The 72,089-nt window shown below is 47.4% G+C and overlaps 1 protein-coding gene across 1 annotated transcript; it reads left to right on the top strand.

Moving 5' to 3' along the window:
- Positions 1-29,105: 29,105 nt before the first annotated feature.
- On the top strand, positions 29,106-57,092 carry LOC142565754 (lysosomal protective protein-like). Its single transcript, XM_075676315.1, has 10 exons — positions 29,106-29,272; positions 33,541-33,667; positions 35,496-35,741; positions 38,297-38,388; positions 49,123-49,222; positions 49,953-50,123; positions 51,194-51,315; positions 52,768-52,927; positions 54,739-54,831; positions 57,006-57,092. Exons 1-10 carry the CDS (start codon positions 29,106-29,108, stop codon positions 57,090-57,092), a joined length of 1,365 nt encoding a protein of 454 aa, XP_075532430.1.
- The last annotated feature ends 14,997 nt before the right edge of the window (positions 57,093-72,089 follow it).

Raw genomic sequence — 72,089 nt, 5'->3', positions numbered from 1 at the left:
TAGGCGGCCACGGAAGCTGACGCACGGCGTAGCTCTCCAGAAGTGCACTCACAGCGTGGGCTTTGTGCACAGGGCTGCGGTCGTGCTGGTACATGTAGCACCCGTCCCGGAATGGCCCGTCCAGAACGTATGGAATCAAGTGCTTGACGAGGAGTTCGCAGTACTTCGACCCAGTGAACGAGCCCTCAATCCGCACGAGTGGGCCGAGGCCGTCCTTACTGATGGCGCCCCAAACACTAACCGAGCAGCGGCCGCTGCTGAGCACGCTGTGGATGTGGCCGGAGTCATATCTGGGCATATGAGAGAGCAGTCATTAACATATGTCGGGTACAAAACTTAACGCGCAGCCACCTCACTCTGCTGTAGAAAAGAAAATAATGAAGGCTTAAATCATACCCTGTCTAACATTCAGCTCGCTGATATGCAATGACGCAAAACAAACACTTCGTAGTCAATACTGCGCCTACGTGTAGTCATGCAGTAAGACGAGAAATGAGGCTGTACAGCATTCTTAAGGCTAGTATGCGTTGCAAACAATCCCTATTTTTTAGCACTGACTAGCTATGCAAACTTTACCCGCAACTTCCCTCAGCTGCAAGGATGACAGGTCGTACCTGCTGTTCAACGGACGCCACAGACGCTGCTGTTGGTCCCAGCGTGTGCTGAACGTTGACTCATCCGTGAAGATGACCTCCCGCCACTCCTCTGCAGTCCATTGCTCGAACGCTCGGGCAAAATTCAGTCGCTCTTCCCTCTGCTTCGTCGTCAGGTGCGGCTTCTGAGCGGCAACGCCGTTCATGAGACCTGCCTCTCGCAGTCTGCTCCTGATAGTCTCGCTGCAGCAACTGAGGTCCAGTGCGTCGCGAATTTCCCTGGCGTTCAGAAAGGGGTCAACAACAGCGGCAGCAACTATCTGTTGGTCCTCTTCCAACGTTGTAAGCCTTGGCCGCCCACTGCGCTGAGCATCAGCAATTCCGCCGTATTCATCCCTATAGGCTTGAATAATGTGGTTCACCGATGTTCTGCTCCTCCTAGTGCGGCGGCAGATTTCACGCTGAGGGACACGTTCTATGCTAAGCCGCACGATGCGCCTTCTCTCCTCGATCGGCACCCGGGATGGCATTTTTGCGACGAAACGAATGCGACCGTTCTCGTTTTTAAACATTTCCTAGTCTTACAGTGTCCAATGGCTGGACACAACCATATCTGGATAGCAGCGCGCACTACAAAGCGCGTCGCCGACACCGTTCCAGAGAATAAAAAGGAAATATTGAACGCCGGTGTCCTATTGGCCCCTTTGCTGTGGCACCGCGGATCAGCTGCATCATACCGCGAAAGAAGGGTGGGAAGCACTACGCGGACGTCCGGAGCTAGTGGCCGCGCTCTATGACTCGATGCCAAGGCGAGTAGGCCAAGTAATCGCGGACGACGGCGAATTTTCATCCCATTGAGGACCTCTTCAACGCATGGAACCCCAATTTTTATTTTCTTCCGTGAATAAACTTTCACGAGCGACTTGTCTTTCCGATTAGTCTTTCCAATCATCTCTTTCTGACGGTACTTTTATAAGGAAAGTTTCATAACGGACTGTGTATTGTAGTAGCGAATTAAAGCAGTGTGAAGAGGCGCACTGCTATAGTTAATAAACCCACTGCTGGAGACAATGCCGGAAAAGTAATATCGACAGAGAACCCGCGCCGGCAGTAAAGCTTGGCACCTGCAAGCGCGCGTCACCGTAGCCGCCGTTGCGGCTGCTTTCGTTGTGTTGTCTAAAATCGAGCAGCGGTGGACGCCAGCGAAATGCACTCATATGAGAGGTATGGTGAATATAAGCAACATTAAGAACGAAACAAAATTAAGAACGAGTCTTCGTTCCTTCTCAGTGGCGCGGTTTGACGCCCCGCGGCCGTCCACTACTGTTCGACAGCGCCATGTGCTAAACTACCGGTGATGCACAGTCCCCTTCGTCGCGACCGTCAGCAGCAGAGCAACCGAACGGCACACTAGAAATTTATCAAGCGTGACAAGGATCCGTAAGAGAGAGAGGGCGAAGTCTGGCATCACTCGGGGCACTCTCGCCGTCAGCGCGCGGAGCGAGATAGCAGCGCCCCGGTGCGGCCCCGCAGCCGCTCCGGCCAGCGGTGCCGTGGTCCGCTTACTTTTTTGGCCGATAGTACATTAATTTAATGTGCATATTGTGCATATGTGCATTTATTTAATGTGCAATAGAGGTCGCGCCTGCATCTAAACATTTGCGTCATTGCGTTACACTTGCCTGACGGTGTTGCGTTTTGTTAAACATTGGATTGCCCTTGCGTCATTAAAGTTTTGTATGTAATACAACGCTTTATTAACGTCATTTCTACAAGTATTTCGGTCATTTACCTTACGCTTGCATAACATTTACTTTACCATTAGCACAAACATCACCGAAAGATTCTCTCAACGCCGATTTCCACACAGGCGCAAGATTCGCCAATTTTTCTATTTATTTTCTGATATGAAGTTTACTGTGTCATGGTAACTTCGTGTACCTCCCATAGGGCGTCGGAACTCCGCTGCGCACACGCCATTCATGTCACCAGGCAGCGCCAACATCCTCTTTTTTGTTTGTTTGTTTTTCAGAAAGCAGAGGGATGAAGTGGTACAGAAAGGCAGTTTGAAAGATTGAGCGAATTATTACGGATAAAAACAACGATATCATTATGAGGCATGCCGTAGTGGAGGACTCGGGATCAATTTACACCATCTGGTATTCTTTAACGTGGACCTAAATCAAGGTACACGACCGTTTGTTTCCATTTTGCCCCCAACGAAACGCGGCTGCCGCGGCAGGGATTGAACCCTCTACCTCAGCAGCGCAACGTCATAGCCACTCAGCTACCGCGGTTGGTGAGAGTTGACAGAAGATATGCGCTCTTTCCTATCAACTTCTCAAGCTGCCTTCCCGTACAAGTTGAACGTTTCTCGTTATGAAAAATGTAGCATCAAATAGCCTAGGAATTTATTATTCCAACGTCATTGTTACCCCTCGAGGCTGCCGGGGTCAATAAGAACAAAACAGCGTTGACAATGCGTTTTCTTTTTCTTCCGCAGATTGAGAGCGGTGGGTCTACTACTCCACCGAGCACTCCGCCGATTCTGCCGATGTGCTATTGCCTCGATTTTTCATGTGTTCTTGAGCTCATTTAAAAGTTATTCCCGTTGCTGCGGAAATCAGTCACTTTAGTCGCTTTGCGAATCTGGGGCCCCATGTTAATTCACAGCGTCGAGGCACGGCATCTCCTTTATGGTTACGCCTGCAAGACGTTTATCTGCAGAGAAGTGCAAAATATTTTCACTTTTAACTCGAATGTAGTGAAAATGTAGATGAAGTCAAATCAAGGGCATGATTTTTAAGTGTTTGGCTTAAGCTTGGATCAGACCAGAAGATGTATGGTTCATGCTGTGAGAGCTCAATAAAGGCAAAGACAAAACTGCAGAGTTTTGACACTGCTGTAACCACAAACAGAGTATATTAGGTGGCATTGAAGCATGCAAATTCAAAGTGTTATTCTACAGCGACGTAGCTGGCGGACATCAAAACGACCAGAGAAGTGAGCCCGTAACAGCTATCGCTGTAAAGTAAAAAAAAGGAAAAAAAATATCAATACACATACGCAAGAGTTACATCGCGTATACGATATACGCATTGCTTATGCGCAAATAAGCATCACGGAAAACGTGGCAATGCCAACGTTCTTTAAGACCCCGCGATGACCGTTTCGGGAACGTAGCGCCGCATAGTTTTGGCCCGCCTCAGTATATTATTTTGTAAGGTTACAGTCAGTAACTAGGCCGTTGCCGGATTCAATTCGTCACGGTGCTTACGCGCCATGCAGTTTCCTAAGCTTTTTCTCGTCGATCATGGCGCCTTCGAATTCTCAGTGAAAGAGGCCTTGCATACCGTAAAAAAAAAAAAAAAAGGAAACAAACAAGACCCAAATTATAGCACGCCCGATGTGTCGAAAATAGCCAACAAGAACGAGGCGAAGAAATATATATATTACGTGCAAACATATACAACCATATATACAAAGGCGTCAGCAGCTATAGTTTTTGTTTCATGTGATCGATGACATGCGTTGCAGCTTCTGACAAGCCAGTGGTGCGTGCTCGACTCGCTTCTTTCTTTATTATTTTTTCTCGCGATATTCATAAAAATAAGCACGATGAAAGTGAACGCAAGTGATGGGCAAAGGAGCCAAAGGCTTTTAGGCTCCTTCCGTCAGCACGCAAGTGAGCTTCTCGCATGCGACAGCCTTTTCATCGCCCATACCCTTCGCCTCAACCTCGACCCCCTCCCCCCCCTTACCACACCTCTCCGCCAGCGACTGACTCCCTCGAAACTTCCCACACATTTGCTTTCGTTGCTGCTTTTCTCGTTCTGTGATATCGACGTGCGCGTCAGAGAGGGATGAAACGACTGCAGCGAACTCTCACAACTACTCAATCAATCAAGCCAACCTACTAGATAGCAAGGCGACTCCCCGAAGTGACTTCAGTGGCGTAATAGCCGGCAATTATTGCCACCGGGCGTGCCTTTGCGAAGAGTCTCGGGCAGCTCTTTGCTTCGGCGACGCAGCGTTAGCCTTACCAGTTTTGTCGTACGCTGGCTATTGCGACGCGCACTTTGTAGACAGACCGTCGCGAATCGAGTAAAATACACGCAACACACAAGTGAAAGGGCGAAAATTTACATTTACCTGAGGCTACGTTCTCACTGACAGCGGAAGCGAGCGAAGCGTCACAAGCTAGCGGGAAACTATAGGCGGTGAGCGCGATCGGTCTTGAATCGATTTCTGGCGCGCGGAGGAGCTCGCCGCTTTGCCGCACGAGTCGGAATAAGAAGCGGAAGTAGGCATTGCGCTCGCATGCAAGCTAACGTAAGCCTCCGGAGGGAAGATTACAAATGGCATTCTGCACGTCCGCTCCGGAGTTGTCAGCTGATTGAGTTTCGTGTGCACGTGCCCGTTTGTGTGTGTGTGCATCTGTTCTTGAGTCTACAGTTGTCAAAGAATTAAATACAAAAACATTACAAGCATGCATTCCTCAGACAGATTCTACACTCGATGCTGATGTAGCGGGAATCATGTTATGTGTTGGTGGTATTAAGGGTAGAGCCGTTCAGATTAGTGCGCAACTCGTGCGGTTTTCGATTACTCGGGCGGTGTGCGCTTTGCAGCGTCAGGATATGTGCCACTGTGCACGCGTGCGGGTGGGTACGTGAGAGCTTGTGCGCTGTCCAACATCATCTAACAGAAAAAAAAATCCTAGGACACCTAAGCACTTCTTATGAGTTGTGAATGTGAAAGAATTAATGTCCAATTGAACGGCGCCGAGTGGTCCTCTGAGTTTTGCGTCGCGAGTAATGTACCATAGGGGTACGTGTTGCCCGAGCGCGCAAACACTAGCAGCCTGCGGTGCCAACCCGCGTGCCGCTTCCGCGGCGATGCCCTCTCCCCTCACACAACACCTGGCGCCCTAGCGCGGCAGCAGGTGCTCGCTATCGCCCGCTTTGCCGACGCCTCCTAGATAGCACAAGGCATGTGCTCTTCGATACATGACGTCATGTTACCTTGCCCGACTGCCATAGAATCTAATGGGGATGCTCCCGAGTAAGCCGCGGTGACTTTGACGTTGGTGCTTTCGTCATGCCGGGCTTAACAGTGGATGTTTCGCTCCAAGTAGCACGACCTCATAAAGCAAACTGCACAGGCCTGCTATCTAGAAGGCGTTAACTCTGCTCCGTCAAGGAGCGCTGGTGCCGACAGCGACAGCGAGGGTGACAAGGCGTCGCAGCGATTCCCTCTCCTTTCACGCAACACCTGACGCGCTAATGTGGCATCAAGTGCACCCTGTTGCCCGCTCTGCTTCGTTGAGGCACAGCTCGTGACGTGGCGTCGCAGCCAATGGCAATGCGAGTTTAGGTGCCGTTCCGATGCTACAGACGCCGGCTTTTTCGCTGAATAGGCCATTTAACGCTTTCGCATCAAAATAAATTTTAAGCAAACTGTCACTCGCAAACAAGTGGCAAGCTAGCTAACCTTCCCCGCGCTCGATTGATCGATGAATGAGCGTCTCGAAAAAGGTTAAGAAGAATCAGAGGATCCGTGTGGCTTCATTTTTTGTAACAACCATATAACAACCAGTAACAGGAAATGAATTCAAAGCTAACATAGGGCAAGTCAACAATTTTCTGTTAAAACTTGCAATGAATTAGGAACTGTCAGGGCTCCTTCGAAATAAGCTTTATGCTTTTAATGTAGTAAAATGGAAGTGAAAGAAAGAAACACCTTGCCGCCGATGGGAGCTGACCTCGCAGCCTTCGCATGCCGGATGCGATATCCTACCAATTGAGCTATGGCAACGGCTCTGCGTTCGTCTACTTTCTTAGGCTATTGAGTACACGTATCAAACCAAGCCCTAGGAGTGTCAGCCAACATAACTCATCGTGAAATTTTGCACTACACAAACGGGGACAAAGCAATGTACACATCTCCCGACCATGGCGGCGGATAAAACTGAACTTCGCTAATCTGCTATCACTATAGCTTAACCTGCCTGGCACTTCTAAATTCTGCATGATGCTGGGATAGATGCATAGTATAATTTATTGTTTTCCCTTATGGAGGCATTCTTTAAATTTTACTGTGAATAAGAAGACACTAGGCAGCGCTTCGAGCCGCACTACTCTTTTTAAATGACGACCCGACATACAGATCGTCGATTTTCTGCGACTCGAAGACGGCACTACAGTGTTTAATGTCAGCCTTAGGGCGCGGTCAGCATGAACAGTTGGTATTTGAAATCACAGAAGCCATACAGCACCTGACTGAGAGAGGACATCAAATAATTTTTCAGTGGCTACCAAGTCACTGTGGTATGACCGATCAAGCTCCTCGTTCAGCTCATGTAGAAGACAACTGCTTATCGATCCCGCTGTCTGGGACAGATGCTGCAAGGATGCTCCACCTACTTGCACGCCAACGTCCCACGTCAGAGTGTAATGAACCACATTTTATGCACGCCCGTTTATACACCCTGGATCCAACCTTAACCCTCCGACTTCCACCAAGACTTCCTCGAAGAGACACGGTCCTTTTGTGTAGGCTATGGTTGGGCGTCGCGTTCACCGATGCCTACGCGTTCCGCATAGGGAGGGCCGACACCGTAACATGTGGGGATTGCGGCGACGCGGAAACAATTCGTCATGTTCTTTGCCAGTGCCCGCAGTACAGTGTGCAGAGACAATGACTTTCCGTCGCGCTGAACCAGTTGTACGACCAGCCTCTGTCGGAAGAATTCTGAAGCATCGACACGACTTAACTTCGCATCAGAAGGCCGTGCAGGCTCTACTGCGCTTCTTGAGATCGACCGGCCTGTGTGAATGCCTGTGATTGGAACACCTTTTCTGTTACCTGCTTCCTTTTTTTCTTCCTTTTCTTCTTCTTTTTTTCTTTTGTTCTCGCTCTTTGTCTTTACAGCCCCTATATCCCCCACCTGAGTGCAGGATAGCAAACCGGAAACTTGGCTCTGGTTAACTTCCCTGCCTGGACTTTCCTATCTCTCTAACAATACAAGCAAAAATATGAAAAATTCTGCGAGATAATGCTAAAAAGATTTATACGTCCACTTCCGACCACTAACTTTTGGGAAAACAAATGTATTTATTGTTCCTAAACTATTATTTTCTTTGAACTCTATCCACTCATCTCCAGTAGTGTTTTCAGAGTCGCTGCCAGAATTTTTAATGACCTTCTTTTCTGTCCGCCTTTTTTTTTCCCGAATATTTACATTAAACGCCGCAGTGGCTACGGGCAACTGAGTTTGACCGCTCTCACTGCTAATCAAGCATACCCGCATCCCCTTTATAGCTCTTCATAGTCACGACTGCACGTTGGTGCATATAGCTGTACTGCTTCTAAATTATGCTTTTTTTTTAGCTTTATCACAACGATTACCATTCTTTCGTTAATACTGCAGAATCCGTCAACGTTCACTTATATGTCCTCATGAAATGCAAGTTCAGCTACCATACTCCCTCGTGTCAGAAAGGCTTCTGTACCAGAAGACGTGGTTAGCACCGTAAGTGGCTCACCAGTCGTCGTCACCTGACTAGGTGTTACGATATCCCAGGTAACGCTCGATAGTTCTTCAGAGATGCCCACCAAGCTACAGCTGTACTGAATAAGTTTCTCGTGTTGGGCATCGCCTGCTTCAAATTCTAGTGGAGCCCGCCGCAGACCCACACATACTTAGCACGCCGTTTAATACGCGCAGCAGGTCTCAACGCTGCCTTGTTCAGGTGCCCCGCCGCGCGAGAAGTTAATTCTGAGCTTCACGTGGGTAATAGTAACCTCCTGTATGAAGACTGAAAGAAAGTTAACATGCGTAAACTGGAGACGTGGTGAATTTTTTTTTTAAAAGCTTTGAATACCTCGAAACTAGCGCTTCTTGCTCTTCGACAAACGATTGTGAAACCTAACGCGTATTCCTAATATGAATACTTTATTGTTCCTGCTATTGTTACTTGAGAAAGGAGGAGAGAAACAGCGTGTTTGTCTTATACTCGCAATGCTTGTGCATAACTAACCCCTAGATCGTGCCTACTAATTGCGAGCGATTAGTTATGTTTGTAAGACTAGAATAAGACGAAGAAAAAATAAGTTAAACAAAGGCGAAAGGACTACAATCAAGCGATGGACATGAGTAACTTCTGATAACGTGAAAAACTTATTGTTTATAGTCGCCCACTTTTCTTGAGTGTATCCTACTCTTTTGCTACTGTGTAATATATTCAAAAGTAAATAATGTGCTTAAGCAGTTTTATGCGCGCATCTCCACGTACAAGTTATATACCCTGCTTCCCTCGTCTCCTTGGCGGCAAGCTCTAGTACCTGCTCAAAAACATATGTAAGCGAAATGTCAAGTCAAGACTGGAGGCTCGGCAGATAAAAAGAATATAAGCTAACGAAAAAAAGAGCATGTGTTCTGAATAGCCAGTAAGCTTCGAACGATGAAGCCCGACACAGTCAGTTACTGAAGAGACAATCGTTAGCTGTAATGACTTGCCCAACGCCCTCGATGGGGAAATTTTTTTTGGGTGCATAAATGGAGAAAAGCAGCGCAAGTTCTTTCATTAAATTTAATGGCTCATTCCGCTTGAACAACCCTGGATATACTGAAAAAGTCTCCGCGTGCCTTTTTCTCTTCTTTATTACCCTTCTTTATTGTTTTCAGGTGTTCTTCATAATGCAAGAACGTTAAAGGCGTTTAATAAAAATTCTCTGGAGTCTTAGCTCTATATATTCATAAGGGTGCAGCTAACACCAACCTCTTTTTTTATTAGCATGGAAAGCTTATGCGTAAAATAGAGACCATGTTTTAATGTGTTTTTGGTTTTACAGTTCCAGTTGTTACAAGGCCTATCCTCACAATACTCCGGTCGTCTTGGGTTATGAGAGGTATCCTGCTTCATTTTATTTTGTTATTGGATTCTAACAACCATAAGGCTCTCACGAGAGTATACGTTTGTTTGCCATCCTCATTAACGTCGTGTCACGTAAAAAGGCTGAATCGTTTCTGACGTTTACTTTTGAAAAAGCATGCCAACAAACAAAATACCCATGCTACTATACTCCTGTGTAAGCCCCGTCCTCACAGAATCAAAATAACTTTAATGTTAGAAAAGTGAAAACGCAGTCACGGAACATCAAGATCACAAGCTCCGTGCAGTGAGATAAAGATACGTTGGGAGAATGTGAATTGCAACCCTACAGCATGGACCTTTTCACGGGCATTTCGAAACGACATAAAGCGACCGGATATGGCATGTCGTACCGTCGGCTATTTCACGAAGCCAAACGCGAAATGGAAGGCGCCATTAAAATAATAATTAAAACAAACATTTCACTTGACTGTATCAGTAGAAGACGCGAACTTTACTTTCCAAAGGAGAAGAAAAAGAAAACAAAATGCTAACCACTCACTTTTTTTCCTTTCTTCTTTCTCAATCTTATTTTCCAAGCTATCTATATTCGAGGGCAAAAAAAGAACAATAATAATAATAATAAAGGCAGCGTTCCTTCTGCTTGACTGATGCAGATGCCTGGGAGCTGGTTTACCACGCAGCTCCTACGCCGACATCTGCGTATCTACAAGGCCGGACTCGGAGGGGGCGACAGAATGCACTTTGCCCCGAAAAGTGCGAGCAACCGGCGCACTTCACTTTAAAAACTGCCCCGGCGGAGCGTGCCTATATACCACGCGCCGTTAGTCGAGAATGCAATCAACAACTTTTTACTCGGGGCGCCGTAAACAAACGCGGAAACCAATTTCCCAAGATGAGGAAACCATCGCGGGCAGTGGCGAAACGCGGCGGCGGGAACCCTGGCGAACCAGTTTCGAAGGAAGGCGTAGCCGAGGCTTCCTCGGAGCCCCAGGCTCGGCGCGAAATGTCGGCAGAAATGGCACGGGGCTCGCCGCGTACTCCAACCCAGCTCCTTCCAGGCGCAGTCCTTCGCTTCTTCTTTTTCTATACATAGCGCATGTGGCTGCGGCAGTGGCGACGGAAACAAAACTGCACGAACCTTTTATTTTTTCCGTCAAGCTCCGGCTTTCGTCAAGTTCTCGCAACACCGCCCCCCCCCCCCTCCGCCCCCTCAGACTCGTACGATTCCCCTTCGCAACCCAGCTGGCTCTCCTTCCACACTGCCGAGCCATTCTCATCAGAATGAACGAACGACGTTACATATGCGAGTCGAGTATGGAGGGCTCCGAGCGCAATTCGCTGCAGAGGATATCCTTGATCTGTTTACACCACATCGCGCCTTCGTTTTCTCTCCTTGCTCCCTATCTGTCTCTCTCCACCTTGTCTCCCTCCGCCTGTGAAACGCTTTTTTTTTGTGAGAATGTCCATACTATATGTTCGCGTCGCCCTCCTCCCTATCACCGCCACTCTTCCGTGTATGTGCGTGTTTTACGCGGGTACAAATATTCCGGCGACGTACGCAGAAACAAGTCCCGCGCCATGGCCTGCATGATGCGGTACCGTGCCGCTTGTTTTTCGGCATCGGAGAGGGTGCACCAACCTGCAGCTGTCTTTGATAGATGCTCGAAAGAAATCACACTTCGCGGCTACGCCTAACGAAGAGTCCTACGGCAGCACCCTTTCCTGCTCGCTCTACCAGAATGCGAAATTTGCCACAGCAGGCTTTTGGCGAAGAGAGGTACCAACCGTGCGACGGAGCTCATGCCATGATACCATTCCACTTTCTTTCTTTCTTTCCTTCTTTCTTTCTTTCTTTCTTTCTTTCTTTCTTTCTTTCTTTCTTTCTTAAGCTGTTTACCTGACGGACCTGTATGAATGAGCCGTATGCGTGGTCTTGTAGGGGGTGGTGGGGGGGGGGAGGTAGTATCTGGGCTGGCTAAAGTTTGTAAAGTGAACAAAAAGGATGGTGGCGTGAGCGCCGAATAGGGGAGAAGTAACGATAGCACGGTGGAGAAGAAAGAAGGCACGCGAGATTTCACTGCGCGTCGACCTGCGCGGTAGGGGAGTGCACCCGCGCTGGCGGCCGTTGTTGCCGGCTGCGTCTGTTGTCTTCTGCTCTCAATACACGGCGCGGCAGTTGCGGCGGGAAAACACGCGGATGTGCGCCGCGGTAGCTGCCGCGTTGTGTAAGAACTGGATTGTGCATTGCACAGGTGGACCACTGCAACAGTCGCAACCGCAACAAAAATGGGGAATATGGGAAGAACACGCATTGTGTGCACGGCCGAAAAACAAGCCGAATACGAGGAGAGGCGTCGACAGCAGAGACGCGACTATAACGACTATAACGACGTGCCCGTGCGGAAGCGGAGAATGAGGCCAGTGGCTTCGCCCCGGACGAACGTTAGCGCGAGCAGATGCGAGATGTCTAATTGTCGGCGTCGAGCGCAACCTACCGATGAGGGACGTGCACTGGAGGCTGGTCGTAAGCGTCAAGCTAGGTCTTTCGAGTCTGTGTCCAAGCGGGCAGGAGCGTGAGTTGCCACCTTCTTCGAGTTTCACCGGGGCGAATTCCAAATCAAGAGACTTTTTCCGGGCGCGGAGTTTAGCCATAGTTGCTCGGAACAGCTTCGCTGGCTAATTCGCCACTATATGAATGGTTCTACACGAATTTTTTGATGATTGTAACTTTTTTTATAATAAGCTTCCACAATATAGTGGTCGCGTCAGAATTCGCCACTCCAAAAAAAAAAAAAAATAAGGAGGTATATTTAATTTAAGAAGCTATTCGAACTTCGCATACGCTGCTATTTTTCTCATAGAGATTTTCTGTATAATTTTATACCAATCACGAAATCTACTAGATTGTTTTTTAAATGCAGTTCAGAGCTCGAAACCACGCTTACTGTGTCGGTATGAGTTTCCGTTAAGCCGAAGGGCTCTGTCGTCAGGCCACCTCATCTTCAGCTTTCACCCTCGCTATATGGCGAAGAGAAGCAAAATCGAAATTTGAACTTGCGCCCCTGCGGTAATGTGCAATTAAATACACTAAGCACTCCGCTAGGGACTAGCTTTGTCGTAATCTAGCGCGTGCGCGGTCTTGCGCCCTACGCGAACTCTAAGAGTGGTGGCGTATGTGCCTCTGTTTCGGAGGCCACAACAGGCAATATTGTAGAGGACAAGCACGACGCTGTGTGCGTCGTCCTTCAAGAAGTTCTTCGAAATAGGATGTCCGTGTCGGCTGTGAGTGCCGGCTGGTGTCGCGGCAAATGAATTTGGAGTCGAAGAAATTGGTGGAGTCTGCTGATTTTTTTTTCTAGTCACTTGTTGGCTGAAGTGCAGTTTACGGAGTGCGATCATGTTCCTAGCCCAAAGAGTACAAGTGGTCATGGTGCATCTCCGTATTCCTGTACTTGTACGTTAGCGGTATTCACGAAAATACCGGGCCTTCACCTGGCGTTGTTTTCTACAAAGTTCAAGCGTGCATTTTTACAGAAAGTGTCGTGTTAGCGTTCACAAGAAGTGCGTCACTTGCAAACCACCGTGGGGTATCACTAGTTCTTACATTCCGCTCACGAATTCGATTCCCGACTTCGATGGTTGCATTGCATTGCGGGCGGAGTGAAAGGCGCGTGCATATTGAAGTAAGTTAAACAATTCAGCTGTCAAGAGCAGACTGCCAAAGCAGGGCAGACAGATACCCTTAGGTTCGCAACCATGAAGCCCGTAATGCTTGCAGCCATTAGATTGACAACTAAAAAAACATTACATTTATGTGGAACTTCCATATTTACGTTCAGTGACCGTGCACATATCTACAAATCCTCAGACTCGCTTCGACTCTGCCTCAGTGATATTTCCGGCGTCACGTGAGTTAATTATCCAAAGGAAAAGTGGAAAAATACTTATCAAGAAAGGGGCGAGAGAAGTCACAATCTCTCGAATGATATTCACTGCATGCTTAGAAGTATTGAAGCTGTTAGACTGGAAAAGATTAGGAGTGAGGATCAAGTACGAATATCTCAACAACCTTCATTTTAACGGCGACATTTTCCTGTTCAGCAACTCTGGGGACACAGTGCAACCGATAATTGAGGACTTTAGCCGAGAAAGCGTAAAAGTAGGGTTGAAGATTAATATGCAGAAGACAAAATTTAATTTTGAATGGCCTGTCAAGCAAACAATTATTAATTACTGTGAGTCAGCCCCTAGAATCACTGCAGGAGTACGTTTGTCTACATCAATTACTCAGAGGAGATCCTGACCCTGACAAGGAAATTTACAGAAGAATGAAAATGTGTCGGAGTGCATACGGTCGGCATTACCAAATCATGACCGGGAGCTAACCGCTGGCGTTGAAAAGAAAAGGGCACAATCATTGAATTCTATCAGTACTTATTTGGAGGTTAACAAAGAATTCTGGGGACAAGTTAAGGACCGCGCAACAAGCGATGGAACTAAAAATTTTAGGCGTAACGTTAGAAGAGAAGAAGAGGGCGGTGTGGAACAGAGAGCAAACGGGTGTAGTGGCAGCTGACATTTACAGAAAAAAATTGGAGTTGGGCAAGCCACGTAATTTGTGCGGCATATAGTCGGTGGTCCATTAGAAATATAGAGTGTGTGATAGGGGAAAGGAAGCGCTGTGGAGGATGGCAGGAAACAAGGTGGGAGGATGAAATTAGGAAATTTAGACACTACCTGGAATCAGCTAGCTCAGGACAGGGCTAATTCGAAATCGCTGGGAGAGGCCTTCGTCCTACAGTGGGCATATAAATACGCTGATGGCGCTCTAGAACGCGCAAAATGCGTCCGGAACATTACCGTACTGTTGCTCTTGCAGTTTGCTTGGTACTGCGATGCCGCATTAGGGTGTTTACAGAACGGCGTCAGTTGCCGCTTGGATACCATCACCACCACATTCTCCTTGTACTATGTGGGCAATGACGCCTCCGAACGAAGTGCGTCAGTGTAGCAAGATCGACTGCTTGAACCGATTTGATCAGAAACCAGCACGAATGCTTAACCATCATGTGCTTCGCCTGCGCTGCTGCAAAGTAGTCTGACGTGCACTGGAACGTGAGTTCTTATGAAGCCGGTAGATTTATGGAAACGTTGGCGCTGATGATTGTGATGATGTTGACCGATTAGCCGTGACTTCTATGAGGTGTCACTTGGGATATGACAAACAGTGTAGTTAGGGCTTCCGGGCCTTGACTTCATCAACCTATGATTTATTACAAAAATTAAAGTTTAAGTGTACGCGCCTTTGTGCACTTCAGCTCTGTCAGAATGCGACTGCCCGAACCTGCGAAACTCTAGACTTGCTGCGACGCCTCATCGTGTTTTATCACCTGAGGAGAAGCCAAAAAGAAGCGATGAACGCTGTCACGACATCAAAGTGCGATAGACTGCGAAAATTGCACGTGTGGATGTTACGTAGCGAAGTCTTGTGCCATAATTTTGAGAGTGTCAGTTGCCACGGCTTCTTTCTGCATTCGACTTTCACCGCTACTTTCATAGCTCTCCGTGCCCTCAAGAGAGACAACATTGTCGCCCAGCACCTTAGACGGTACCGACAGACAGGGGATCTGATATTGAAGCTATGCGCGTCATTAGAACCGCACCTCAAACCGGGTCTTGCATGATTACATACAATCCAGACGGACGTATGGGTGCCTTCAGGCCATATGAACAACTTATTATGCAGTTTTCGTTTTTGTCCCAATTAATATCCAATTAAAGACATTTAGTCACTTTGTAATATGATGGTAGTGGTGGCGGCGGTGGTGGTGATGTGACTGCAGGCGGTGTTAGCCTGGCAGACCTGCCCTGCAATGGTAGTGGTGGCGGCGGTGGTGGTGATGTGACTGCAGGCGGTGTTAGCCTGGCAGACCTGCCCTGCAATTGCTCCACCTGAGCGTATCTTTCTGCGCCAACTACGTCACCATGTGTCCATGAGTCCTGCCTTTCGCAGAAATCTGAGAAGAATGCATGACACTTCCATTGTCGTTGTTTGACGGTGGTGCGGGGAACAGGCGAGCGCCGTTGCACTTGTAGGCGCTGCAGCAGACACACGGAAATGGAAGCTGTCGAAAAAGGATGTACAGAAATCTGCCGTAAGAATATAGCCTCAACTGCACATATCCATGATGTGCGATGGTGCTATCAGTTGGCCGCGCTTTTTTCAATCCTTGTCGTTTAATGAGAACTATGCTTCCTCTTCGCTCTCATGCGACGCCGCAAGTTAAATGCGCTGCCACTTCGGTTGCACCCTAATCTTGGCGTAAGAACGTTTTGGCTAAGGAATTGCGTAAGAACGGCGTAGCTTAGTGAATTCCGCCCCAGATCTATGCTCTTTGGCATCTTCGGACTATAGTTTCTGTCTTAATATTTTCCCCAATTCGTTAAGAGAGAGAAGGACACACATAAATAATCTCAAAAATAAATTAAATTCTGTGTTTTACGTGCAAGGAGCACAATCTGGGGCGCTATAACGCAAAGCTATTCCAAAATTTTTTATTCCAATTCTGCAATCAGCCCTCCGCGATTGGTCAAAAAATTTTGGAGCCGCCACCCATGCGCCTGTATGTCACGTGACGTCACGAAAACCGCGAGAACGCCCAATCTAATATAACATGCGCACGCTGATTGTGCATGATTAGACCGAACGGATGAAAAATAATTTATTTCGACGCCTTTCTTGCCATTAGCGAAAGAAACGTTGTTTGACCAGTTGCTATTGGTCGAACTTTTTCGGGCTGCACCCACTTTGCCTGTCTGTCACGCTACGTCACGAAACCGCGAAAAGTCACCGCTTCAAAGTGACGGGTACGCGTCAAAAACAAATCAGTATGCCGAACAAACTTGAAAGCTTTTTTTGAATAGCCGGGCACTGGCCCGTCCCGAAAGGAATAGAAGATGGCTATACAGAAGAGGGCATACTGCATCAAGACGGGAAGTTGGGCCAGTTGGTTTGGATTCATGTGTCGTTTTATTCCTTCTTTTGTCTGTGTCTTGTGTGGCGCTGTAACGAACCTTGCTATGAAAGAAGACTCCACGGCTACTCGGAGTTGCCGTGGAGTATGGATTTATTTTCGTATAGTAAACGATTTTGCGTAGCCGTACAACGTTACCGAGACCTTTCAGCAAGTATACGACATTGCTCTGTCAACTCTACGTTGCTGAGTATCCATTTTAGCGGCATTTTCAACGTTCCGTTGCAGGCCGCCGTGATTTTTGACCAGCCACCGCAAGCTAAGTAAGAGGAAGCGGACCAATCGCAAACGGCGGGCACCACACTCCTCATCCGGTTATCTACTTTCACTGTACTGGCTCAGCCCCGTCGAAACTCTTTCCACTTGAGCGTGCTCCTCGCCTCTTCTCAGCCAGTTAGATAAGAAAAACTGCCCAATGTAGGCAATGCTATTCGCTTTGAAAGCAAAAGAAAGTTACATCCTATAAACGAGAAGGGCATTTCATTGGGCTTTTGAAAAAGAACTCTGCTTGTTACCGCCCGATGTTTGCGTCGGTGGTTGCGTAAATTTGACGTCAAGAGATTGGAATACAAACGGATTGCGATAGTGTTATGTTATAGGGCCCCTGAATATGTAACACGCCGTAGCGGAGGACCCTGGATCAATTCTGACCACCTTAACGTGTATCCAATGCACGGTACTGGAGCATTCTTGCATTGCGTCTGTATCGGAACGCAGCCGCCGAGGCCGGGGTCGAACCCGCGTCCTTGTGCTCAGAAGTGTAACACCGTAGCTGCAGAGCTGTACTGCGGGTGGTGTAAATAATCTTAGAGTAAATGGTGTCCTCCACAATTTTGGCTAGTTCATGTTTCTCAGGCCAAAGTTGGCGCTTTTTTATTCCATTCATCACGCGTACAGGACATGATGCATTTGCTGTGTAATACGCTTTACCACTGTTTCTGTTTTGTTACCAATAGAAGCCAATATTATTGATGCCACGGCATCGTGGTTCCAACATTCTCCCTGCGGTAGACCGCGAAATGGTGAAATGGTAGAGCGCCCTCCTCGAATGCGGTATTTCTTGCGTTCGGATCCCGGTGCCACTGGAAGCCCACCGGTTTTTCTAATAGGTACATATGTACCACGACACGGTGCTCGGTTGTTTATATGAGCTCTCATCGCGAAAGGAGGGCCTTTGGGCGGACCTGGTCCCCACCACAGCTTTGGAGAAACAGTCGGGCATCCGCCGCTGCTGTGCAATTCAGCCGAGTGCTGCCGCCGGATACCTACCGGTAAAATAAGTACAAGCTCGCTCCTGGCCTGGTACTTGACAGCTACCTGAGTTCCGGACGCTTGGAAGGACACCCACTCATTGGGAAGTTGGCCGCATGCAACCACCACACTCCTTTTTTTTTTAGGAGTCTTGGTATTCTGTTAGTCTTGCTTCTTGCAGAGGAAACATAGTGGCCTGAACGAACCTCCCCCAAGCAAAGCACCCCTGGAAATCCGGACGCCTACCCGTTTTATAAACTGGTGAGTGTCCGCCAGTGGGTCTCGAACCACGCGCCCCTCCCACAGCCGAGCCGGGTTTCCTGTATACCAACAGGGCCACGGCTGCTGTCAATTTTGTCCCAAGGGCAAAACTGACAATTTTCTTTTTATTCAAGTTATACATTGCAAAATGAGATGTTTCCGTAAGATACAGGTGACGCTATACAACACCAAAGTTTCTGTTTCTGGCCAACATAGCTGAGCCTAACATTAAAATGCGGCAGAAAAAACGACAATGTATAGACAATTTCACCCATGCACTGCGCCTCCATATTGCTTACTTACTGTCGCCATCTTTTAGCAGGCTGATTTCGCTGTCATGTTGGCTTCGGCGAATGTTCCGCGTTGTATGCCAGGTATGTGCTCAGCTCCAGACGTGGTAGTTTCTTTCTGGCTGGCAAGGTCTGCTTAGCATGACGTGACGTCTTCTACGCTGGAAACTATTTTTTGAGACGTACTGAAGCGATCTAATTCAACATGGCTGATGTTTATGCTGCCGGTGAGGTGGACGGGACACACAGTGCAATGCGCGCCCGCGTATTGTTATTAGCCTCGTGCGCGACCGATGACGGCGCTGCGAACGGCGCTCCGGTGACTTCAATCGGGGGACCAGCCTTTGTCGTCTACTATACGCTCCGGCTGTAGAATAGCTTCACTTTCATGAGTTCGCTCGCGCTATGACTGCGTCTCGCGTAGAACAGCGCTCTCCAATTACTGTCTGTATTTTTTTTCTAGTTTCAGTTCTACAAATGAGAGCACTAGGAAGACAACAAATGTTGTATAATTAGTATATCTGCTCTATCACCACCCGATATGGTAGCCAGTGACTATATGGCATTGCGCTGCTAAGCTCCAAATCGCTGATTCGACCCCGGCCGCGGCGGCCGCATTTCAATGGCGGCGAAATGCGAAAACGCTCGCGTATACTTAAGTTTAGGTGCATGTTAAAGAACCACAGGTGGTCAAAATTAATCCGTAGTCCTCCATTACGGCGTACCTCATAATCGTATGAACGAGAAGAAAGGGGTAAACCGAGGGGCCCGATTTTTGTTAATCATATAATGAGAAGCCAACAAAGACACCAAGCACCACATAGGGGAAATTACTTGTACTTACTAATAGAATTAAAGAAATGATAAATTAATGACAATGAAAGGGGAGGAAAAGCAACTTGCCGCAGGCGGGGAACGGTCCCATGTCTTCAACTTACGCATGTGATGCTCGCACGCCTCTTTCCATGCTGTGTTATTTGACCTGTCTATGACAATCTGTCTACGATATGTAAGGGTAGGCCTTTTTTGTTTATCCAGTACATTCCGTAAGATGCCATACGCAATTATGTCTGGCCTTGGGGCAGTGTTTCGTCGCAGTAGCAGCAGGGTCAATTTCTGCTTAACTACACGTCGAATTGGTGCGCGCGTTCTATTTTCTTGAAGTGCGACGTCGATTGGCTGTGGTTCAGAGGCTGAGTAATAAGTACTCCGGATGTACCCCATTGTTGACGCGATATGTAATTAATTGTCCCTAAGCAATAAAGCCGTTCAAACCAAGGCGTCCTCTTATATGTGTCAGTTTAATGTATGTTGCAGCAATCTATGGGTAAGTATACATACTCTTAGCCTACATACCTTGTCTCGCGGGTTGCTGGCCCGATTCGCTTGCAGAATGGCTAAGGGCCTAGATAAAAGAATTATTAATTTTCAGTCCGATACTCAATAATTTTTTCTTATTGAAACTGAAGCGCCCACCACGATGTCCATCATGCATCACATACAAACCATTTTATCAAAGCACCGCTACCAACATTTCATGTTTGGCTGGTTGTGCTTCTGTGTTATAAGACGCAATGGCTTCTGCCCCCACGTTCAACAGACCAACACAGCATCAATGTGAACGGTTGTAGACGCCTTAAAACATGGCTCACACTCACGTGGGCGGACCTCAATGAGCCTGCTCACGAGGCTGCGCGTGACCTCACCGACCGCGCTTCCTCTGCAAGAAGCACCGACTCCCCTCCTCCCTACGGCCACAGGGACGCTCCCGCTACTCACAACGAGATTATTACATTATTCTACATGTCTAGAAGGGTCTTTCCACCCTCTCACCCCAAGTTGAATAGGGCACAAGCCGTTTCGCTTAGACTTCTGCAGACCAGCACGTATCCGTGTATGTCCATTCTCCACGAGGCTTACCCGGACGTGTATCGCGACGATGCCTGCCCCTCCTGCGGGCAGACCTCCACTCTAGCGCACATGCTTTGGGAGTGCGGGTCGACGTACCCCAAGTTCAGCAAGGAGGAGTGGGACTCGCTTCTGCGTAGCCCCGCTCTAGAAAAGGAAATCCTGGCTGTCCGGCGTGCCTGCGAACGGGCCGGTGGGCTAGACCTGCCGGTCCCGACGTGGGACTAGCCGGGTGCGCGACGAGTTCGCGTGCTCGCCGGATCTGCAATGAAGTTTATTCACTAACTCACACTCACGTGGGGTGTTGAACAAAGAGAAGGTACAAGAAGGTACAGAGGTAGGCATAGAGAAAACTAGAAACAAAGACAAATGAAAGAAACATACAATAAAATAAAGGAGACATTTTGGTGACAGTGACAACAAAATATTTAATGGGCATACTTTAGAAAGAGGAGGAGGAGGAGGAAAAACTTAATTTCCGTCTGATGTCGGAGTTCTTTGAATTACTGGGTTATTTCATCTGCCAGGTGGCGTCAGGTGGCGATCTCCGAAGCCCAGTTGACGGTCCTCAGCTGTACTGCGGGATCCGAGCTGGACACCGCTACCTCCCAGTTTGAAGTATTACTAAGGTGAAGTTCCGCCCTAGGCTTCCAGCCCGAGGTAGCCGCTCAATATATGTGTCAGGCCCGCCTTATAGGCGCCGAATTTTTTTGCATTTAGGTGAGGAGAAGACCGGATATATTAGTGAATACTTGTAAGGGTTACCAAATGAGCCAGTCTGCAACTGTCTCCAGGTAACATGTTGCAGTTCATCCAGTGATTTATGTGGAGGGGGTACTTTAGAAGAAAAGAAACTGGATTTAGTTTGCCTCAGCAGGCAATTCGAAATCAATTCAAGTCTCGTCGCTATCGCCAACATGTGCGCGAGAAAAAAAGAAGAAGCGATTCACGCGGGCTTATTGACCTACGTCGGCCCAAAGGTCTTATTACCGAGCACAAATCGCATTTTTCATCTCCTCGTCAGCTGGCTTGCAACCTTTCTTGCCACTTGGCAATGCTCCGTTTCATTTCCTTTTTATTCCTTATATACTCAACGGTGCCGCCAACGAAGTCTTGAAGCCATTCGCTACATTCGCCGAATCGAAGTGTCGAGCGTCAGCAATCCGAAGTTTCACGCACGCTACCGCTAACGAATGCAGGGTGGAGACGGCATTAGACAGAGTAATAAGTCTTGCAATAACGTCGCCTCGCCCTGGCCAGTGTTTCACTTATATATGTCCCGCTTCGAGAACGGCCTCGCGCACCTTACGAAAGACCTGCTGCCGGCTCTCACTTGTGGCGCGGCCCTTTTGACACGTGCGGCTCAAACAAAGTATATATATATAAATAAATATATGAATGAATGAAGGGCCGCAGAAACATCGGAGCTAAACACAGAGCGAGACATAGTAAGCCAGAAACCGGTAACCTTATTCCCCAGGGAATGAAAATACCAGCCACTCATTCCTGCCAGCAGAGAAGTGCAACCATTGCTGACAACTTTCATATTTCCCGGCAGGAGTCAGACCGACGGGGAGGAATTAAAGTGCGCGGCAGGATGCCTGTCTCTGATACTGCTTCCCCGCCGCGCGACATCAAAGAACTTTGGCGGTAAGAAGCTCGTTGCCTCGTTTCCGAAGAAGAAGAAAGATCAAAAGGATGTTGACACATTTCCCTCTTGGCTGTTTGCAGCGAGGGGAATTCGCGTCGCTGCTGATGTAATTATTTACTGGAGATCGGCGATCATTCCCTGAACGCGTCCTCCCCTACCTACGTTCCCCTCGCTCTACATTTTTTTGTTGTTGCTGTTTTGTTTCCCTCGCACCAAGTGAAAGCAGTCGTCCCCACGGAGATGCATTGCCGACCACGCGGCGCGACTACGCTCTCCTGGTCGCCTAGCAACGAGAAAAGCCGGTGAGGCCACTTTCGGATTACCCGCCCCTCAGCTGACCGATCCCTCTGCAACAGGTGGCGGCCAAAGCGGTGAAAGGCTGATGCACGCGGAGAGAGAGAGAGAGATTTTAGAGAGGATGAGGCGCTATTTTCTGCAGCCCTTTAGGGAGTGTAGCTCAGCATCTGATGCGCGCGAAAAAAAAAAGAAAATAAATAAAAGCAGAAAGAAGAGAAGGAAACGCAAACGGCGCGTGAAAGCTGAAAACGAAGGGGAAAAAAATGAAAAAGAGGACTCCCGGGAGAACCACATTCGCAAATCCATTCTTCGGATAGAAAAAGCCAGTTTTCTCATTTCCTGTTTGGAGAGCCAACGTGCGCATGGCGCACACAATATGCCGCCGTCATGGCACAGTCATGCTCCAGTGTTCCTTCATAAGGGGCTTATATCTGTGTCAAGCGCGCGCATCATGCGAGTTTTTCATGTGCGGCGAAATTAATGGCTGGCGAATAAGCATTTCGCTTGAGGGGGGAGAGTGCGTGCAGCGCGTAAGTCGCGTTGGTTGAGAAGCAACGCACGCGCTGAGGTTTCGATGCAAGAGCCGACAAAGCCCTGGTGCATTGACTGAGCGGCAGAAATACGCCACTGAATCTTTAGATTTGTGCAACCCACGCTTGTGACGACGACAGCTACGCATACAAGGGGATGGTGGAGGTGGTATACTCACGTAACCAATAAAAATGCATGCATAACAGAGTGTACGTGTTCATTTAATTTCCTTGAGCTTGTGAATCAAGTTGACAGTTCGAGTGCAATGTGTCTTATTTTTATTTATTATTTTTTTTGCTTTGTCTCGTGTCACCACCGTACGCACTGCGATGTGGCAATGTCTGCTTCTGAAGCCGCGACACCACTTTGCCGACGCCGTGATGCAACGCCTTTTAGTACGGCAAAGAAACTGGAGGCTATATTCCGAACGCTGCCGAATTCCTTGTTTTTGCCGAATATCGAAACCTCGCGTGTACTATCGTAGACTCCAGTGCTGGTCGCATTCTCACTCACTGATTCAAAGAAGAAAACGTGGGAGGATTCGTATATAGCCGGCGAAATGTTCCGCATAGCTCCATCGGCTGTTAGTGCGGCGCGCACTTAGCGCGGATTTTGCGTGTTAGTGAAATTTTTACGCATTCATATATAAGAAATGGGCGCTGCAACACATACGTTTAGAAACCGTGCAGCAACGCCTAGACTAGAGCCTAGTTCGTTGCCGTGACCAGTAAGCGAAATGCTGCACGGCAACAGCCATGCTAGGTTGCGCATGTCTTTTTCTATACGAAGATTTGAGTTACCTATCTGTGCTAGCCCATGCGAATGCATTTTTCCGCCCACGTACGTGACTGTGATCATGTGATCACTAACGTGGAAATGTGCCATTCGCGCCAGAATATAATACAACGATTACTTTCCTTCTTTTTTTTTCCTACTTCATGAGCGCTCTGATTGGCGCTGCGGTTTCCTTATCCAATAATTGGCCGGTCGGGAGCGGTGGGTGATAAGAGAGGATAAAATCAAGAGAAAGGAATCATTATATCATACAGGGTCGGTGTAATGTAACTATTCTATGCCAATGCATTTCCGTGTCTCGCTTCATCAGTGGTCAAAGCTGCCTCCACCGGCGTTCTCAGCGAGTTCAACCGGCCATGAACAGTTGATGATAAGGGTGGCATATTAGAATTAAGTGGAACGAATACCTACAATATACCCGGCCAGGGGCCGCTATAACGTAAAGCTATGCCAATCTGTTTCTGTTTCAAAAATTTCGGTCAAAACTGTCGGGGCTACGTCCACTTCGCCTATCTGTGACGCGACGTCACGAAAACACCCATTTGACATGACGTGTACAAACTGATTATGCATGGATAGGTCGAACAAAATAGAAAAAAAATATATTTTCTGATTCTACGCCTTTTTCGCTATTGGATAAAATTTTGCCGTGTGCGCCCACTTCGCCTGTCTGTCACGCGAGGTCACAAAACCTCGTAAACGATCTAAACGTCAAAGTAACGTGTTCGCACTAAAGAAGGGTAAATATGCTTACTAAACAGATTTTTTTTGTTTTTTGTATAGCCGCAGACATCCCGTTCTGAAAGTAATAGATGATGGATGTCCGCTGATCGCACTTGCACTGGCTGCTCGGAGCTGGCGGCGACAATTGATTTCTTTACGTAAAACTAAAAAAAAAATGCGCGCTAGCATAAGGTTGTCGAGCCCTTTCGGAGCATATACAATAACGCTTTGCCGACTCTTCATCGCTGAGAACCAGTATTAGCGTGTTGCGGCTCGGGGTTGCGTTAGGGCAAGGAATTCATCAAGCCCATTGACGAATACATACAGTAGTTGGAATGAAGAAAAAAGGGCCTATTTGCTTAGTTACATGGCTACAGTTACGGAAGCCCACACCATGCAACATCCGAGTTGACATCAGGACAAGTCGTCCCTACTGCACAAAAAGCCTCCGCTTGTAATACCGTCGTCTTCCCAAGGCGAGTGGACTAGGGAATCTGGTGACTGTATTGTGGCCAATCACAACCGTCGAATCGGTTGCGATACCACGCCCATGATATCGCATCGTTCCGCAGCACTCCCTTTTCCGATGTACTCCTGCCGTAGCAGCACTCCTACCTTAGCAGCACTCCTACTTTAGTAGCACTCCTACCGCCAATGGTATGGAATATGTGACAGCATAGCAACCTGGGAATCCAAGGCCAGAGCCGTTCTTCGGTAGCATTTGACGTCGGCCCTCTTCATCATTAGTTCAGGCTGTCAGATAGTGGTGGGTGTGGGTGCCTTTTGTGGACCCGTCAGCAGTCAGTGTCAACGCTGCGTTGACTTCTTGGTAGGCGCTGATGGATGGGTGGTAGCTAACGTCTAATTAACGCCTTTGACAGTGTTGAGACGTAACAAGCGGCATTTTTAACTCCCCGTTACAGGCCGCTTCGACTTTCGACTAGCCATCGCAAGCTAAGCAAATGGAGGCGAGCCAATCGCAGACGTCGGCACAACCTCCTCACCCGATTATCTATGCTCGTGGACAAATTTCGGCGCCACTGAAGGCAAAGCCACGGGTGCGAAGCTTCTGCACATGCTCTACCGCGTCAAGTAGTCCAGCAGCGCTTGACAGAGCTTTCGGTTTCTCGTAACAGACGCAGGCTTCCACGTGCGGTTGTTTCGCGTTTGCCCTGAGGCGGAAGAGAAAAAGCACAATGTAAGTCAACTTCAACACTGAGTGGTGTATTTTACATTACTTAGGTGTTGCACATAACTTGTTAATAGAGAGTTTTAGAATTGGGGGCCCAAGCGGCTTGGGGAGCCAAGAAAATTGCGCGCCACAAGTGCGCATGCGCAGAAACCAAGCCAGTCTTGGGTTCTTGCGTTCGCGTTAACCCAAGACCCAAAAATCGAAAACTAGCGTGGGCCCCCAAGCCGTCTTGGGCCGCCCTCGCGGGTGACAACGATGGCGTACAGCAGATGGTCGCAGAGCAAACTTACTGTCCTTCGATTGATTTTTGCCATTTCATGCGGGTGAAGTCGCAGTTTTTCACCGTGCGTCACAAGAAAACACCAACTAAGAGCACTTGGCTTCGATTGGCTTTGCTTGGCTCAGAATTGCACACTTAATTCATAATACTAACCGGTACTAACACAGTGATTACGTTTCTTACATTTTATTGCTCGCTCCTTTTGCTCAAAAATGCATTCTGTTCGTTTTCACTTGTAAGAAGAAAGATTTTTTTTTCTTTCGAACACCTTTCTGTTTTCCGCACTGCGGCCTCCCGAGCGCTGAACCCAACGCTGTCTGTGTTCGACCCAATCCTCAAACTCTGCTGCTCCTCTAAACCCAAGAGCAACCGACGCAACGCCGCTTGGGGGCCCAGAGCTTTGCGCCCCCAATTCTAAAGCTCTCTAATGTTTCTGCTACCCCACCTTAAACTAACGCGGAAGAAAATGTGGAACGTTTTTTCGGAAGCGCTCTCGCTTGTGCGCGCTTTGCCTCGGTAGCTTTCCCTTCATTGCCACAGAAAGTTGTCCGCGAGTACACTTTCACTGCGCTAGCTCAGCTCCACCGGAACCCACTGCACTTCTGCGTGCTCCTCGCCTCTTTTCATCCAACTAGATAAGAAAAACCTGTCCAGGTAGGCAATGCTATCAGCTTTGAAAGCAAATAGAAGTAACCTCTTATATATAAGGTAAGCGTTTGATTCGGCTGTTCTGCGAGTCACGTCCAAGTCGTTGCGTCAGCGGTTGCGTAAAGTTGACGTTTAGACAAGAGATTTCTAGAAAAGCAGAACGGAATAGTTTTACGCCATATATCGGGCCCCAGGTTGGCTTAGGTGACACGACACATTATTTGCAAGGGTATAAGCGACTGATTGTCACTACGCGGACTGGGTCGGGATTTATAACTATGCCTTACATTTGATTTTATAGCACTATTATCATCTGCTGTTCGCGGCTGGCGGGTCTCATTGATAATGTAGGTAGAAAAAGACGAATAAACAGGGCAGGCTGGCACTACAAAAAGAAGAAGAAGAAGTTGAAACAATGAGTAACTCTTTGTCTGGTTTCTTCACGTCTCGTTAGTTTTATACATTTTGGTGCCGAAAACCTCCGTGTGGACTCGTTACCTACATCGCACGTGTCCAAGGGCCTTCTACTCCACCGCTTCGCGCTGCGAGCGGCGAGGAATGACTGGATAACGCATCGCTCATGATCGGCATGGAGACCCGACATCTTTCAAGAGCTAATCGAATGGATCGCCTCAAGACCAAGAGGTCGGCTCGACGAGCACAGAATACGAAGATTCTGCAAGAAGCACAGTTGCTACTTACAGATCTTACCGTGGACAAGCCCAAGCTTTCAGGTATTTTTGACCGTGTATCTGCTAGCAACAACGAGCTCTCGAAACTTAACGATGCACTCGAAAAGCACATTGCCGACGATGAGCTCGAAGCAGAATAAGTAACTGCCGCACAATATAACGATCAAGCTATCAGGATGCTTGCCGAGATTCGATGTAAGATCGACGCTTTGGGACGCGTGGACAGTACAGCGGAGTCTGCTCCTCAGAATGCAACCCCGACAGTTCCTGATGCTATGCCCAGAATTAGCCCAAGGCTACCGAATCTTGATATGCCGACATTTAAAGGCGACATTCGCAAATGGGCACCTTTCTGGGAGCAGTTCGAGCAGACTGTTCGTCTTAACAACGCTATATCGATAACGAAGAAGTTTTTCTATTTATGGCATTATCTTGCCGGGGAAGCGTCAGCGGCCATTGCCGGTTTACCGACTTCTGAAGCTTGCTACTCAGATGCCGTAGGACTTCCCAAAGAACGTTTTGGTGATCGTCAAAGGATAGTGCAGCATGACATGACAGCGCTTCGCCATCTACCACATGTAAAGTCCGGAAGCGACGTACGCGGCCTCAGGCTGCTGTGTGATGCCGCGCAACAAAATATCCGCTGTCTGACTGCACTAAACGGGGAGGGGGGAGGGGGGGGGGAGATTGTAGAAAAAGACGAATAAATGGGGTAGGCGGGCAATGCAAAGAGAAGAAGAAGAAGTTGGAACAATGAGTAGCTCTTTGTCTGGTTTCTTCGCGTCTCGTTAGTTTTATACAACGTAGGCGGAACGTCATTCTGGCCACTAACGAAGCGCGAAAATTGCGAAAAAGAATAGCATCGGAAAGGGAATCGATACAAAATCGCGGCCGTCGGGTCACTTTGAATCTACGCTGTTTGTGGCACAAAATTATACGCGAAAGTGTTTAGAGTCAGTTAGCGCGGCGCTGAAATTTGAGCCACACTGTCAACAAAAACACGGCTGATTACCTAAGCCGTCCGTGGCAGTGAACTGCACACGCCAGGGCAGGGCATATTTCGCCGTCGGTGCGACGGAGAGCGAAAGGTGAACCACGCTGTCTTTCCAGTAAAGCAGAGCGCTATCTTCTTCACAGGCTGCTGCTGAGGCTGCAGCGTCAGCAAGCAAGGATACGCCACTAGGAAGGAAGCACCGTCGGCAACAAGCACCAGACTTAAAGACACGGAACGCCTTAGGTCCGTCGTGCCTTCTTCGCTACGGTAAGCTCACTTTCACGTCGATTTTTCATTGTGCGAGGCCACAGATTGAAGATGAAACGACCATGTGGCACGCTCAACAATATTCCCGAGGTTTTCTCGCTTTGTTTCAGGACAACGCGATAATAAAAGAGGATATGGAGGCTTTTGCTTCCCGCGAAGTTGTGCTTTATACTTGTCCCACTCTAACTTACTTGAGGAAAAACACTAATTTACTTACAAAAAATTTTTGAAAAATAAACGAGCAGGCGAGAGTAAAATATTACTTACCTAAGTATATTTACTTAGTCAGCCATTAGTCACTTTACAAACAGGATAGACGCTAATTTGCATGCACAAGTAAAGCTCAGGCTGTCGGATAAAATACGTTATACACAGCCGCAAGTGTAGTTGTGCTAGCAATAATTAATAGCAGCCGCATTACTCCTCCAACCTCTTTCTTCTTTTCGTGTGTTAAAAAATTACGGGCTCTAACACACCAAAACAACTCACGGAGTGAGGGACTCGCTCAGAGCCTCTCCCTCTTAAAGTCTAAGCTCAGCGTCTAATGAGTCTAAGCGAGCACACGCGTTTTTGTTCCGCTGTATTCGTACAAGAAACACTAAGCTAAGTGAGCTTATTCGAGTTTATGCTCCAAACTATCATGAGGACACCGAGATCATCAGCAAATGATTCGCAGGCTTATACATAGAATACCATTAAAATCCGCATTACACGGCTGTGCACTGTATTACCATTGTGGAAATTTGTTCAGTTTCAGTGCTCGATTTCATTCAGACACTACACTTGTTTGGGGAAATAATGCGCTTCGCTGCACTTCTTGGTGCCTGGGTACTGCCACTCCTTACGCTGGCCGTTGACCCCTCTGACTGGGAAGTTACCTATGTGCCGGGACTCAGCGAACCGGTGAACTTCAAACACTATTCCGGATTCCTCAACGCTGCCGATGGTCGACAGCTGCACTACTGGTACGGCACATTTATTTTCATGGCGGGACAGTAGACTCTTCTGTTCACTGTTCTTCGCACGCTTTACCGATGCTTTATTAAGGCTGAACGAGTGTCTGAGTAGCGGATACAGCTGTATATAGGAACGACCATTCCACAGTCTCTACTGAATCAAACGCATTTTACGATGAAGGTGGCTGATTCTCAAATGTGAAATAGGTCAAAGAAAGAAATATGCTCTCCAGAAGGGGTTATTTTTTTAGGCTATACAAAATTTTTAAACTAGCCTGTGGCAGACAGCATAATTCCAGTCTTTAAGTTGGATTACTCAAAGAGGAGGACAGTACTGGCACTTTTTTTTCTCAAGAGGGCGCTCTCTGGCATGCTCAAGTTGCCCGATGGCAAATATTACGTTAGTTGCTGTGCACGAAGAAGGATATGGGTATCGCATTGCCACTGACCCAGATTATTAAAGAAAACAAAGCAAGAGGAAGAAAATACGTAGACCTAGATAAAATTTAACCCAATAAAGGTGCCACTGTGATCGATAAATAAGTTTTGGCCAAGAAGAGGTTACGTTTTATTTATTATTAATTATGCCCTGAGAGACATGTCAATGTTTCTGGTAGTCGTGGAATCGTTCCTACACACTCTAGATCGTTCAAAGCAGAACAATGCGACCTTGCGACCCAATTAACCTTTCTTTTTTAACTCGCCATTGAGTATAGCCACGTTGCAGTGCGGGTAAAGCAGATATGCTAAATATGCCAGTTAAAAATTCAAAAAATTTTATTTGTTGTGCCCAAGAACAGTCCGTTGCCTAAGTATTGGTACGCAGTTAAAAAGTTAAAATAATAATACATAATTAAAGAGCAAAACAATTTCGTAAAAATCTTAAAGGAGAAAGTCTTTATTGGGCGAAATTGGGCCCAGCAAGACAAGAACAGCGATAGCGGCGAGAAGTCGTCGGTCGTAGAAATTTTATATACGAATCAAGTGCGCCAGTTTGTACGCGAATCATTGCACATTCCAACGTAATCGCTGGTGCACGCCTATATTACAGATTTTGGGCCACCATTTTAGTCGGACTTGCCATCAGATTAGATAAGACTATTTCGCTATAGAATCGGCAACAACGGGCCCTGCAGCGTAAAACTATTCCAATCTGTTCTTATTCCAATCTCCTCACGTGACGTTTACGTAACCAGTGACGCAAGCATCGGGTGGTAACCCACAGCGTTGTGTGAAAAGCCCAATCAAACACTTCTCGTTAATAGGATGTCACTTTCTTTTGCTTTTAAAGAGAATAGCATTGCTTACATTGAACAGTTTTTCTTATCTAACTGAGAAGAGCCGAGGAGCACGCTCAAGGGGAGAGAGTTTCGATGGGGCCAAGCCATCACAGTGAAAGTAGATAACCGGATGAAGAGGGTGGTGCCGACGTCTGCGATTCGTCCGATATCCCTTGCTTAGCTTGCGATGGCTGGCCGAATATTACGGCTGTGTGCAACGGAAGGTTAAAAATGCAGCTAAAAGGGATCCTCAGCAAAGTAAAATTGGAAGAGCAATCTGTATGCGCGCCGAAAGATCTCGATAACGTTATACTACCAAACAAAATCTTTTATCATACGCAAATAAATCCATGTACCCCGGCAGCGCTGAGTAGTCAGTGCCACAGCGGTCGGCGGGCAGCCATCTTCTATTCCTTTCGGAACGGGCCAGTCTCCGGCTATTCAGAAAAAATTTGCAGTTTTGTTCGGTATATTAATGCGTCTTTAACGCGTACACGTCTTTGATGCGGGGAGTTTTCGCGGTTTTGTGACGCCGCGTGACAGACAGGCAAAGTGGGCGCAGCCCGAAAAAGTTTGATGAATAGCAATTGGTCAAACAACTCCTCTTTCGCTAATGGTAAAAAAGGCGTCGAATCATAAAGTGTTTTTCTTTCGTTCTGTCTCGTGACACGAGACATGGTCTCGTGTTACTTCGCGTGGCAGACAGGTGCAGTGGGTGGAGGCTGGAAAATTTTTTGACCAATCGTGGAGGGATGATTGCAGAAGTCGGATAGAAAAGTTCGGAATAGCTTTACGTTATAGCGCCCAACATTCTCGAAATTTCGGATACATATAGGTGCATTTTCAGCCCACTGATGAGTTTGCAACAGTGCTTAGATGGTTAGGAACGGTCGCCGAAAAAAGATATTGTACGTGGGCTAGTATTGAGATAATATGCGCTGTGCTGTTCCGTCCTCTGATTTCGACATAACAGTTCAAATCTGTTACTCGATGGAAAAGTATAGCGACAAAATTTACCTATTAGATTAGTCAAGTTCATAGATTTATCTCACACGATGTTTTTTCCGATCCCCCTTCATTAGTCCGCATATGATAAGATGCTATAGTGCTAACGTGAACCTAACTTTGTCAGCTAAGGTTTCCTGGAACGTGACCTTTCGAACTTGGGTCTGGAACTTTCAGCAATCCTTTATAATACTTTAATAAATAGCTATCCGTTATAAGTATTTCCTCGTACCAGGACTAACATAATTTTGTTACTGAAGAGGAAAACCATTCGTGCCAGGTTTTCTTGACAGGGAGAGCCAGGGTACGTTGACATTGGCAATAAAAATGGTAAATGCAACAGGCGTCGCATGACTGCGCATTGCTCGCCCAGAACCACGGGCATCACGCATGCAGTGCCGGGCCCGATGCAGCTTGCCTGCGATCACCAGGGGCAGGCAGAAGCAAAGAAAGAGCTACGTCAGCAAGGGGCTCTTGTAGGGTTCCTGTGCAGCTGGCCACTGCAAAAAAAGTTCTCGGCATGAGGTGATGGCGCAAGTTGCGCCGACGCTCCCCAGCACCCGCGTACAACAGCAATGTGGCGGATTAAATACACAGACACGTTCGACAGGTAGAAAGACGAAACCGTTGCTAGCAGCACCGTAAGTGAACTGCGTGGCGCAGATGTGGTATGTACGTGACGTCACTCTAGGCGAGCGGAAGTGATGAAAAATAAAAGCACGGAAAGAAGTACTCGAAAAAGGTAAAATTTTGCTACTGTGGCGCGGTGTGTGTCGTCGGGACATCTGTATGGTCGTTAGAGGGAAATGCGGTCTGAATTTTGAATGGCTTTTTTTTTTTCGAGTGAAAACATGACGCAAGCGGAATTCTTCATATACACTAGCAGTGTAGAATGTGCAATGACCTGCGACGCGGGACCTACGTGCGCCGCTAGCCGAACACTCCTTTCAAAGTCTCTTTTCGTGCTTATTTTTCAGTATCTTAGTTTATGTGATTAAAGAAAAAGAAAAAGGTAATGCAAGGAACGAAAGCCTATCAACGACCCGTCTTCTTCGCTCTCCCCGGAGCCCTCCTGATCTCTCTTTCACCTAGCTCAAGTCGTCGTCCCGACAAGTGTTCAGTAAAACATAAGGGACAACATTACGAAGGTTCTGACTAAATTACTGGCCGTTGTCGGAAGTGACAACTGCCGAGTTATTAAGCTTGCTAAGGAACTTGCACGAAATGAGCGAGACTTACAAGTATAAAACGAAAGTCCGAGAAGGTTATCTACAGCCTATCAAAAATCATGCGGCCAGTGTAGATCATATACGCTCGACAAAAATAAGAAGCTTCCTCTTGAGTTCTCAAAAAAGATTCAGCACGCAAATAGCCAATGTCAGGACATTACCAAAGCACGGAATATTTAAAACATCTTTGAAGTCGCATTACTTAGCAAAGATTTAATACATTCATTACTTTTTATTATTTACTATCACAATACTATTTAGTATTACTTATTATTACTAGTTTTACTTAGTATTACCTAAGTGTTACTTCGTATGACTTGTACGACAAGGGGTTCAAGGAAGATTGTGACGAGCTGATCAACAGTGGGCCAACAAGTGATTACTGCGCTGATGAAGTCCCCATGCGGAAATGATGGTTCCAGCCTGAGGCATCTTTCGTTCAACCGCAGCTGATTAGTTCTTATTGCTCGGTATTACTTAATTTGTATTACTTAGTGCAGACTAATACGACTTATTACGCCGTTCAGCGGAGCTATCTTCATAACAACGTAAAACACTGCGAAGGTTTCTTGCTATCCTTCTCGTTTACTTGAAAAATGCCACAAGCAATTGAGTGCCGCGAGAAAGGCTCATGAAGGGGAAAGGTGGCATCCTTCCGAAAGTAGCACAAAGCTACAAATAACTGCGGCCTACGGTGAACATCATAGAAAACTTGAACTGTACACGTTCAAAGACCCTGACTTTTGTATTTTGCATTGCGAAGGTTTATGGAGAGTCAACAGTCACCTGCCGGCGACCCATTGCTGCTGTGGCTGACTGGGGGGCCCGGTTGCAGTGCGCTCTCGGCTGTGGCCACAGAGTCGGGCCCATTCCGCATAGGACCACTTGGCGTAAACGTGACCATGAACCCATACAGCTGGAATAAGGGGAGTACATTTCGCTTGAACAGTGATTTCATTACGTCGTGCCTGGTAACCATTTACCGTGTGATTATTTATAGATTTTAGAACCAGCGTCACCAATGCGCAGACAGTGTCAGCAGTGTTTAGTTGAGCAGTGTTTCTCAAATGTTTGACCATCACGGAGCTCTTGTCCTGCTGAAATCGAGGGTACCCATAAGGGCATCTTTTATGCACAGTGCAGAGGAGCCAACCGAACACCTTCTCTGGTTACCCACTCTGCCTTTTTATCTTTTCTCTCTCTCTCTCTCTCTCTCTCTCTCTCTTTCATCAAAAACGCGCACCGAGAAAGAAACGTCCAATATAGGACCACATCATCTAATACAGGTGGCGTTCTCGACTGCCAAAATCGAATTTAAATACTTAAATCAATACTTACAGGCCACGATAAAGGATAAAGAAGAAGCGTGTTTCTAAAGTGTCAAGAAGGGAGGACACCTAGGTCAGGTTCTATTTGTGACAGTCTGGGTCTGAAGCATGGTTGAAGGTGTTCTGGACTTCATGTTTTCAGTTTGATCTTCATTAACGTGGAGAAGGCAGCTTCACTCGAACAGATCTCCACAAGTGCCTCGAAGCACACATCTTTCAACTCTATAAAACTGCATAATTGATCTCACAGGCCACCCTGAGGTTGACGCTGTTGTTTGACGTCATCCAGCCATAAGTGGTCAGGTAGTATAGATGCCAAAGCTGGGCATTTTACTATGTATCTGCACTTTGTTGTTCTTGCTGTCGTAGTTGTCGTCATCCTCCTCCTCCTCGTAGGCATTAGTTCGATTACATTTCTATTTAAAAACGGGATGACCATTTGAGTGGATCACGTAGTGCAATATATCCCGGTGAAAAACTGCTTATGTAGCTTTACAAGGTCCATGACGCGACTACGCGGCATGACCGTACTATGCATGCGAGAAAGCAGCGGTGCACCAAGACTGTGCATGCTGTCGAAGCAGTGAAGAAAAAATGACGAACTATTAAGTGGTCACACTACGCATCCAATTGCTTTATATTCCTTAGTTCTGAATGGATTGCGGATTCTGAAGGACATTTTGAGAGAACTTGGTCCAATGCTTTCATTAATATCTTAAAGGGGCTCTGCAAAACCCCCCCGCCGCCTCCCCCCACCTTCGTGAGTTTCTCCTGCAAACCCTCTACTTTCCCCAGTTGCCAGCGCTCTCGTTCAGGCGCAGTGCAGCTCATGCGGTGCTCGCATTACTTGGCAAGGCATGAGATGCCGTGCTTCCCCCCTTTACTTATTCTCTTTCTCGTCGTTCAGTCTGCAGTGAGCGCGTTCCACTCAAGCCTCCGGACAAACCCGCCAATGGCGGGTTTCATATTTAATGACGGGGTAGCGCGCAACGTGACGCCATAAGAAGGACACAGTACCATGAACTAAAATTCACGAAATGGCGAACAGATGCGTGGCAGAGCTCCTTTAAAATCATCTTGCACCGTGAAGTATGCGGAGTGCGCGGCATTCAGTGTGCACGCGTTGTGGGGACTTGAGCTGAGCGGCCGGAAGTGCGTTTCGCAGGAAAGGGAGCGCAGATGCGCTCGTGAAAGTTTTGACATTCGTACAGAGCCTTGCTCGAACTGAAAGCACGATTCCGCGCGAGTACTGGACCGTTAAGCAAGCTCGATTCTCGTATCACGCACAAGCGCGCACGAAACGAACAACGCGCAGTTGGTTCGTTCATTTGGGAGCTGAGCGCTTCACTCTTAACGTGACGACACTCGGTATTACCATGTTTCGTTCCAGGTCGCAAACATCATATTCTTGGAATCACCGGCCGGCGTGGGTTTCTCCTACGATCCCACCGGAGACTACGCTAGTGACGATACCAAGGCAACCGAAGATAACTACGTGGCGCTGCTGGATTTTTTCGAAAAGTATCCTCAGTTTAAGAAGAATGATTTCTACGCGATAGGCGACAGCTATGGAGGCATTTTCGTCTCTCTTCTCATGCGGCGAATCCTGAGAAACCCACAAGGAGTGAATCTCAAGGTAAGCAAGTAATTTCCGTAGTCGGTATCTAAATGCTAAAACAATAAACGGCATACATGCTTAAAGAGTAGCTCTTTCGTTTTGTTGCGCAGAACAGTAATGTATATGGAACAGCTTCTTAGTGTCATTGTAATGGGCAGGCTGGAAGAGATTCGAAGAAAAAATTTCATATCCAGAAAGTAAAAAAAAAATTACATTTCATTTCATCATTTTAATGATGGATAATTAGCATAAGCATAATTGGTTGCTAAGAATGGGCGTTTGTAACGTAAACTTGTAGAGGAACACTCAAAGAGTACAATTCAATATTTCTCACGGGTAACCTAAGAAATCTAGAGGCACAAATAAAACTTGCCAAATATAGAGTCAAGGAAATTAAAATGGGTTTTGTAAAATTCTAATTCGTCGATTAATTAACATAGTCATAATGATTGAACAAAGGGGGTTTTACTGTACCGCGCAACACGCGCCTAGCAATAAACATGTTTTTTTTTTTTGTACACCAAGCAAACTATGAGTGATGGCGTCTGTGACTGAACTTCGGAAGTCAACGCAGAGAATAATGTAGCCATCGAACACGATGTTGTGTGCACCACAAACAGGTTTCTTGAGAATATGGAGGTGTCGACACTGAAAACCTGCTGCTGTCGCAGTAAATTAGTTTCATCGCAGGGGAAAGTGTGCCGTTTTGTTTTTAATACATTGTATGACAGAAAAGAGACTGGGGATAACCATGGAAAATGTTCTAGAATTACCAAACTCGCTTCAATCTTTAAAGCTGCACTCGGTGTCATCCTTGTTCTTCGCGCATAGTGTCATCAATAAGAAACGCTCCTGGCTGCCTCTCCTCCACGCTGTCTGCCAGCACCTTCTCAAGATGGTTTCTAGAAACTGAGGCTAGTCAGAGGCTCTCTTGATGGACGCGCTAAGTGACCAGGCGGCGGTGTATCATCAGCACTCAGCAAAAAAAGCCGTTTTTGTTTTTCTTCGCTTCACTCTTTATCGCCACCCTGAGCCGGTGCGCACTACTTTAGGAGAACTTTTTGTTGGGCTAGTTGGTGCATATTACTGAAGTACTATAGCGCCAAACAGACGACACAAGAAGAAGAGACACGGAATAAGCGCTCGTCCGCGTCTCTTCTTCTTGTGTCGTCTGTTTGGCGCTATAGTACTTCAGTAATACGCACTACTTTAGCACAGAGCGCCTCGTGGTCGCAAAAGTCAATCACTGAGTAGTTGGTTGTTCGAAATATTTCTTTAGAAAGCGCCCTCATCGGGCACGCGAGACGCGCATTTTTTGTTCACGTTTTGCCGGCATGACATTAAACTGCGACAAATGCAACAGGAAAAAAGCGTAGCAAGCTGGAAACTGTTGAATATGGTGTTTTCGAATGGGATACACAATTTAATATTCGAGCGCATGTAACTACATGGATATTTATTATTTATGTGATTAATTTTTATTAATCACTCAGGAAATAATCGCAGGAAACAACTATCCCGTTTGCACAAGGCGTCGGCAAAAAAAAAAAACTCCGTTGGTCCCGTCTTCGCATCTCGTAACCCCTTGTTTTAAATAGCTTAGCCCGCGTTAGCTGGGATAAGCTGTATAGCGTAAGTCGTGCAATTTTCCCAGAATATCTTCTTATTTAACTTTGTTATGGGCCTCTCTTGGGAAGACTGAGATGGTGATAGAATCGCCAGCAGTAACTTCGGCTGAAAGGACACGAAGCTTCATATACACGTCTTTAGGGTATCTTTCAGATGTGCAGCAGTACATGGCAGCATTGTAAGCTTTAACTACTTAGTGGCTGCGGTTCTCAATAATTAAGTGAGGCACCAGGTTTTTAACAAGAACGACGTCTAACTGCTTTTCCTCTCCCACTACACAAACAGAGTGCGCATTTTCACTTGCCATATGGGTGACAGCAGTCAAATTTCGCTTGCTTTATAGACTTTCCACAGCGTTCTGCAGACGTCACGCTACTTCTGCTGCGTGCTCAACAGCTTCAGAAATGTGCTAATGCATGCTAAAATCTATATATGGTACATTGTCGCGGTGATAGCCGTTTGGTGGCTGATTCTTTCCTGTTATAACTGCATTTGGAGCGATGTTGAAAATCTATTGCGCTCACAGGATAGTGCCTAAAGAGCGCGTCAGTAATCCACTTAAATAAAACATCTAAACTGTAGATCTGTCGCGTTAACAAGTTCTGAAGATTTAACGAATTTGTTCCCTAATTAATTTGCCATTTTTAGAACGTAAGTATTTTGTATTACTCAGCGTGAGCTTGAAATAGAAGGAAGAAGGCGGAAGGGAGAGGAGGAAATTATACACTATAGGGACGTCTTCAAATGCGTTCAACCGTCACTTGTGCAAGTAGCCTTCGATTAAATAAAAGGAAGAATATACTGCCGTGCATTATTTCTTGTATTCACAAATTCGCAATCTGCAAAATTAGATGCGACGCAATAAATTATTCCTCATCTTGCGCACTAATAAGATGTGCTGCCTTGTGATTTTCTGTCTTTTTTTTTTCTTTTTTCTTGCCAAGGGTTATGCCATTGGAAACGGAGCTGTGGATTTCAAGCTGCACTTCAAGGCCACCGTATTTTATGCTAATTACCACAGCCTTTTGGGACTCGAGTAAGTTTTGATACTAATCTGTTTTCTTCACGAACAATGGTACAAACATGGCACTGTTGGAGATTTGAGCGCTTATAGATTCGAGTTTGAGACCATAGTTTTTTTTTTTGTCTTTCGGTGTTTTCCGATATTTGACGCAGTCATGTGACCAGCATGCTGTCACATTTTTTTTGTTAACTACAGTGCACGATGATAGGTTGGCGGAGCTTTATTACGCATTGCCTTAATTACTGTCAACATGCAGTGTAAAATTTGAATGTTGAACAATCCCTGCTCATCCCATACAGTCATGTAATGACGACATTACCGCACTTCACGAAGCAACCCTTGAAGGTCCTACCAAGGCCGCATTTCTCGTTCGTAACTCCTAAGGTACACTTTTGATTTTAACCACGGGTAACAGCATCGGCATATTAGCATTTGCCTGAAACTTTCCGGAAAATAATGCTGTCAGAGGCATTGAGCAATCTTCCACTTAGTGGTAAACACTTCGTCGCTGCGCTCGTACCCGAAACAAACTGCCCGTGAACAAGTTATGAAGCTTTCCAGCCCACTTCTTTGACCCCAACGATGTGCTAATTGTTTGAGCGAATGCTGACCAGTCGACTTTCTCGGTGGTTTGAACGCAACGAAAAATCAATGGAGACACCATGAGAGTAATTACGACTCCCTTGCCTCACACCGACAAACGAAAAACTCAACGCCATACCGCAGTTTGCTAAAGCGAGAGCAAGCAAGAAAGTTTAAAAGGTATCTCATTCTGGGAGTCGCGGCCCTCCATCTTTTTTTCTACGAAGATTGTCCCTTAAGTGCGATCTTGGATGTTCTTCCTCCGTGGTATTGCACGACGACCATGACTAACAAGATAACCAAGCTTCTTCCATGTGCGAGACAACTGTAACTGGGAATCGGTGATCAACTGAGAAGACTATCACTAGAAGAAGCTGGGGGTTCTACAGGGAGCGGGGGGGGGGGGGGTGTTAAGACGCGGGAAAGACAAGTAGATTTCTTGTGCCGTAGACATCCTCGAATGTAAGTTACGCAGAACTATGCAACAGATTTTCCAGATCAATTGTTCCTTGTGCTGCGGGCTATACGCGATCTGATTGAAGCTGTCGACTAGTTACCCAACGTCAACGAGGCCGACATACTCTGTAGCGCCAGCGACGCGATCGCAATAGGAAAGATGACGAGGTCAAGCGAACCCACGAGCTGGGACCTAAGAAATAAGTAAATAAAAAAACATTAGTTGAGATTGAGTTCCGGTGCTGAAACAACGTCTCGTTCCCCCTCCCTCTCTCTCTCTGTCTCTCTCATGCGCTCTACAATTCGTATGGTGACTTACTCAGCACAGTTAAGCCCATTGAACAAGAGAACAAAATACTGCGCAGCTGTTGACAAATTCATGCGCCTAGAAAGTCTTCACTGGATGCAAGAGTTCAGTGGGTGCAAGAGTTTACTGGATGCAAAGTTCATTGGATGCAAGCACAGAGTCAGGGGCCATACAGTGACCTGACGGATCGAAATGCTAGCTTTTTCTCCTAGCTGGATTGCCTGTTCCCATTCCTTCTGACTTCCGCTCCGTCTTCATTTCCCGAAAATATATCCTCTGACGAGACACGCATGTTTTATTCTCCCGCCCATGTCTGCTGCTTTTCGCCAGTCCTTTCACAGATTAATGAAGTCTCTCTGGGCGATAGCGGCCTTTACACATACCGTCACTTGAACCTGGGATATCCCGCAGTAGCAAGGAAACTTTGGCTAGTTGGTAAATGCAAATACTTGACAAAAGAGGGCTAAAAAAGACCAGGACGAAAGGTAGGTACACAGATGAACTGTCGGGCGCCCGTTTATATTTATCTGACCCTGCTTATGTGTCGGGATTTTTTTTTTCGTCAAGCATGAACTGGGGTATAGTTCGAAGACCATGTCTAGTCTCCAAAGTGTTCTATTCCGGAGCCTGTAGTGGATGCGCATTTTGGGGTCCGTGAAAAGGCATTCTAAGCTTTCAGGTTCCGAATTGACCGATTTGATGACTATGGTCGAACGATGGCTTATGGACAACACATTTCAAAAGTCACGCCTACTGTAACTGCGCAAAGTGGGCCTCTGTGATTTTAATTTATTTTATTTTCACATTTCTCCGCGTGGCAACTTATATTTAAAAAAAAACGAGAAACACACGGACAAAGCATCGAAAAATTATTGTCGAAGTAAGCGAAGTTTCTCGTTGTTCGACTGTCATGAATATCGCGGCTGTCGATATTCTCTTCTTTTGGCTAACGCAGCTTTACGTGCTACGTCTCTGCACTGATCGACACGCTGTTCCATTTGGAGCTATCTGTACAGTGTTACGCAGCTCGCCAACTCACAGGACCGGTATAACACACGCCACTGAGGCACGACCGAGTACAACTGTGCAGTCGTCGCGGTTATAGGATGACGTTATCACTTAAGCAATTAATCAGTCGCCATCGCATCTTCTCCTCCTCGGCCCTCTCACAGCCTCATCCGTACCACATCCCCTCGTTCTCTTCACAGTCAAATCATTGCGTCATCAAAACACGTCACGCTCTCCAAAGAAAGCTTCCCTTTCCTTTAAGAGAAACACTGACCGATGAACTCAACTAATTGCACGTAGTAGCGTCGCTTAGACATTTGTTTAACCAGACTGCGTAGAAGTTACGCACGTAGGAGCTACGTTCTAATTATACATTCTAAGACAGCTTGCATATTCTGAAAGAGCAAGACATGCTGCATTATTGCCATTTTGCAAGGTGTTACGACTTTGAGGTGGTCCCGTAGCGCTCGTCACCCGTTTCGTGACAGAGCGTTGGTAGCGAAGACTCCGAGTCAGGCGTCGGTGAGAATAACAAAAGGGACTTTATACACTATATACAGGTCATTATACAGGACATGAAGGGATCGGCACTGGGGCCGAGAGCTCACAGCAAACGCGACTGTTCTCGCACGGCGACGTCCGGCGAAAACGCGTGACACATCTCACTCCAGTCGAGAGCGGCACTCTGCTCCCGGTGGGTCGGCGGATCCGGTTTTCCAGGCGGCGCGCTGCGGCTTATAAGCCCCCAGAAACCATTGTCACTCAAACGGCCCAATACAAAGTGAGCACTCGACGGTCGTCGGAGGGGGTCCAACCAGCGATCACGCTCGCCACCCCGTTCAAAACTGGCGGGCGCGGTGACCTCCAGGGAAGGGGATGTACGGCGCCGGGCTGTCTGGCACTTGGCGACACGTTTGAACATGTTGCCCGCCGATGCTTCTCCGGAGGACACCACTGCCTGACGGCTCAGCATCTTGACTTGTCAAGGGAGAATTAGGGCGCTGTGCCTTTCGGCGCAGCCCCGGGTTTGTCCAAAGGGCGCTCGCAGGAAAATTCTCCATCTTGCAGATTCGGAATCCGGGCTTGTGGTAATGGCACAACAGCATCCCCGCCCTCAGATAAGGCGCCGGGAAGACGAGCTGCCTCCACGTGGCTCGGATGCCAGGCGCGCACGTTCGTCAGGCTCGTCCAAGTTTACGTCCAGTGTCGGGACGCCAGGTCACTTCACGTGCCCAGGTCCCACTCGCCAGGACAGGAGCTCGGCTCACCGCGTTGTCGCCAAGGCACCTCAACCAGCTCCGCTCGGGTCGTTCCTAAGCCCTTGCTTCTCGCCACTGGTCCCGGTTGGTCGTTCTGCAGCTTGCAAAACCGACCGGCAAAAGGCAACACCCAACACGAACAAGTGCCCTCTGTCTCCCGTCAAACACCAGACAAGGCTATAATCCAAATCAACCTAACTGAATTGCTATCCCCCTTTTTGCTCCCGCTGCAACAAGAGGCAGGTGTACGATCTAGTATACAAGGCTCAAACAACCCTTTTTCAAATGAACAACACACCAAAAGATCAGGAACAATTAATAATCAGCAATAACAATGACAAATAGAATGGTCCCCTTGAAATCACTTGGACCGAAAACATACTACTGAGGAAGCCAATGAGGTCATTCATTTTTCCCCCGATCTCCCTGTGAACAGGACAGGTCGTCGCGAAGCAAGAGAAGGTAAGTAACGAGTAGGAACGAGTAGGCCACTGAAAGAAGCGAGGCCTAGAATGCGCGACTTAGAGCGTCAGCGTTCGCGTTCAACCTTCCCTTCTTATAACGGACAACGAGGCTGTGCTGCTGGAGGGTCATGCTCCATCTCAGCAAACGGCCGCTTTTAGAGGACATGCTACTTAACCAAGTTAGAGGGCAATGGTCTGTTTCCACAACAAACTTAGAACCGGAGACATAACAAGCCAGCTTCTGAACGGCCCACACAACGCAGGCGCACTCTTTCTCAGAGGTACTGTATGCCTCTTCTCTACAACTTAGTTTGCGACTTAAATACAAAATTGGTCGTTCATGACCACTAGCATCTTCTTGGCATAGTACCGCTCCCATGCCGCGATCACTCGCGTCGCATTGAATGATGAAACCTTTCGAAAAGTCTGGTGCCGTCAGAACCGGCTTATGGCTTAATGCTCGCTTCAGCATTTGGAACGCATTTTCTTTCTTTGAGTCCCACGTCACCTTAACGGGCTCCGACTTCCGAAGTGCGTCGGTTAGCGGGCTGGCAAGGTCAGAGTAGTCTCTCACATAGTGTTGGTAATATCCAGCTAAACCTAAAAAGGCCCGTATATCCGTCTTCGTGGTTGGCCGGGGATAGTTCAAAATAGCCGCTACCTTGATGTCGGACGGTCTACGCCGGCCGCGCCCCACCACATGGCCCAAATAAGTCACTTCACCGCAACCTAGGTGACATTTAGCTGGTTTCACAGTAAGACCTGTCTCTTTCAACCGGCTCAACACGACTCGCAAGTGCTCCAGATGCGATTCCCAAGTGTCCGAAAATATGGCAACATCATCGAGGTACGGCAATGCGAACTCGCCTAAACCATGAAGCACTCTGTCCATCAGGCTAGAGAAACAATACGGCGCGTTTTTGAGGCCGAAGCTCAACATGAGTGGCCGGAACGTTCCAAGCGGGGAAACGAAGGCGGCATAGCGGCTAGCTCGTTCCGTAAGGGGTACTTGCCAATAGCCTCGCACGAGATCCAGGGTAGATATATAATTTGCCTTCGACACTGTCTCTACCCTTTCTTCCAGGTTCGGTATCGGATATGTCTGATCTCGGGTTATCGCGTTCAGACGCCGATAATCGACACATGGCCTAGGATCTTTTCCTGGAGCCTGGACTAGTATCAAGGGCGACGTGTAGTCGCTCTCACTTGGTACTATAACCCCCAAGTCACGCATGCGCTGAATCTCCTCAGCCATGATTTTTTTCTGCACGGGCGAACAACGGTACGGTTTACTGCGGATCGGTTGATCAGAGGTTAACTCGATGTCATGCTCTAGGACCGTTGTTCTTCCGGGACGGTTCGAAAAAACCTCCCTAAACTCTGAAATGATTCCCTTTAAGTCCTCCTTTTGGGCGGCACTTAGACGCGCTTCCAACGTCAGCTGTTCCACCATTAGCTCTAAACCACATACCTTCATATCAGCCGTCGTCAGGATTTCGGCCCCTTCCTCATCGTCAGCATTTATCGTCATGCTTATAATCGCGCGACGCTGAATGTAGGGTTTCATCAAGTTACTGTGGTAAATTTTGTTGTGCCGTTTCCCTAATTTAACTTCGTAGTTGGTATCGGAAAGCTTAGTTACAACCTTTGCGGGCCCCTCCCAATGAACCTCGAGCTTGTTTTTTTTCGACGGTCGCAGCAACATCACTTGGCTACCTTCTTCGAAGGTGCGTTTTTTTGCTGACTTGTCGTAGTATTCCTTTGACAAGGTTTTCGCCGCCTTCATGTGGCTCTCTACAATATCTTTGGTTTTCCCGAGCCTCTGGAGGAGGTCAAGGACGTACGAGACTACATTTGGGTCGTCGTCACTGCCTTCCCAAGACTCTCGCAGCATGCGCAACGGAGTTCTTAGGCTCCGGCCATATACAAGCTCCGCGGGACTAAAGCCGGTGCTCTCATGGGGAGCCGATCTCAAGGCGAACATAGCGGCGGGAATGCAGGCCTCCCAGTTACAGTGACGCTCAAAGCACAGGGCTCTCAATATTCGCTTCAGCACCGAGTGCATACGCTCTACTGGGTTAGATTGCGGGTGATGGATGGAACTGTGCACTACCTTAATGCCGCATCTTTCCAAAAAAGTAGAAGTTAGGCAGCTGGTGAAGACGCTGCCATTGTCGCACTGAATCTCGGAAGGGAACCCGACGCGTGCAAATATTGAGAGCAGAGCGTCCACGACCTGGGAGGAATTTAGCTCCTTAAGAGGTACTGCCTCGGGGAACTTGGTCGCGACACACAGAGTGGTCAGAACATACCTACAACCGTTCGTTGATTCTGGCAGAGGGCCTACAATATCGATTACTAGTCGCCGAAAAGGTTCGGATATGACTGGCACCAACTTCATCGGTGCCTTCCACTTGTCAGTGGATTTGCCGATTCTCTGGCAGGTGTCGCAAGAGCGCACGAATTGTTCGACATCCTTCCAACAATACGGCCAATAAAACTCCTGAGCCATTCTAGCCTTGGTCTTTTTCAAGCCAAGATGCCCTGCCCACGCGTTTTCGTGCGCGAGTTCCAGTAACTGTCGGCGATATTTCCGAGGAATCAGAAGCTGTTCATATTTGCGACCCTGCTTATCCGTGTAGCGGCGGTACAATAAGCCAGATTCCTCGTAAAATGAAACCCTCTTTTTTTCCACTCCCAGTTTGACGCTCTTCATCAGATCGGCTATTGAACAGTCTTCCTTTTGCTCACGAATCAGAGTTTCTCTGTCAACTGCAGCTAGCTCCTGCCAGCTGGCGGAAACCGGAGCGAGTATGGAGCTTGCGTCGCCTAACTGCGGCGTCGTGTCCATATCGCGGCTAGCACTGCACGCGTCACTCCCACTCACTTCCAGGACCCGCTCGCCTAGGCCAGCCTCCGAGCTCTGCCTCTCCCGTGACTGCTCGCCACTCAAGTTACCTTGATCAGTCCGTGTGCCGCACCGCCTTTCGCTCACCGACTCAAAGTCAAGTTCCCTCGACAGCTGGCGCGCTTTGGATCGCGTGAGGGCCATGTACGCCACGTCGGCAAAGAATGATTTCCCCTGATCCTTCAGCAGCTGTTCCGAGCTATTTGAGAAGAGGTAGGGAAAGTGCTCCGGGAGGGCGGCTGACACAGCGGCTTCGGTGTTAAGTTTCCCAAACTCTCCTTCAATGATAACCGTTGCGATCGGTAAACAGACACTCTCCTCCTCGGCCACTTGCCGTATCCAAGCGCACTCTCCCGTAAGATCACTCGAGGAGACGAAAGACGGGTGAACAACGTCCATAGTTGCTGCAGAGTCCCGAAGTGCTCGGCACTTCTTGCCGTTTACCTTAATTTCCCGCATATATGGCTCCAAGAGTCGTATGTTTTTGTTAGTTTCCCGTATTGTTGCAAAAGCAATTTTCTCTGGGCAGCTCGCAGCGATGTGCCCTTGCTTTTTGCAATTGTAGCAAGTTAACGGCTTCCGTTTTTCAAAAGAACGCGTCGTATCGTTTCGCTGCTTGGGACCATCGTTAGTATTCTGAGACGTATTCTGTCCTTCCCTTACAGTTTCTTTGGTAAGGGACTCGTCTTTCCGAAACTCGCGACGCGTGATTTGCTTCCGTTCGTCGGGCTTCCCGGAAAACCCATCTCTCCTATCTGCTTTTTCTACGCGCACTGCCTTGCTGTGCAAGCTGCGGCGGGTGTAATACTCTTCCGCTAACTCTGCTGCCTTGTTTAGCTTAACCTCCTTTAGCCTATCTTGCAGCCAGAGCCTGACATCCTCATCAATGCAACGGTAGAACTGCTCCAACGCGATGCATTCGACGATTTTGTCGCGGTCGTCGTAAACCTCTTCGCCCTTCAGCCATTCCACCAGATCGGCTTTTAGACGAAACGCGAAGTCAACATTCGACTCCTTGCCCTTTTTTGCATACCGGAACCTCTGCCGGAAAGCTTCGGGCGACAATTTGTACTTCCGCAGTAGCGCTTCCTTCACATCACTGTAGCTCTCAAACGCCTCTTTCGATAAGCAAGTTATTACGTCTGATGCCTCCCCAGGAAGCAAGGCTAACAGATTCTGTGCCCAGAGGGATCGCTCAATGCTATTCCGTTCGCACACGTGCTCAAATTTCACGAGGTATTTGGCCATATCCTCTCCGACGACAAAGGGTGGAAGTTGATCGCGTATTCTCGGAACATTAGAAGTGAGACCAGGCGCGGGCGAGTTATTTCGGATCTCCAACTCTTTCATTTTAAGCTCGTGCTCGCGACGTTCTCTCTCTGCCTGCAACTCCCGACGTTCCTTTTCTGCCTGCAACTCCCGACGTTCCTTTTCTGCCTGCAACTCCCGACGTTCCTTTTCTGCCTGCCACTCCCGACGTTCCTTTTCTTTCCTTTCCTCCTCGCAACGTTCCTTCTCCTCCCTTTCCCGACGTTCATTGATACCCGCCAAGGCCTCTGCGGCTTCCTCAGCCGTTACGTCCCCAGTCCTCATGACCTCAAGGATCGCATTCTTTCTTTTGGTTGAGCCCAACTCAATGCCCAACTCCTCACAAATTTCGAGAAGTTCCTTCACCTTGTACTTCTCCATCGTTCACACTGTCCTCCTGCTGTTTACCCTTTTTGAATATACCTGCCGTACGCTACTATAATGCTACTAGTAAGACATATGCAAGTATTTCACACACTGCCCTGTTTACCCCCTCAGCATCCCCTGGTTTTCAAAACACTCTTACTAGGCTTGAAACACACAAGGTTATCACAATGCAATACCAAATCCTTCCCTAAGCTACTATAACCTGTGTCAGAGAAAGTCTGGTGTTTGAGGTAAACTTCAGGCACTCACCGCGCCGAGGTAGCTGATGCCGGTCAATCCCGTAGCTGCCATCCACTGTTACGACTTTGAGGTGGTCCCGTAGCGCTCGTCACCCGTTTCGTGACAGAGCGTTGGTAGCGAAGACTCCGAGTCAGGCGTCGGTGAGAATAACAAAAGGGACTTTATACACTATATACAGGTCATTATACAGGACATGAAGGGATCGGCACTGGGGCCGAGAGCTCACAGCAAACGCGACTGTTCTCGCACGGCGACGTCCGGCGAAAACGCGTGACACATCTCACTCCAGTCGAGAGCGGCACTCTGCTCCCGGTGGGTCGGCGGATCCGGTTTTCCAGGCGGCGCGCTGCGGCTTATAAGCCCCCAGAAACCATTGTCACTCAAACGGCCCAATACAAAGTGAGCACTCGACGGTCGTCGGAGGGGGTCCAACCAGCGATCACGCTCGCCACCCCGTTCAAAACTGGCGGGCGCGGTGACCTCCAGGGAAGGGGATGTACGGCGCCGGGCTGTCTGGCACTTGGCGACACGTTTGAACATGTTGCCCGCCGATGCTTCTCCGGAGGACACCACTGCCTGACGGCTCAGCATCTTGACTTGTCAAGGGAGAATTAGGGCGCTGTGCCTTTCGGCGCAGCCCCGGGTTTGTCCAAAGGGCGCTCGCAGGAAAATTCTCCATCTTGCAGATTCGGAATCCGGGCTTGTGGTAATGGCACAACAAAGGTCAGGACACGTAGGCAGATAACTATATTTCTTTAACAAAAAGAAAAATGCTACCATGCCTTTTTTTTTTTGTTACAACCTGAGAGAACATAATGCGATGGCCTCAACACCGGCAAACCAAAGGAAAATGTGCTGACTGCCTACCTCTCGCGTTACACAGAGGCCCTCTCACGTCGCCGTTTATTGCTCGCCTCTCTCACTGTCGCTACGTGAAGTGTGTGTTGAGGTTGAGAAGTATGGTGTCATTCTATGACAGTATCCATCGCATATACGGGGACCACGAGGCTTGGAATCGGGAAACAATCAGTTTATAATTATTGTTCAATCAATCAGTTTACTATTTATAACAAAATAGAACACACTGCATCACGTTTATACAAAACGCAAGTCGCCTACCCCTTATACCACAACACGTCTTACGATGTGGCAGTGCGGTGATTGGAGTGGTGTTCTCCAGCCCAGGCATTCTTTATTCGTCGTGAGGTAACGGCGAAAGAGGCATGCTTTTCTCCATGCTCACACCTTGTCAGCCTTATTTTAGCTGCTGCACCTTACGCATCCCACTAGCTACACGGAATGTTTCGTGCAGCTGCCATAACCCGACTTCTGAAGAAACCTCATTACGTATATCTCAGTGCGGCTTACTGCGCAACTATAGAATAAAAGCCCCGCAGGACAAGGAACTGCAGTGTTGAGATTTTCTATTAATTCCAAACCCAAGCAGCCTGAAACTTTTAAGTAAAAAAAAAGAGTGATAACGTGCTTTTCATTATAAGAGTAAATGAACGTTGTAATACGTTAGTACTACTCAGCTTTATAGTGAGTAGGCTGTGTTAGCCAAAAGGTCGACATCTTCAAGAAGTAAACCGTAAACATAGCAATCCGCTAGAAATGTTCGGTTGCTACGACAGTCTACGCCTTACTTTCGTTTCAAAGTGTTGTGGTCTGCTCGTTAGAAAGTATTCGCTGCTAGAAGCTCACGTCGTACATCACTGCATCACTGTTTACTAATTATGAGATTTCTCTTATCCAGGCCTTTGCAACTACAGCACTGAGAAAATAATCGATGTGCTCCTATTACACAAAGCGAAACTTTTTTTGCAGCCTCTGGGACGACATTACTTCGAACTGCTGTAACAACAGCATCTCCGAAGAAACGTGCAACATCTCAATGGATCCCACGAAGCCTGCCTGCGCCGTTCCGGTATTTAGCCACTCCTTTCTTCTTGCAGGTCGCTGTAGAAAAGTCAAAATTCAACGTCAGCAGAAGTATATTATTTCCAAAAGCTTGTAGGGTTTCGTGGTACACTTCGTCAAAATTAAGAGGTGGTAACGCTGACCACCGAATTTGCACTAATTTGGTTGCATTTATTTACGACGTAACTGCCCAGCTCACTTTTCTCCGCCAGTGGTATGCTAGTTGCATTGAACAGAGAATAAATCGGTGGTTGACACAGTAGTTAACCCCACTGTACTTACCAAGCGATTTCGCATACGCGGGCTATCTAAAGAAGTCTTGTTAATATATTTGCAGAAGTTTCATGCAAGAATGCTGCCCAACGTAGCCTCGTGTAGCAACGCATACGTTGTGGGTAAAATGGCAGGAGTGTTTGCGATGGGTGGTAAGAGTAGTCGTGTCAGACTAGTTGAGGCATTGTCACGAGTAGTAAACATGTAGGTGTCTTCCGCTAGCTTCAAATAAATTGAGAAATACTTAATTACTTCTGGCAACATATTATTAGCTTACGTTTCGCATAGTGACTGTGTAGCCAGATGTCGTGAAAGGACTGCTTTTGTGCTTGTTTTGTCTGCGGCCTGGCATTTTAAGTCTGTCGCCTGTTTCCTTCGTGCCATTTACTTATTGATTAGAACAATGAACCAACTAACCCAAAACAGGATATTCCTAACTGAGGCTATACTTATGCCGTCTGCAGGTTTTGAAAGCCTTCAACATTGTTTTCAAAAGTGGCTTGAATTTTCAAAACATCTACGATCCATGCGACCTCTCAGAAGTAGGCTCGAAATTTTGGACACGCCTCCCAGAGGTCACGCGTCAGTATACGACGAACCATATACTGGGCAAGACGATCGCTCAACAAACCACGGTAAAGTATGCCTGCTTCTCGACACTAGAAGTTTTAAATATGTAGAGGGCAGACCGGAATAAAACTAGGGCAGTTTACAATAGAGGCCGACAGCGTCTATCGAGTGTAAATGAAGGCGCAAACAGCGCAAACTTGCGGAAACTGGCGAAGTTAGTTTGCGGTCTTAGTAGCTCAATATTATGTGACAATATGGGGGAGATGCTGGTTTGCCACTGAAAGAGAAGCGTCATGATGGCATGCTAGCAATTCAAACTGCTGTCACCTGAAGAGAATAGCGGATGAAGCTTTCTCTACGTGCTTGCGTGACATCCAGAAACGGTGGCAGGTGTGTACGAAGCCAAAGGGACTACTTCAAGAAGACCTAGAAACATTAGCTTGTATACGTGTTTGAATAAATAATTTTTATGAGCTCGGTTCTGGAACATTTTTGACAAAACTTGCATTAGTTCGCGTGCCGAGAAGTCGGAGCGAATATGCACAGGTTGGGAATTTAACATGCCAGTTCTTCAGCCTAAAACCATTAAGAGATGGGGCCCACGCCAGTTTCACGAATGGTATGATTAAAAATCTGTAATGTCTAAGCGGTGGTTCGCCACATGCTTCGCTATTAGTCCTCCTATAACACTACTGCAACACGGATTCACAATTTAGTAACAGACGCAAGATGTACTTCGCTCTTTGCTCCTGTGCATGCTTACACAGAACCAAGTTTTTCCGCTTTTTATTGCAATTTACTGCCGTCTTGGACGTGCGGAAAAACAATATAGCTGTCTCGCCCTCGTCGCATAGGAGCTATCCTGACTTTGGTCACCTCTTTATCTGGATATATATCTCAACTGGACAGCAAACATTTTGTCAGCCGCGGGATGACTATACTGTGTTGTGCGACCATTTATAAGTTTTCGCACCGGCGTGATAGTTTCATTGGTCTCCAACGTGCTTTGAAATCGGTGTTCTGTGCACGATACATTGACTTAATTAGGAAGACAAAGACTACACGGAAGCGTGCGATCAAACTGGCGCCTCCGGATGCATACTAATACTTTTCATTTCTGGTTGCACTTTTTCAGAACCTTGAAGTCAACGATGAAAACTGCTCCAGCAACGAAGACATGCAACTCTATTATAACCGACGGGATGTAATCGAAGCTCTACACGTCAATCAATCGCCGTTGGAATGGGTTCCATGCGCGTACGTCCCATTGATATAACAATTCTGCGTAATGCCTTAGTATTGAAGGATGAAGACATGCAAATCGCGTCACAGAATGGGTTTTCAGAAAGTTTAGCCTCTGCTTTACAAAGGTTGCCCTTTGCGATCTTTCGTGAATGCTCACGACTCGTAGTGGTCCCTGTTACTCGGATGCTAAGACGTGCGGTGTCGTCGTTGGCAGCAGAGCGAAGCTTGAGGCGCTCCGCATTCTGCGTACTGTACTCCGCGCGAGATGTCTGCGATACATGACGCGTTCAGTGGCGCCACCACGCTGTACCTGGCGGGCCAACATCTAGCCCCGCGGTGTTACTCTGATACTCATCACTCATTGCCCAGCGAGGACATTGACTCTGGTGGCGTTTATACATTGAGGTAGCATACGAATGATTTTCGGCCAATTTCCTGCTCCTCAGTTCGCGTATACTGTGAGAGGCCTCAAGTTAAACAGATGTCACACGTCCGCCGCCATATATCGTGAGTGGTGTTGGCTTCCAGGGCAAAGTTTAGGGCATGCACGCAAATACCAAAAAAAGTGAACGTAGGGGCAGCCGCCGCTGTAGCTATATTGGTAGAGCATCAGAAGGTTCTGGTTTCGGCTCTCACTTGTGGAAATTTAATAAAAATAAGAAACTTATCTTAAATTGGACCCTCACTCATAATTCTACATTTCCTATATACTTTCCTTGGCTTCATTGTCTGTCGGTTTTATATGGTTGTATGACCTCCATTCGACCGATTAGTGTACCTTGTGAAAGCTCAACTGTGTAAACGCTTCCCAGACCTCCTTCATTTTCGCGTAATAGCTACACTAAGTTACGTAAGTACATAAGTAAATAAATTACATGTACATAACTTACATAAGTACATAAGTTAGCGTTGTTTGTAATGTTTCCATTTGTCAAAGTATGTTCGAATGCTATAGGCAGCACTTCTTACGACCCTTAACTTAAGTCCTGTTTCGTGCTTCTCGTATTTGAGTTCAGATTTCGAAATGGGACCATGCCTTAAAAAGGCAATGCAATAATGACGTATTCAATTGTGTAGGTTCTTGAGTTATTCTGGTTGTTTGAAAGGCTGGAAATGGCGTTCTGAGCATTCGCGCTCATATCACAGAGTCGCCGATCTCTAATGTAACTGTCACATGGCAGTTGAAGCTCCCTTGAATTAAGGTAATCGTCACCTGAAAGCCAATGCATGTGGCCTCACAGAAGCTTAATTTGGACTCATCAAGTCTAAAAATTATGTTAGCGAAGCGAGTTCAGCGATCTCTTAGTAAAGTCAAAGAGCATATTGCCACAGAAAAGATTGAGCCTTGAGTAATTGGCTAAAATTTGACGAAGAAGGCCATTATTTTTTCTCAATGGAATGATGGTTCTCCTGTGCACAACTACCTCTGAAGAATACTTTCACGCTATCCGCCCCGCGTTGCAGGAAGGAATTCAATTACACCAATCAGCACTCGACCATGCGGGAAGTGATTCAAGAACTGATCAACTCTGGCACCCTGAAGACCCTTATCTACAATGGCGACATCGATTTAGTCTGTACATCTCTTGGCGGCGAGTGGTTTGTTCGCAGCCTGGGCGTCCAGGTGAGTTCGCACGAAAGAGGAAAAAAAGTCGTCGATGATTATTGTTTCGTTCACCAGCTGTACAACTTTCCCAAATGTCGATTCTTCTGCGTACATATTGGTAGCATCACCTTAGCAAAAATGGCCACACAATCTGCACACGGGCACAACACAATATCTTTCACACACGGTGCAAACATATACTTTTAAAGATAGTCTATAGAGCGACGTTTGAATGCGGGATATACCCCGTTCTAAATTCATTTCACCTTCCTCGTGAATCCATCGCTCAGGGCACGACGTGTCCTGTTGGGCACGCTGACTGACTTTGCGTTATTGAACAATGAAAGCACAAAGCGATAGTGTTAATGTGTTTGCTTAAATGTCCTGACTGCTTCGCGCAGTGCCATTCTTACTTTGCTGCTCCACTGCGGTATACGGGATCCACTCAATAAAGTGGCACCTAACTCGCAGGTAAAACACACTGCAGACACTCTTTCGTTCCCAACTCAACGTCTGCGATCATCAGTTATGAGCTCCCAAATCCTCGGTACATATAGCCTCCCATACGTTATTCAAAAGAGGGTCTTCCACCCACCCCCACCTCTTGGTAATGCTGTAAGAACTTGGTAGAACTCCGGTAGCATCTGAATGACCCGTGAGAACTTTTGGCACGACGCTAAGAAGGCCCTCCGCAAGCTGAAGAGGCATGCAGCTTGCGTGCAGCAGAAGAGCTTCCGCCTTTGCTTCCTGAACATGTGAGTCGCGTAAACTGCTCGTGTAGTCCAATACGAAGGCCAGTGAAACGGAGCAAAGGGGCGCCGCAGTGCTGGTGCACCAACGTTGAAGGAACCCACGTCCCGATCAACACTTTGCCATGGTGCACGAGATTCCGGGGCTCGTTTGCTAGCTCGCAACGCAAGTATTATCTGTTTGAGGCCGTGGCGTAGTATAGCTGTAATACTGGGATAGCGACCAGAAGATCTTTAGTACGCTCTCAGGCACAATTGTCCGGATATATTTTTGCTTTCACTTGCCTGCATAAAAGCCTGATAAACGAACGAACACGATCGGCCAGTTTCCTAGCTCGTAACTGCTGTTCACAGTAAATGTAGCGCTTACAACATATGGCCACGGTATATCACTATCGACTGAGGAGTGTCGACAGCTGACAACACTACTCAACACTGAACGAAAAGAAACTTGCCACGAGTCATGTCCTGGCATTCAACTTAACTGCCAATCATGGTCAAAATTACTGCAGCCAACTGATCTATGCGAATGCGCGAAAGATTTTTGAAGTTCTTCGCATTCAACGTGATGCGCGTGCTCTTAGTGCACTTATTTAAGTATAAAGTTACCCTGAAGATACTGCAAATAAATAAATAAATTTTGTATATTTATTTTAGTTAGTTAATGACAGTAACGTCAGTGCCCAAAGGGTGTTTTAAAAAGGATGGGTACAATAGAGCGCCAGAAAATAGAAATAGAAGCACGAATAAACAAATTAACAGTACTAGAGCACAGAATTCAAAATTTCGGCGACGCTTGCTTTAAAAGATAATTTATCATCAATGCTGACTATAGCGAGGAAAAGATGGTTCTATTGTGAGCCAGTCTTACCTAAACAGAAATACAGACACATATGCATGCGCTAAACTGAAACGCAGACTTTGCATAGGCGATAAGGTAGGTGGACATACATGTAAGGTGGTTCTGAAGGAAGCTCTCGTTGAAGGGACTGACTTTCTTTAAAGATTTTGCGGAGCGTACAAAGCTTAAGAAATTTGTCTTCTGAGCAGCGGATGAAAACTGTGTTACTTTTACCACAGCCTACTTCAGACTACAAGATGTGGCATGCTGGTCCCGTAATCGCTGGGTTCGTCCAGACCTTCAACAAGAATGTCACTTTCGTCACTGTGAAGGTAACTCTTTGCTTTAACACGATCATGTAGTTAACAAATCACTAAATCCTCGGCATAGAAATTTAGTATTTACAACGACTTAACGTTGTGCAGAAGCCGGCGACAAATTTGTTACCAACATTCGTACAATATCACGCAAAAAAAAGCCTTTAAATCAATTAAATTGTGGTATTACGCGTTCGTTAAAAACACACGCGAAAAACTTTCGGAAATTGCACAATGCATGCGTTTTTCACGTTGGCGACATTTAACCACACGGACATGCCTTTTCAAAAGCAAGAATTTGGCTGTTGATTACCCAATTGAAAAAGAAATACAGAAAAGAAGTACCCTGTTACTACGTAAGTTCAACTGCCTTTATTTGATAGCATAAGCACCGTGATGTAAGAGCTACTTTTATTCATTTTACTAGTTAAGGTTAACGTATTCTAGCGTCGTTATATATCAAGGTTAACGTATTCTAGCGTCCTTATATATCAACCATTTGCGATGCCTTAAGATTGAATATTGTTGAGGCCACGTGCCCATCATTTGTACGCAATATTCTGCAGTGCGCATATTTGGTGGCGATTCAGGTGTGTCAATAACACCGAGGACGTTTCACTTGTAAAATTTGTTCCAGCTACATGCAGATAACCTACTGGACCTTGATACTCACATATGACTTCTTACGTTGCTTAGAGAGTGAGTCTGAACTAGCAACGAATAATTCGCAATGTCCCTAAGGACTCTGCAAAAAAATTAGTTCTTCTAAAATAGAAAGATAGTAAATAGGCCAATTTGGGGACGACAACCCCCGCCCGACACATTTCTGAATGCATTGTGTCCGTGTTGTAGTGTCTGCGTCAGATAGACTCGCTGCTGCGTAAATATCAGGCTACGCGAACATGCCAATTTCTTCAAGGTGTCGTCGCATCTTGCCAGTGATTATCGTCATTGCGGCTGCGCCCCTTCTTTTGAGGATACTTCAATCACCATGAAACACCACGATCAGCGCGCTTGTCAAATTGCTGAGGCATAGTCAAAACAGGAACATGCGTATAGGTCAGCCGACAGTTTTCCTATCACACGAAGGGGTCGCATTCATTGATTTCTTCTGAATACGTGATTTTTTTACACGTCACTTACATGACTTTCATAATCACAGTCTATACAATCTTTTTCTTCCAAATAAAAGCTTTCATTTGTTAGACTAGCGCTTGCTCTGTATTCTTTCTCGGGTTTCGTCTTTTTTTTTATGAGCGCTGCTCAAGAATGGATAGGTTCCTACTCGCGCGCTTTGCAATCCTTCTGAAGAATAAAGGTTCGTTAAATGACAGCTCCAGTCCGAGTCATCGTTGTTTGTGGAGGTGGCGCATCCCGGCTGGAAAGAGGAGCAGGTTGCCGATGTCCCCAATTCCCGGTCATGAGAAAGGACACTTCGTTCCGCTGTGCGGGGGTGAAACCCATAACCTTTCGATTCGGAGTCAATTGATCAGCGGAATGAAGTGAAATCACACACAACGTTTATTTAGAGCACGCAGTTGAGTGTTTTACGTTCACAGCTAATTGATTTCAGCACTTTCCTTCTGGTACACAAGAAACTCTCAACACTTTTCAGCATGCGTATCACTTCAGACATTTGAGCGGTAAGACATGCCATGTGTGTTCATCTTTTATATGCTTTTGAACCCTGCTATTCTTTGTAATCTTTCTTGTGATGTCAAACATAAGTTTATAATAGAGGCTAATCAATGCCGTACGACGATGTTGCGATGACAGATTAGGTTAAAAATAAGAAATCAAAAAGGTGTTCCAACCATAGGTGCGAAGTTCATATACATCTATGTGCTAAGCACTTTTCCACGCTGGATAAAGCGCTGTACCAGATGCCCATGGAGAGATTATAGAGCCCGAGTTTCCCTTTGAGTTCTTATTAGTGGTGTGAACGGGATACTTACGCTCGCAATACTTCTGTTCCCGCTCTCAAGTAGACTACAAGTCATTGAGCCAACAGCAGTTGTAAACACATACTTCGGTTGAAAATAAATTTCATGCACAATGTGTGTACTTGCATAGCATTTAATTGAAACGATTCAATAACGCTTTGCTTGGCAGATTCTGACAAGTGCGTTACATCTGGCGTATTTTGTCGTTTTTAATGTGACTGATAGACTCCTTCTTTCTCATTCTAGGGCGCTGGTCACTTGGTTCCAAAAGACAAGACTAAAGAATCTCTGCACATGATTTCCGCCTTTCTTTCAGATGACCCACTTGCGTGAGTAATAAATACTTATGGGAAGCCGGAACGATAGGATAGTGACTTAAAACGAAAAGATCGCTGGGCAGCCGGGAGGCATCGGTTCCAGGTTCTTCAAAAACAGGTCTTCGCATCATTTTTCTTGTTTTATTAATTAAGGTTAAGGCGATGTTGGTGCCTGAAGGTGGCACCAGCTACTTCTCCTGTGACAAGGTGCTTCTGCTCAAAAGAATAATCATAATAGAAGCAACGATGAGAAAAAATACACTGACATCATTTCGAAGGTTCGAGTGCAAAACAAATGTCCCTGGGCAGGTGCAAATGAGGCGTCCTTTGAATGCCAAGCATTGTGATCGCGAACACGGACGCAAGACTCACGGAAACATGAAAGCACAATGAAATAGAATATATGCGACTCCAGGAGAACAATTAGTTCACCTTCTTCTGGTCCTTGACTGATTTCCCCGCTGTGAAGTTAGCATCGTTCATGACCAACTAGCGCTGTCCTATACCTTGCTTCGGGTTCTGCAGTCTGCTTAGCGCTATCGCTGGGGAGAATTTCGCAGCCGACGTTTGCGCTTCTGCCCTATCACCTTATTTCTCTCTCTCTCTCTCTCTCTGTCTGTGTGTGTGTGCGCGCGTGTGTGCGTGTGTGTGCGCGCGTGCGTGCGTGCGCGCGCGCGCCAAAGGGTTCTTCTTATTACTATCAAACTCAAACTGGTTCGCCACGTAGCTCGTCTGACATCGCTAACTCTCTCAGAAACTTTCGCTTTCCTGTCCTGTTCCTCTGCGAAATCAACCAAGTGCCAACAAACGCAATGTTCGAAGAGCCCCGGCAGCTTTTCCGGAACTTCACTTAGAGGTTTAAAAGGCGCCCAGCTCAACCTGCAAACGTCGTTCGCTAGAGCCCCGTAAGTGCTTCCAAATAGGAATTATTTCGCTTGTCGCAAAAGTTGATAAAGTCGAGAAACAAAAGCAAAAAGGTGAGGGCATGTGCACCGTGGAAGAGACCGAGAGAAGGATGCAACGGACGCGACACGCGAAATGGGGCAGAGGGCCTCGCGGGGGCAACGATTAAACGCTGGTTGTGTTCGGCTATCGAGCCGTCTCTGAAACAGACATGCCAAACGAACCGGGTCCTGCAAAGGAGTCTTGCTGCGCCCAAGTAGAAGAGCTGCGCACGCATCGTCAGCGACATCTCCAAGGCCATTAGCGGTGACTGTTTTCGCTGGACTCGCGCTGTTAGGCTTGCGATTGACAAGCTCTTCCTGGACGTCGCCAGACACACGCCACGAACAGACGCGCGTGCGCGCACATACACACACTCGTAGAGGAAACAACCTGACAGCGACAATTACCTCACCGTTGTCGCTGCCTGCTCCAAGTGGCTCTTGGGAAGCTGCCGCCAGGAAGACATTCACAGTTCCTCTAGTCTGCGCACACGTTTTCGTTCTTTTTTTCCTCCGGCTCTCACTCTCCTCATTCTTGCTCTCCTTTTAGTGCACTTGGCCTCTTCACTCACAGGCCCAGCTTTCCGCTTCTCCTGGGGGAGGGGGTATGATATGGGCAATCACCGAGCTCAGAAATGGCCCCTGCCTAAAGTTTTTCAGCAGCCACCCCAGCGCTAATGGACAGCAGGTGGCCGCTGCACACGCAAAAAAAAATTGTGCTGAATCGAAATACTTGTATTGTAAGTGCAAAGGGAATAAAGAAGAAAAAGACTCGAAGATGGAGCATGCTTAGAGAAATACAGGGCGAAACTTTACAGAAGGAACCATGACGCAGTAAACAGGGGCTAAATTCGTAAGGGAAATGTTTTAGAAGCATGAATCTAATCTCAGTAGACAGTTTTAGTTTAGTGTTTGCAACTAAACGTAAATGCACTACGTACGTAAAGAAATAGCGTTGTCATCACTGCGCATCCTCTGAACGTTACTGGGTTGCTGCGGTTTACGTGCGGCTTGATAACGTACATTATTTGGCGAGTTTAACGTTCGAATGTTTACGTACGGTAATAGATACCGTTGTCGAACATCGCGGCAACCATGTCTCTCACTTCAGCGTGTATTCTCGTGATGGCTACGCTCTCAGTCTCGTTGATTGCCGGCAACTATTATAATGAGCTTTCGCTTTCTCTAAACTAGCGTGAAATGTTAGTTATGAGCGCATAGCGCTTTCATTTTCTGATATCATTCGGTGATTCCGGCTGCCGTAGACATAAAGAGGCGCGTCGGCATAGCAAGAACAGGATGATTGCTAATAGATTGTCTTGGCTTGAATACGTTTGGCACGACGCACCAGACGGCGCCCTGTTTATAACGTATTCCCTACGTTTGCGTTCCCGTACGGTAAACAGTCTTGAAAGGACGCGCACCGTAACGACCCGCAAAGGTGATTAGGTTTAACGTACGTAAAGCGACAAACGCTATTCTAAAACTCTCTAGTATGTGACAAGCTGCAATGATTTTGACTTACAAATGTAAAATTATGCAGATCCCACGCACTGTGAGAATTGATGGAAGCGAAGCTTTCTGTGATGTTTGCATTGACTGACGATAACTAGCGGTGATGTTGACGGCGAAATGTTTAATTTCTTCAACGCTTTGTCCAACACAAGAGTGGTGAGTTGTTAAACGGTACCTTGAGTGCACCAGTGCTGTTTGTCTGCGTAGTACATAGAACACAGGGAGAGGTGTTTGCTTGAGGCGTAGAAGTTGCGCCGTACTTCATAAACTCTGAGCATTGCAATTGCCTCAGGTGGCACGTCGCATCGTGGCAGGAGCATTAAACTTGAATTGGATTACGGGGCTGTACGTGCCAAAACCACAATCGGATTATGAGGCAGAACGTAGTGGCGCACTCCGGATTAATTTTGGCACCGTAGTGTTCTTTAACGCGTCCCGAAAACAAAGTGCACAAGCGTTTCTTATTTCGCCCCCGTCGAAATCCGGCTGTCTCGGTCAAATCCGTTACCTCGAGCAATGCCATAGCCGCAAAGCTATCGCGACGGGCACGGAAGTGTTGATTTGACGTGCGACCGCTTCCGTTGTGTCGCCTAGACCCTGCGGTGTGCTTTAATGCCGCTCTGCTTCTGCACGCCCATAACTAGTCCGCTAGACATAGTTGCATGGCTTTATTTTTCAGAAATAGCAGAAACGCACCATACCGTACCTTAAGTTCAGTTTATCCAGCGTTTCCTTGCCTTCTCACGTCACCTTTCCCCTCCCCGCCCCCTTGTATTTATATGGGAGCTGCGAGCGAAGAGTGGCAAGGCTCTTATTCACTCGTTTTGTGACTGCGTTGTTTCTACCCATTCTCTGTCTGCTCTGCCCCTCTTCACTTTCATTCTATCTAGCTTCTCTCTGGACTTGCACATTGGTAGAGAGGTAAGCACTTGCGGTGGGTGATGGACAATTACAGCTGTCAAGAGGTGTCAAGAGCTGGCGACGACCCGAGAGCTCCAGAGCGCATTGGGTATATACGACGCGGTGCGGTCCAAACGAGTTCCTCGCGTCTCTTTTCTTCTCTGCCACGCTTCTTCCATGTATATACACGCTCTGAACTGCGCCCCCTCCCCCCGACGTGGTGTGCCAGACTGCAGCAGTGGCAAAGTCGAAGGAAAAGGCAAAGAAAGCTTCGCTTTAAAAAGTTCCAAAGGTTTGCAGTGGCTAAATCAGATACACTCTAAGAAAAGTTTACACCCTTGGAGTGCCCCTTCTGCCACACAACAATAATCGTCATCTGCCTTGATGCGTTTCCTTTCTTGATAACGCCGCGCCCGCTACTTTCCTGTCGGGAATGCTATCATGCTGACAACGCGCATGCCGTTCGTTACTGGAAAGTACCGGGCTCGCAGCGTTAAAGAAAGGAAATGCATCAAGGCAGATGACGATTATTGTTGTGTGGCAGAAGGGGCACTCCGAAGGGTGTAAACTTTTCTTAGAGTGTACTCGCACATTGCCTTTGCGAACGCATGAATGCATCCAACTTACAGATTACACTGAAGGAAAAACCAGTTTAATAAACACAAGGAAGAATTGTCACGGTGGCAAAATGAAATTTGCCCTCTCCTACCACTCCCCCAAGGGAAAATGATAGGAGTGCATCCGTTGTCTGATTTCGCCATTTTCGTCTTGTTCCACCAGGCAGCAGTTACCATGGGCATTGCAATTCTGAGGGGCCAGATTTTGAGCAATGCGAGCGACCAGGCATTCTATATAAGCAGAGGCGGCACATGATGACAAACGAAGATCCGGGGATCCTATAAGATCCCCAGGTTAGATGAAACGCGGCCAGGTGGTTCCCCTCGGACCTGAGCCTCAAATGCAAACACTGGCGCGGCTAGAAATGCGCCTTCTCGCGAGGAGCTTTCCTGTGAAAAGCACGGAACGGGAGCCTCCGCGACGGCGCCCATATATAGCGCGGCGAGACGCCGCTTCACTGGGCGCGCGCGTGGGCGCAGCTGGGGGCTCATTCTAGCGCCGCTGAGCAAAGCAACGACGCGCAGGGTAAACGCCTGAACCCTATCTCGCGGCACCTGTTTGCTCTGCGAAATCGCGCCCAGACGACCACGGGGCTGTTTTTCGCTCGTTCGGTATTGAGGTCCAGGCCTCCTAGACGATCGAGGGACGCCCTGCGGGGGAGAAGAGCGGCGTCGTCCGCGCTGCCTTCGTTTGCCCGAGACAAACAGCCGGGCTTCGTCATGCGCCGGCCGCGCTTTCTCGGCGTCTGGCGCGCGCGTGCCACCGCGGTAAGTGGCGCGCCGGGGCCTTCCCGGCCGAGCGTCTTCGGCGCCCTCCTCCCTCGTCTTCTTTCCGGACTGGGGCACGTTCCTCGGAAGGCTCTCGGTCACTGATTGCAGCTGAAAAATGCATTATTCGAGGATCTGCTGGTCACGGCGCGGATGGAAGCGGGGCACACTGGCGTGCTCGGCCTGCATCGAGGATGTCGAAGCTCCGCGCGAACGAGCGGAAGACACAGCGAGCGGATACTCACGCTATCGCACAGTAAAAGCAGCCAAAAGCGTGCTGAATATGAGGCAGGGGTAAATGCAAGAGGAGATTGGAGGGCAAGGGCAACAAAATAGCTCTGTCTGGGCGATAAGGAAGTACACGCCCATTTCCCTCCATGGCACCTGTTGCCGCCACGATGCTAAGGGCAACGTGGACCTATTATTACGGTTTAACGTACCAAAACAACAAGAGGGCTATGAGAGACGCTGTTGTGAAGAACTCCTCACCATGAATGACCAACTCCTTAATTTTTATTGACGTTATAAACATTGACATCACATCATGCTACGGGATAATGTGGAGAGGTTGGAAGCACATGCTTTTGGTGCGATTTCACTTAATTGAATAATTGAATACCTATCTTATACACATGAACGAGAAGAAAGGGAGTTAACCGAGGGGCCCGATTTTCTTCTCATGACATCGACTTCTCATGATATCATATATATCATCCGCCTGGCTATGCCCTCTGCAGGGCAAAAGTAAGGCCTCTCCCATGTTTCTCCAACTACCGCGGTCATGTGCTAATTGTCGCGATGTTGTCCCTGGAGACTTCTTAATTTCATCCATCCACCTAGCTTTCTGCCGCCCCCTGCTACACTTCCCTTCTCTTGGAAGCTAGTCCGCAACCCTTAATGACCATCAGTTATCTTCCCTCCTCATTACATGTCCTGCCCATGCCCATGCCAATTTCTTTTTCTTGATTTCAACTAAGATGTCATTACCTCGCGTTTGTTCCCTCACCCAATCTGCTCTGTTCTTATCCCTTAACGTTACACCCATCATTCTTCTTTCCATAGCTCGTTGCGTCGTCCTCAATTTAAGTAGAACCCTTTTCGTAAGCCTCCAGCTTTCTGCCCCGTACGTGAGTACTGGTAAGACACAGCTGTCATACACTTTTCTCTTGAGGTATAATGGCAACCTACTGTTCATGATCTGAGAATGCCTGCCAAACGCACCCCGGCCCATTCTTTTTCTGATTATTTCAGTCTCATGATCCGGATCCACAGTCCCTACCTGTCCTAAGTAGATGTATTCCCTTACCACTTCCAGTGCATCGCGGCCCTATCGTAAACTGCTGCTCTCTTCTGAGACTGTTAAATATTACTTTAGTTTTCCGCAGATTAATTTTTAGACCCACCCTTCTGCTTTGCCTGTCCAGGTCAGTGAGCATGCATTGCAATTGGTCTCCTGAGCTAGTAAGCAAGGCAATATCATCAGCGAATCGCAAGTTGCTAAGGTATTCTCCATTAACTCTTATCCCCAATTCTTCCCAATCCAGGTCTCTGAATACCTCCTGTAAACACGCTGTGAATAGCATTGGAGAGATTGTATCTCCCTGCCTGACGCCTTTCTATATTGGGATTTTGTTTCTTTCTTTATGGAGGACTACAGTGACTGTGGAGCCGGTATAGATATCTTTCAGTATTTTTACATACGGGTCGTCTACACCCTGACTCCGTAATAAATAAATAAATAAACATTATATATATATATATATATATATATATATATATATATATATATATATATATATATATATATATATATATATATATATATATATATATATATATACATACATACATACATACATATATCATATTTTTTCATTGCACCTAATTAGATAATTAGGCTTAATTAAGTAATTACCTTCTCAAATATTATAATTAGATGAAAAGTGTCAATGAGAAAATTGTATAGCCACATGGAAAACTCCTAATACAGCTTTCTGTTATTCGATACGTGCTACTTCTAAAAATTTTTCTGAGCGTGAAAGCAGCCCGTGAATACACGCAAAGTGCCTCGAGGGGCCAGCCGCGCGGCAATTTTGCGTGCATTTGGGATATATATACATTTATTTATTTATTTATTTATTTATTTATATCCCTTTCACTTATATATCTTTTATTCCCGAATGGTCTCCTCCGCTGCTTCTCAGCATAAGGCAGGCACGAGTTCGTGGCGGCTTTCTTCCGGGAGACGTCCATGAGCTCTTCGTGTCGTCTCGCCTCCCCCGCAGTGGCAACTCTTTCTTCCCTTTGTGGCGCTACTTCCCTGACGAGGGGAGCTCGCTACGGCAAAATTAGCAGCGCCCCGCATCGAATGGCAACTATTCTGCAACTATCATCCCAGCGTGGTTCTCACATTCAATTCTTGGGCGTGGCAAGCAGCATGTTGTCTACCTGCAGTCATAACAGCTTCCTCGCCCGCCAAAATAGTCACGGAGCGCAGCAGTCACCGCTGCTGCACCGAGAAACGACTTGATTTTCTGCAGATTAATTCCTGAAACTCGCTGTCGATTGCTAGATTGTCGGGTATGTCGCCGACCAGATTTTTCGAGTTATCTCTGAAACTCAAACACGTGCGCCAGCAGGCACTCAGCCCCCTCTGAAAAAAACCAGGTCAAAAGAGGGATGGCGAGAAATCTTTGGTAGCTGTTTGCGAAATGCACAGCCTTGAAACTCTGTGGATTCGCTTATGCTGGTAAACCAGACGTGCTACGTTACGCATTTAGAGACACAATCGCACAAACAAATAACACTCATGAAACATATGGGTAACAGCGCAAAGAGACGACCACAAGAAGGGAGACGCGTACACATGTGTGCATGTACATGTGTGTATGTGTCTCTCTTCTTGTGGTCGTCTGTTTGCGCTGTTACCCATATGTTTCAAGAAGAACCAAGTCGCCCAAAAAGAAGTATTGATGAAATAAAACTCAAGTAACAACTTTGAGTAATGGTGAATAGCAATCCTGGACCGCTAAGAAAGGGCGAATAAGTGCATCCGTGTTTCAATTCAATTTGCCCTTCTTGTACTTTATGTCAAAATGATATTGCTGTAGAATGAGGCTCCACCTCAGGAGGCGACTGTTATTTTTTGATGTCGCGGTTTGCAGCCAGGCCAGGGGACAATTTTCCGTCTCTACGAAGAATTTGGCGCCCACGAAGTAACATTGCAGTTTCTGAATGGCCCAGACAACACAAGCACATTCCTTTTCCGACGCGCAGTATGCCATCTCACGAGAGCTCAGTTTTCGGCTCAAATAAAGAACGGGATGTTCGTTACCGTTGTCATTCCTCTGGCACAGAACGGCACCTATAGTCCTCGATCACTCGTATCACACTGGACCGTGAATTCTCGGTAAAAATTGGGAGCTCGCAATACCTAACGGCTAATCAATACAGCCTTCAGGCTTTAGAAGGCAGCTTCGTTCTTTTCATCCCAGACTAAGTTTGTCGGTTCTGTCCCGCGGACAGCATCAGTCAGGCGGCTTGCCAAAGTTGAACAGTCCTGGTTGTAATGATTATAATACCCAGTGAGCCTCAAAAATGCCCGAGGGTCCGTCTTGGTTTTCGGTGGAGAATAGCCTGCTACCGCTGAGATTTTAACCTCACTAGGTTTTCTAAAACCTTGACCTATGTGGTGGCCTAGGTAGTCCACGGTCGCCCTTGCAAGACAACACTTCTCGGCCTATACGGTGAGCCCAGCTTGACGCAAACGACTGAACACCGCTCTAAGATGCACCAAATGACTTGCCCATGATTCAGAAAAGGCTGCGATGTCATCTAAGTACACTGTAAAAATGTTTACACCCTTGAGGGTGTTTTCTTGTCCACTGGTAACCCCCTTACCGTTAGAGCCTTACAAAAATTTATTGAGGCCGACAACGGAGCTCCAACTAGACGTCCAATGACGAAAGACGTAGTTGAAAACTATATAATCATTCTTACAGCCTTCGGTGCGCACAAATATTCGAAAAGAGAACTTCACAGGAAGAGATATGAAACTCTTCTGGCGGATATTTTTGTGCCCCCAAGGCTGTCAGAATTATTAAATAGTTTTCAATTACGCTTTGTGTCATCGCACATCTAGTTAGAGCTCTGTTGTCGTCCTCTATAAATTTTTCTAAGGCCTTAACGGTAACGGTGTAAACTATTTTGCAGTATGTATAGGGCTCGGCTAATGTTTCACAACCCTTTAGAACCCTATTCTTGAGGCATGAAAAATGAAATGGAGCATTTTTTGAGTCCCAAGCTTATCGTTGTAGGTTGATTGCTGCCTGTTTGTGTGACAAATGACACGTACCTGCAGGCTCGCTTAATGAGCGGTACTTGCATTGCCCTCGAGTAAGGTCTAGCGAAGTTACACAGGCTGCTCGAATCACCTGTTGCACGATCTCCTCAATATTTGAAATTGGATACGCTTGATCCTTAGTGAGACCATTTAATTTCCGATAGTCTACTACGTGTCTTGGGTCTTTAACCGGAGCTTCCACCAAAATACACTACAGCTCTCCCGTGCTTGCTAAAACATGCAAATCAAATCTTCGAGAACTGCACTGCGTGCAAGCACAGGCAGTACGCGTTTGCCTGGCCTTCCACGGAGCGCCTCAACAGCAGGAACCGTTACAATGACTCAAGACCATTCGATCACGACTTATATTAGCACGGACATGCTTAGGGCCCATATTCGTCATGTTTCACGGATACGATCAAGCTCTCTTGAATGCCCACCAGAATGACGACCACAGGCATCATTCTCCAACGTGCTCAGCATCCATCGGACCTCCCTGTATACCATCGGGCTTCACACCCTCAGCATCTTCAACCTCAGCTTTGTGGTGTTTAAAATAACCTCAAGTGCGTCTTACAGTTCCATGGATAAGACAGAAGACTGACCTGCCTACCTTGGCTTTGAAGCAAGCAGCTCTACATTGTCTGCACACTTTCTACTTTGACCAAGTCCACATATATACGGATGGCTCTTCCACTCAGAACAGCCGCACCGGCGCAGTGGTTATACTATCACGACCAATAAGCATCCGATACTAGATTTCTCCCGCGACATCACCGACCGGTTCGGAGCTTGTTGCCCTCTGAAGTGCCGTTGAGAGAGAGAGAATGAAGAGGAAAGGCAGGGAGGTTAACCAGATAGAGGTGCCGTTGATTATATTAACAACCAACCGGCTAATCGGTGGAGACTACTCCGCGACTCGAAGGCACCTCACGTTGCCTTCTGTCACCTGTCACAAGTGAGCAACTCGTGTCGTAGATGCGATAAATGCACCATCATATGATCGTGAAAGGACACGACGTCGTGTTTCAGTGGCTGCCGGGCCATTGCGGTATTTCCGGCAACGACCTTGCTGACAAAGCTGCTAGGAAAGCACACGAAAGAGCAACCCTTGTTTCTGTACCTTTATCGCTGACTGATGTAACCCAACACTTAAGCAAGCTAGCGCACCGTATGACATTGGAGAAGTGGCACACACCTGAATTCACCCAACGTCGATTGCATTCCCTCGACCCATCTGTGCAACTGCGGCTGTTACCTACGCTTCCGCGAAATGAGAAAACAATGCTGTGCCGCTTACGCTTGGGCGTCGCCTTCACCAATGCATATACATGTTTGATTGGAATGGCTGATAGCGCCGAGTGCAATGCCTGCGGTGCCGAGGAGACTATAGAACATCTACTGTGCTACTGCCCCATCTTTTGAAAATTAAAGACACGACCTCTGCACACCTCTAAATCAGTTAGATAGAAAACCGTTCACCTATAACAAGATCTTGGGACCATGGCCCCGCATACCGCAGCTACAAAAGGCCACAAAAGCGCTGCTGCGATATTTGAAAGATACCGGATTGAGTCACCGTCTGTGATCCGGACTGAGGGACCGTTCGATGTCCCCAGTGGACTTTCTCTTCTTTTAATCTTTCTCTCCCCTTTTCCCTTTCTCCAATGTAGGGTAGCCAACCGGGTTCAATCCTGGTTAACCTCCCTGCCTTACATTTATCATTTGCTCTCTCTCTCTCTCCACCAAGATCATCGGAGAAGCGTATTTGCTCTCGGAGCTAGGGCTCAATTACCCCTAATTCGAGCATGCGCTTCACTTCCCCGTCTAGGATTTCTCTCTGTCTAGGTGAGAACCGAGAAAACTTTGATTGTAGTGGCACCTCGGACGTCAGCTCAATATCGTGCTCAGTCGAATCAGTTCTACCCGGTCTGTCGACGAAGCATTCATCAAACTCCGCTATAATTTCGCCAAGATCAGACAACAAGGGTTCCTCTAGTTCCTCTCTCGGCTGAGTCCTCTTCAGGAGTTCTTGAGCGCTACATCCCCCTCCACGTAGACCAACCAGGTTGTCCTCCATCTCTTCACGAAGGTTTAAGGTCATATTCACGCATACCTGTCTTTGCACGTAAATGCACAGCTCCTTACGCTTCCCTGGGGTTTTCCTCACGTATATATAGTTGGTGCCAGAGAGTTTTGAGACCACTTTAGCGGGCCCTTCCAACTGTGCTTCCAACCTGTTTTTCCTTGAGGCTCTTAGTAACATTACTTTGTCAACGATACAGAACGTCGTCTGACTGGCGATCCTATCATAGTGGACTTTGGACCGATTCTGAGCTGACTTCATGCTGGCCTCCACAAGTCCTTTAGCGTTATGCAGACGCTCCAGCATATTCAAAGCAAACTCCACCAAGGTATGGTCATCTCCGTGCCCTTTCTACATTTCCCGCACCATTCCCAAACGTGAGCGCAGTGACCTTCCGTAAACAAACTCGGCGGGACTGAAACGAGTGGATTCATGTGGTACCGACCGCAAAGCGAAAAGTGCTGCTGGTAGGCATGCGGCCAGTCCCGCTTACTTTCATAGCACAGTCCTTTAACAACGCGCTGGACACATGGGAACACAGTCAAAGAAACTTGACAAATGACAGGTTTAAATACAACAAACGTCAAAAGGTTCTTTTTGCGCTTCCGAAATGTTTATTCGAAGCATGTCTTTTTGCGGGGTTTCTTTTTCGTTTTTTTTTTCGGACTGATGCACGGTGATTTGCCATACCGTTTCGCCCCGGCCATGTACATGTTTTACGAACAGGCCGACTTCTTCGACGAAAGCCCTTGAATTCGGGCATTTTCCCATTACTCTCAGCCTACGCTTCCAAGTTGCTCGGCACACAGGCAGGTGACAGAGTGAGAGAGAAGGCGGGTTAGAGAGAAGGGTGCAGCGCAAGGGGTGAAGTTGACCAGTCGCACTAGGAAGACAGACGGGCCTTTGAAATTAAAAGTGCCCTGCGACGTGTCGCTGCCATTAATTGCACGATAACGACTTGCGCCGTGCGCAGAGTGCCTACGGACTGGTAATGGGCAATTTACTGCGTGCATTGTACGCCGACACTGCTCGGCCCGCGTAGAAATAAGGAGGAGCGGGGAGGGGGCACGAAATTAACGTCTGTCGCTGGAAACATTCAGGCGTACTTCTGCAAAATGCCCTTCCAAATAGCAGCGACGTTGAGCCTAATGTTACGATGGAATGCCACTTCTTTTTCTTTCTCTTTTTTTCCCTTTAAAGTGCCTGAGATACCTTCAAGCTACACTTGCAATGAGAGCAAATGGCCCGGGCACTCGAAACTTTCCACTTTTTGACAAAACTTGTACATTGTAGGCATTGCTCTGACATTCACTTCCGACGAGCAGAAAAATACAACCAGCGCATACATAAAGAAATAACAGAAACACACACGGAAAGGTAGGTTTCTGTTTTCAGTAATAAGAGCAGCGGTGAAACTATAGTACCGCATCGCCTATAAACCCGCCGAACAGCTAAGATTTCTCTCACGAGCTACCCTTGCAAGCGACCTCCCTTAACTTGGTGCGAATTTGCATAGAATCCTGTGTACTATATACTGCAGATTTCCGAGAGAAAAAACACCGTTCGTAGGCGCGAAAGCGAGTTAGGCGTGCTGTATAGCACTCCGCCGTTCCGGTTGCTTTCAGATACAGGAGGCGTGCTTGCAGAGAAAGCGCCGTCACAAAAGCCCCGCACTGTTAGCATTCCTGGCCGCTCTCGGAACAGCGGTGCATTAAACCTAAGGAAATACATATATAGATATATATATACATGTACGTACGTATTGGCTCGGATTTTTGCTCGCTTATTCGGTATTTCATTACACAAAAACGCGCTCTTGTCCAAGCGAATGCGCAGTTACCCGGGCGAAGGACGCCCACTGGACGTGTCGAATTTTTAAGGCTCTTCATTGTCCGCACTCGTGCATTACGAGGAATTGGAAGCAGGCCGCGCCTCCGAAAACGGTCAAGTAAAAGACAAAAAAGAAAGGAAAGAATGAAACGTTGCGGGCATTCCGCGCTGCTGACGTAGGCAAAGCTGTAACAATTTCACTGAAAGCTTTCTGTAAAGAACCCCCTGTAATGTTCCTTTGTAAACGAACTGTGCGCACCGCTTCGCCTATATGAGAATCTGCGAGGTTTGTCAGGTAATGGTGATTAGGTTAGCGTTCTTTTTTTTTTGTCTTTTCTTTTTCTGGCGTCCCGCCTTCTTTGCCGCCGATAACGGAAAGCAACGGCTCTGGTTCTATGGTGTAAAATTTTCACAAACTTCTTGAGTTCGCTATTCGCGTTGACCGTCGCTGCTACTTTAGGGCTTACACTGGCTCTGAACGTCGTGGGCACTGAGCCATAAAACTGGACACTGCGATGGCGTGCTTGATCGTCGCTTGCTGGCATTGGAAGTTACGCCAGAACAAAACCTGCATTAGCAAATATAGAGGTTGCGTGTGTCTGTTGGGCAAAGAGCCAAACAGAGCCGTACAGCTATGCGGAAGTCGCCACGATGCCCACAATGCCTACCCGTGCTGTGTTTCATGCGCCAACGTGAACATCCGTGCGCAAGACTCATGGCGCGCGCCAGACAACCGGCCGATTTGCTACTCCTGTGGCCTTGCTGGTCACGTGGCCCGTTTCTCTCTGCGCCGGATGCCACCTAGTGCTCGCTGCTGCTGACAATCTTTCAACAAGCTGCAAGAGAATTTCAACACCGTGCTTCACTGGATCCGCCTTTCGATTCTATGAGCCTACCAGACGAATCCGCATTCGCGAGTCGTCGTCCGCCTTCTCCTCGCCGCCGCTCCACCTCGCCTATAAGGCGTTGGCCTACCACTCGACCCCAGGAAAATTAGTAACCGAAGTTGGGAAGGCCAGAACTGCGTGTCGTGCGAAATCATCGAGGCCTCCGACTTCCCCTCGTAGCGTTATTGATGTGATCGTAAAAGGAGAACAGACACTAGCACTGGCAGACACAAGCGCCGCAATTTCAATATTAGCGTGTTATGTGTTGTCTATTTTCTTGTCACTCCTACTTGAGCCACTGTGCCAGCAGCATTGAGTAAATAAATAAATGACTGACTGCGGTGCTTCAATATGCACAAAATTGTAGGTTGGTAAGGTGTTTCCACATGCAGCCACATTAGGAATGCGCGGTCTTTGGAGACAGGATCTACAATGCGCCCAAGTGCCCTGCAGCACGGATATCCACTGCGCCACAGCGTGAGGTGCGTCCGCCGAGTGTACACGTAGAGCAAACCTGCCCTCCGTGTCTTTCCACTTGCGCAGTGACGCCACCTACGCACGCCACTGATGCGCTACCATGGCACCACCCACAAACATTACCATGGAACGATGTTCGTTTGTCTAGCCTAGCGGTAACGACGTTTCCGGCTGGCTAGACTCGCTGTGTCACATGTACGTGATGGTATAACTCGCCGTGACCCGCTTAGAAAGAAGTGTTGAGTAAAGCTTACTACGCTACCGCAGTTTACAAAGGTAATAAATTAGGCGAAGTAATGTCGTTCACGGGGGGATTTATCCGGTTGTTCATCATTGTTTTTATTACCCGTCGCGGTAGCCCAGTGGCTATGACGTTTCGCTGGTGAGCTTGAGGTCACGGGTTCGATCCCAACCGCGGCGATCGCGTCGCGATGTGGGCGAAATACGCAAACGCTCGTGCACCGCGCATTGGGTGCAAGCTAAAGAACCCCATGTAGTTAAAATTATACCGGAGTCCTCCGCTACGGCGCGTCTCAATCAGATCGTGGTTTGGCACTTAAAACCCCAGAATTTAGGTTATCATCACCATAATCTCGAAGGTTACCATTGAGTCTGTAGGCGGTCGTTCACATTACACTCATCTTTTT

Source organism: Dermacentor variabilis, chromosome 1 (assembly GCF_050947875.1).
Source record: "Dermacentor variabilis isolate Ectoservices chromosome 1, ASM5094787v1, whole genome shotgun sequence".
Classification (NCBI taxonomy): Eukaryota; Metazoa; Arthropoda; class Arachnida; order Ixodida; family Ixodidae; genus Dermacentor; species Dermacentor variabilis.
This window is presented reverse-complemented; position numbering and strand designations above follow the sequence as displayed.

What these genes read in the sequence shown, in the direction of transcription:
- LOC142565754 (XM_075676315.1), top strand. Translation starts at nt 29,106, where the DNA reads ATGCGCTTCGCTGCACTTCTTGGTGCCTGGGTACTGCCACTCCTTACG. An exon ending in AGCCTGCCTGCGCCGTTCCG is followed by an intron (nt 49,223 to 49,952) that starts GTATTTAGCCAC and finishes TGCCGTCTGCAG; the next exon opens with GTTTTGAAAGCCTTCAACAT. An exon ending in TTGGAATGGGTTCCATGCGC is followed by an intron (nt 51,316 to 52,767) that starts GTACGTCCCATT and finishes CCCGCGTTGCAG; the next exon opens with GAAGGAATTCAATTACACCA.